Source organism: Macrotis lagotis, chromosome 3 (assembly GCF_037893015.1).
Source record: "Macrotis lagotis isolate mMagLag1 chromosome 3, bilby.v1.9.chrom.fasta, whole genome shotgun sequence".
Lineage (NCBI taxonomy): Eukaryota > Metazoa > Chordata > Mammalia > Peramelemorphia > Peramelidae > Macrotis > Macrotis lagotis.
The window spans coordinates 113,725,558-113,797,646 of record NC_133660.1 but is presented as its reverse complement, the minus strand read 5'-3'; positions in this window follow the sequence as shown (position 1 = coordinate 113,797,646).

Sequence of the window (72,089 nt, the reverse complement as noted above, 5' to 3'; positions counted from 1 at the left end):
TACACTTAAGTTTTAATTTGCATTTTCTAATTGTTAGTGATTTAGAGTATTTTTCCATAGAAACATAAATAACTTTGATTTCTTTATCTGAAAACTGCCTGTTCATATCTTTTGATATTCATCATTTGGAGAATGGCTTGTATTTTTATAAATTTGTCTCAATTCTTTATATATTTGAGAACTTAGGTCTTTATCAGAGATTCTTGCTGTACTTTTTTCAGATTTTCTACTTTCCTTCTAATTTTCATTGCACTGGGTTTGTTTGTGCAAAACCTTTTACATTTTATATAATAAAAGCATTCATTTTACATTTTGTAATATCTTTATAGTTTATTTAGTTATAAATTCTTCCCTTCTCCATAGAGATAGGTAAACTATTCCATGCTCCTCTAATTTTCTTATGATATACCCCTTTACATGTTAATCACGTACCCATTTTGACTTTATTTTGGTATATGGTGTATTATGTCGGTCTATACTTTGCTTCTCTTATATTGTTTTAGGAAAAAGGTATGATTTCAGCTGAAACTCGAAGGAAGACAAGGAAGCCAAGAGGAAGAGAGAGGGAAAGTCAATGAAAAGTCATGGAGGAGAGAAACAATGTAATGTTCAAGGGACAACTAGGTCAGTGTCATGGAATCATAGAATAGTTGAAGGGAGAGTAAAGTAAGAAATCTAGAAAGGAGCCAAGATTGAAAATACCAAAGGACTTTACGTTTGATCATGGAAGTAATAGCCACTGACATTTATTGAGTAGTGGTAGTAATATGATCTGACCTGAGTTGTAGGAAGATCACCATGGCAGAGTTTGGTGGAAAATGGATTGGAATGGGTGGACATCTGAGGTATAGACCAATCATAAGATTATTGTAATAGTCCAGGAATGAATTGATAAGAACCTGACCCAGACTGGTAGAAAAGTGTAGTATAAGAGGTCAAATACAAAGGAAAATATGAAGGCAGAAACTGAAAGACTTGGCACCAGACTGAATAAATGGGATGAGAGAAAGTAAAGTATCAAGGATGAACTTGATGCTGAATGACTGGAAGGATTGTGGTTGGCCCACGAAAAAAGAAAATGAGTTCTGTTTCGGATATGTACCCTTTGAAATATCTGAGGGTTCTAGAGCAGAACAGCACATTGTACACAGTATCAGTAACATTGTGTGACTATCGGTTATGAATGACTTAGTTATTCTCAGCAATACAGTAACCCAAGACAATTCCAAAGGACTCATGATGAAAAATGGTATTCATTTCCAGAGGAAGAACTGATGGAATCTGAATGCAGATCAAAACATACTATTTTCACTGTGTTTTTTCTTTTGGTATGTTTCTTCTTTCAAACAAAACTAACATATTTTACACAATTGCATATATATGATCTATAAAAATTGCTTAACTTCTTAAGGAGGAAGAATGAGAGGGAAGGAAACAATTGGAACTAAATTTAAAAAGTGAATGTTAAAAATTGGCAAAATATAGTAATATATAAAAATATCTTAGAATTTGAGATGTTCAGTAGAATGAGGTCTGGAGGAATTTGGGCAGTTAAAAATATCTAAGAATCTTTTTAGATTCTCATATATAAGTGAGAGAAAAGTTGTTATGAGATAACCAAGTGAGACAATTCTAGGAGAAAAGGAGAGGACCAAGGACAGAACCTTAAGGGACTTCATAATTAGTAGTTGTAACTTGGAGGAAGATCCAGCAAAGAAGAGTAAGGATAGGTTAAGTAGATAGGCAGAGAATCAGGAGAGAATAGTGCAACAAAAACTTAGAGAACTCGGTATTCAGAAGATGATTATCAATAGTGTCTGAGGAAATACAAGGTAAATTGGGCTGAAGATTGAAAAGACCCTTAGTTTTGGCAACTAAAAGTTACTGGGAATTTTGGAGAGCAATTTCTTTCTATTGAAGATGTCAGTCTTGGCTCTTGATGGTAGAACTAAATTTCAGAGGGACAGATTGCAATTATTTTCAACTTTGGGGGTAGCAGAAAAAGCATTTGGTCTCCCTAAATCTGTGCCACTGATACAACAGTCTACCTGAGGAGGGTAGTGGAAAAGGTTGAATTGGGAAGTGGTGGAGGGAGGTGACACGAATGTGTAACATGAGGGCCAACAACAACAGTTGTTCCTTGGCCAGGAGCATCATCCACATCAGATGTGGGAATAGCGTGTGTAGTTTTGAGGCACTTTCCAGCCCTTTGATTTGAAGTCCCAGACAACCACAAATGTATCAATGTGAATTGAAAATGGAACTGCTAACAGGGACATCTATAATTACATCTTACTTTATTAGTTACAAGGGCTAATTGCAAGCAGAAACTCTTGATGTGAATGGGTGGAATTGAGATAATGTATATGTGGTTCAGAGATGACAATGTGGCAGCAAAGATTTCATATTATGGGAGATTCTCTAGCACTCATCATTAATTAGAGTCCATCTGGGCTCTCAGAAAACAGGACCTAGGGAGCTGCCAAAAGCCACGATGGCTGAGTACTCTTGGGGGTTCTCAAATCTTGTAATCTCTCAACTCTTGCCCCTGAAGTGTCTCAAGCAGAGTAAAATGACTTTTGTATACTCCAGGCAGGCAGTCTTATTATTTTGGCTTGGTTCTCACACAGCTGGTTTGGGTCTAGCTGAGGCTCATGCCAGGTCCCTGCAAGTATTGTTGGCCAAACTGACAATAACAAAATGTCACAGCCCTCCTTAGAGAGGGACTTAGGAAGATTGTGTAAATGCTATGCCCTTCTATAGCGAAACTGAATGGTCTACTCTTGTTCTTAAAGTATCTAAATGATTTTATAATCAAAATACACACATATATTTCTATACCAACTACAGAGATGTGAGGTTTTTTCCAAATTAAAATAGTGGAAACTGTGAATATATGTTTATTTATATCTGAAAAAGGTGGCTAAATGGTATAGTGGATAGATCACTGAACCTAGAATCAGAAAGACATCTTTCTCAGTTCAGATCTGGTTTCAAACACTTAATAGCTGTGTGACCCTGGGCAAGTCATTTGACCCTGTTTGCCTCATTTTCCTCATCAGTAAAATGAGCTGAAAAAGAAAATGGCAAACTACTCTAGTATCTCTGCCAAAGGAATCTCAATTGGAATCAAGCAGAGTCAAACACAGCTGAAAAATGATTGAACTGTGATGGAGTACAAAGCATGGCGTTTGACACTGCAGATACCATTTTCAAAGATTTTGCATGCTACTGTGTGTCCTGGAGAAATATGAACATGTTATGAATATAAAGTAAATATATAAAGACAAAGTTGAATTATACTTAATGAAATCACCTAACCTCACTTAAATTAAGTGACATAATTCTCAAGAAATCAATCATAGGACTGAGACTAAGTATTAAAAGCCTTTGAAAACCATTTGATAAAGTGAAATGATGTCACACTCTATTCCAATTGGCTGAGGAATTTTGTCACAGTCTCTACCCTTATATAAAAGCATCAAGTTAGCTAGAATCACTGAACCAGCAAAATTTAGGACTGAGCTGTGACAAGCTAGAAGGGATCTTCTCACTCCCTTGGCTCATAAGCCCTGTCAGAAATTCTGGGAAACAGTCATTCATCACCCTGCTGTTGGCCAAACATCATCCCTTAGTACGACAACTGACCCTAATTTAAGACTCACTCATAAGCACTCAGCTGATGATATAATAGATGAATGTTTTATGAATAAAAGTAAAAACCATGAATGACTATTTGTCCCAATGAAGAAAGCATATACACATACATATAGATACCTTTATATATCTCTATCAATCAGTCTGTCTCTCCTCTCTCTCCCTCTATGTGTATATATATACAATAAATTTATATATATATGTATATATATATATATATATATATATATCCCAGAGTAATTTACAGTCCTATATATGGTCTAGAGAAAATCCTTTGATGGAGGCCCCTATATCCCCAAGCCTTTTCTTGGTTCATCCTTTACTTCTGGATATTTGAAATGAGAGTTATATGGTATTTAAAAAAAAATTCCCTCTAGATCTGATTTCCAGTTGTTTCTCATGGTGTGCTTAGCTCCATAACACCCTAACATAGTCTGCTTGCTTGTCTAGTGAAGTATGTCCAGGAGTGTACTAGAGCCCAGATTATACTAGCTTACCATCGTCCCAAGAAAAGTAGTCACCATTTATGGTCTTTAACTCTTTGAGAACCCTAGTGGGGAGGGGGGAGGTGTTTGTAACAGGAATGGAGCTGATAGCTTTCAGGATTAACTTCTCTTATACTAATGCAATTCCTTCCTGGATCAAAGTAACCTTGTGGCCTTTTACATTCCTTAGTCATGTACATGTATTTGGTTCTAGTAGGCTGCAGGTTGTGGATGGAGACTTTACTGGAACTGATTCTTTGACTTTCCTTTATTGTTATGCTTTTTCCCACTTGTATTACCACTGAGTAGAAAAAGTGGCAAACAGCATCTCTGCAGGCTTGTAGTTTCACTCTGATGTTATTTTCTAGTATGCTAGACACCCCAGGCTTTTCAATTAGTTGACATGATGTCACTCTTTACCAGGCATAGGATGATAGATATAGAACTGCATGAGATTTTAGAAGCCATTGAATTCAATTTCTTTTATTTTACAGATGGAAAAAGCTAAGAAAGATTATGTCATATAGATATTAAATGTCTAATTGATGCTATTATTTAGTCATTTTTAGTCATATTTGACTCTTCATGGTCCCATTTTGGGATTTTCTTGGCAATGATATTATAGTGATTTGCCAGTTTTCCAGCTCATTTAACAGATGAGGAAACTGAGTTGCCCAGGGTCACATATTAAGTCTGAGACCAGATTGGAACTCCTGAAAAGAAATCTTCCTGACTTCAGGTCTGCTACTCTACTAACTCTGTTACCTAGTGGTCTATTAAGTGCTTAGGGAAGATTAAAACCCAGTTTTGTTTTTTTTACTCCAAACCCTGTGCTCTATCTTCTACACTATCTTGGTTCTCTTCAGTGACTCACAAGATAATCTTGTGGTACTCTTATTTTCCTCAAGTAGAGTTTTTGACGACAAATTTGAACATTATAAAACAATTTTGCTTCTCAGTGTTTTCCCATGTTTTCTCAATGGCTAGGCAAGTGAATGAAATACTGAGTCTAGAACTTATTATCTGACACGCTAAAGAACAGAATGACAGTCAAAGTTTGCGTCCAAACAACTATAGTTCTAGAATAAGTCCTGTGATATCATTCCTGGGGCTATCATAAGCATGAATCTAAATGTCACCTCCTCTCTGCTAATAGGTCCTTTACTTTGACAGAAGTATTCTCAGTACATGCAAGAAGGTGTCAGTGTCAGAGGCTGAATTCAAACTCCAGTCCTCCTGATTCCAAGCCCAGCACTCTCTCACTTAACTTCCCCTTTGTCAAGAAAACTCCAAATGATAAGGTGTAGTACTGGATTTCTTAAGTAATTTTCTTTTTACTTGATCTCAAAATCTTGACCCTTATCAAAGGAGATCCTGATGGGAAAGTCAGAATCTGAGATCTACCTCCTCATGAACATATTGAGCACTGTGGAAATTTTCCAATGCTATTGTATAGACCTAATTATGATATTAAAATGGCCAGTCTCTCCTTAGATATTGTTCATCTTTACTTTTGATGCTCCTCCTGCAAAGATAAGTTTTGACATTATAAGTTTCAGAAGTATATAATTATTATTCTTTCTAGGTAAGCAGCCTAAGATGGAAGAACTTTTCTTTGAAAATACCTGAAACATGTTTTATACTTTTTTCTATATCAACTGTCAAATATGACTCGATGAAATCTGTCTTGTACCAGATTTGGAGTTTTCTCTTGACCTCGGACTCTATAGTCATCATGTAGGGTTTTTATACTATTGACAAATAAGGAGGTTTTGAATTACACAAGCTGCATTTATATACTTCATATTTGTTATGATAATCCAGCAACAAATTCTAATTCATGCTATCCCCTGAAAAATAATTTGACTTTTTATGAGCCAAAACCAATTCTCTGGCCTAATAGGACCATAAGATTACAGATTTAGAGGGGACAGAAACCTAAAGAGTATAATAACTGAGTCTTCCTTCCCTTTTTAAAGATGAAGAAACAAGACCCAGATAGTTGAAATTATTTCCCCAAGGTCAAGTAGGAGGCAGCAAGGTGGTACAGTGAATAAAACCTTGGGTCTGGAGTTAAGAAGATCTGAGCTCAAATAAAATCTCAGATACTTACTAGTTGTGCAACCCAGGGTGTCTCTTAACGTTGTTTGCCTCAGTTTCTTCATCTGTGAAATGAGAGAAAGAAATGAAAAACTACTTCAAGTGGTGTCTAGGTGGCACAGTGGATAGAGCACCAGCCCTGGAATCAGGAGTACCTGAGTTCAAATCTGGCCTCAGACACTTAATAATTACCTAGCTGTGTGGCCTTGGGCAGGCCACTTAACCCCATTTGCCTTGCGAAAACCTAAACAAAAAAGAAAAAAAGAAAGAAAGAAAGAAACTACTCTAGTATGTCTGCCAAGAAAAACTCAGATGAGATTATGAAGAGATGGTCATGATTGAACAAAAATAACAAAGGTCAAATAGACAGTAGGTGACAGAGTTGAAATTCAAATCTTGATGCTCCAACTCCACTGCTCTAGGACAGCTCCCTTTTAGTCCAAAATACAACTAGTGTTTTATTCTAATGCAGCCCAGTCTGGTGACAGTCACACTGTTCAATCTGGAAATGGGGGCTGAAAACTCAGGGCTACATTTTTTGTTCCTAATGAGAACAACACTTTCTGGAGGAAGTCCCAAATGCTCTGTCACACTTTGTCAGAGGCCCTGTTTCCATTAATTCACAGATTGCTTTCACTTCCTTTGTAGGAATCTCCATGTTCTCTCACACATGAGAAACTCAGGCAGAAGTACACTAGGAAATGTTAAGCAACCAACTCTCTGGGAAAAAAAGATGTATGCACAATACACTTTTAAGTTTAATCTACATTGTTAACATTTTCTCAATTATTTTCTTAAACCTGGACAAACAAAAAAATCCAATAAATCAAGCCCTGATTTGTTTTACTTCCCAATTTCTAAAGCGTAAATTGAAAAATTTAACAATTGGATCCCAGGAATAGATTTGAGGATTTGATTCAAACAGTCTCCAAGTATACTCCTTCCTGCCTTAGGGCAAATTGGTAGGCACATTGCTTCTGCCTAGCTTATATATGTACACTGAACTCAGAGCTATCTATGGAAGTTGTCCATAGTTGGCTAATAGTATTCAACTTGTTACTGTCTTGGGGACAACTAAATGGCATAGAGGATAGGGGATCAGACCTGTAATCAGGAAGATTCATCTTCCTGAGTTTAAATCTTTAGCTAGGACCCTGGGCAAATCACTTAACATTTTTTGTCTTCATTTCCTTATCTGACAAAGGTGCTGGAGAAGGAAATGGAAAACCTCTCCAATAATGTTTGTCTTTCATTTTTGAGGAAGACCATGAAATCAAGTGATGCCATGACAAGAACATGAATTTGATTTGAATGAGGGGATTCTGAGTTAAGTCACCAGCCTCATTTTCTCCTCCAGAGTCATCTGAGTCCAGTGACCAGATATGAATAAAGACAACTGGAGATAGCTCTGGATGCTGGGCAATCAGGGTTAAATAACTTGCCCAAGGTCACATAGCTAATAAATGTCAGAGGTTAGATTTGAACTCCAGTCCTCCTGATTCCAAGGCCGGTGCTCTATCCACTGTACCATCTAGGTACCCATTTGTCAACAAAACTCTAAATGAGTCATAAAGATCAATGTCAATGGTTTGATTCCTTCCAAATCTGAAATTACGCAGAGTCTCAAAACTTTATAGTGACCACCCATATTGGGGCTCCAAATGCTGACTCAAAATAATAGGATAATGAGTCTTATTGTAAGCAAGTCCATGGTTGGTAAACAGGCTTCTGGTTAATTCATTTTGTCATTACAAAACTGGTTCCAGGTCATCCAGACTAATATTCATGTGTAAAAACATGATGGACCTATGTGGAATGGAAAAAGTCAAGACTAACATATATGAGGCAGTTAATTAAGTTCTTGAAGGTTTGGTCATAATTCTCTTTCAAGTGATTTCTAAAAAGAACAAATTAATGATGTTCTTTTTATCCAGGGCACTGCTTCTGAATTTCACTTGATACTCTTTTTCTTAAAGTTCCAGGGGTGTGTTTTTTCATAGATCATCACCAAAACCACCAAGCCTCAGAAATGCTTTCAGTAGAGCCGGAACTAGAGATTGGTAATTGGGGCTTTCCTTCAGAGCAGAAAGTGTAAAGGTAGCTCATATTGTAGCATTTCTCTCTTCTTTCAATAGTTTAGAAATCTAAATTACTAAGACTCCCAGGGAATCTTTCCTCTTTCCACAACTTAACATTTTCATAAGGCTCACCCTATTTGATCCTATTCCCTCTTTGACCCAGTTACCAAAAAAGTTAGCTATTGTTCTACCATTCAGTTTTGAATAATTCTTTGTACGTATCTATTTAGTAAGAGTTTCTATTTTCTCAAGATCTGACCCCAATGAAGTTATTGTATGACTAGTTTTATTTTTTTGATAATTGCTTGGCAAAATGGCAGTTATTAATGGGCTAAAACCTCTTGATAAGAATGAAAGAGGAGTGTGTAAAATTTGACTTGAAGCTTAACACTTAGAAAATAAAAGAAACTAAGATCTTGGCAACTTGGTCCCATCACTTTCTGGTAAATAGAAGGAGAAGAAAAGGAAGCAAAGTCAGACTTTGTAATCTAGAACTCAAAGATCCCTGCGGTCAATGACTGGAGCCTTGAAATGAAAAGTTGCTTTTCCTTGGAAGGAAAGCTATGGAAAATATGGACAGCACACAAAAAGGAAGATATCATGCTAACAAAGGTATGTATAGTCAAAGATATGGTTTTTCCAGTTGTGTGTATGTGAGATTTGGATTATAAGGAGAGCTGAGCACCAGAGAATAAGCCCTTTTGAATCGGGGTGCTAGAGAAGATTTATGAGAGTACCTAAGATGTCAAGGAGATCACACCTAGCTGTGTGGCCTTGGGCAAGCCACTTAATACCATTTGCCTTGCAAAAACCTAAAAAAAGACCCTGATGTTGGGAAAGAAAGAAGGCAAAAAGAAAAGGGGACAGTAGAGGATGAGATGGATAAATAGTATCATGCAAACAATGAGCATGAACTTAGTGAAGGATAGAAGGCTTTGAGAGCTTTAGTCTACTGAGTCATGAAGAGACAAACATCACTAGATAGTTAAGCAACAACAGACTCAATAGTCAGTCTCCAGCTTTTTCCAAGCTTTAAGTAGTCTTTCCTAATATTTTTCAATCATCTTCCTAAATAAAATGAACTTATCCAGATAGATTGTAATATCCTTGAGGACAGGGACTAGATTTTGCCTCTTTCTATATCTAGTACATTGTGGGCCCTTAATAAATGTTGATTGATTGATATATCAGTAGTACTAAATTGTTCTTAATGTCTACCACTTCCCCCCCTCCCAAACTACTGAAAATTGACTGGTGCCTTGGACATTCTATATACCATGTATTTGAATTAGGACTTCACTGAACAAATGAAAGCCATTACCTCCTATCTTCCTTAACCTTGGAGGACTTTGGAAAAATAGTGATGAGCTTCAAAGACTGCTTTTTATTCATAGCTTTCATGGTTGGAGGTGTTCATTGAAGCAGGAGCTGAGAAGATATAGAGTGGATACCTTCTTTCTTGTTTTTATCCTTGCTCTGAGAAATGGGTCTGGGATCTCTGTTCTGTGCTGTTTGTCCTTTTCAGTTTTGGATGTCAAGGAGATCTCCATCAGGCCCAGAATTTGAGCCAGGGTAGCTTTGGAGCCAGAATTCCATGAGGAAAGGGAAGTTCTAAGAACAGAATGCCTGGGATTTCAGCTTGACCTGGGTTTTGGCCTTGGAAATGGGACTATGTTCTAAAAGAACTGAGCTAAGGTATAAACCTAATTTCCTTCCACTGAATAAGCTTTTCATAGGGCCTCTAAATATTTGTTATACTTTTGAAATAAATATTCCTTTGTAAAAGCTAATTCAACTGTTGGGAACTAAATGAAACAGGGCTTCAGAGGATCCTTCTACAATTCAGGGAATAGCATCTGTGGGAGTTGAAATCAATGAGATAGAGGCTATACACCCTCAAATCTCCATAAGGTACTGGAAAACCTTGGAGAAGGTCTTTTGGGAAGTGAGGACCAGTGCAATTGCTGGTACATTTGTGTTTCATATCTCTTTATTAAACTTATACTTTGAGACATAAGGATCAGTGTCTTCTCTAAACTGTAATTTTATCCTGGGCATATCACAATCATAGCACAGCGAAGCACAACATAATTATGATAGCTAACATTGATAAAATACTTTAAACCTGGCAAAGTACTTTATATACATAATCTCATCTGATTCTAATAACAAGCCTTCAAGGGAGAGAAATTGATTGTAGATATCAGATCATATCAACCCTCTATTAGGGCTACAAAGCAAATAGCCTAGTCTTTCTTTCAGGGTCCTGAATCTCTAAGCAGTTTTCCCTTAGGTAAGAACAGAATAGAAATGAAGGTGGAATGATGGCTTAGGTAAGAACTATAGGACATAGTCCCACATATCTTCCTCCTCTCCTTCCTTCCTTCCTTCCTTCCTTCCTTCCTTCCTTCCTTCCTTCCTTCCTTCCTTCCTTCCTTCCTATTTTCTTTTTTCTTTCTTCTTCTCTTTTCCTCTCTCCCCATCACAAATCCAAGAAATCTTTCAATTCAGCTTCTATTAGCTACTTCCCTCTTTGAAATCTAATTAACTGTTGGGAAATTTTTTTGGGGGAAAATTTCTTAAGGAGGCATGTTTGATTCCTGTTATCATGTGGTTAAATGTCTCATTACCTTTCCTTTTTATAGGGAGAGGACATTCTTCATTAATCTCTACTCAACTAAGAACAAACTTTATTTGCCACATTTAATAAAATTAAGGCAATAACAATTCTTTTTGATAGTATGACATTTTCTTCATGAATGTCATAGTTGGTAACTACTAAATGCCAAGTTTCTCATAAGAAACAGATTTTCTGACAAATCCCAAAGGAATGCATTGCATAGTTCTTGTACAGATAATAAAGGGATAACATAAACTATTATCTGGGGAAATACGTGTATCCTGTAATAAATGCAATTCCTTAACATCTTAAACCAAATGTCCAAGTTGCTTGATTTCACTAAGAATGCATTTTATAAGACAGTATTCAAGTCATTGCAAATGTTCATTTTAATTATCTTCAAAGAGATTTTTCCCCTTATTTATTCATTAATAATATTAACATTGAAAGATTTATTTTCCTAAGTCCTTTTGTATGTATGTATGTATAATAGTACATGATTCACTTATTCTTTGTGTAGACAAAACCTCCAAATCTATACCACTCTTTCATAATTCTTTTGCTGAATCCTTCCTCAACATTTTATTTTACTCTATTAAATTTATGATATATTTACCTCAAAGCTATTATTACCAATTAGGGTAAAGCTTTTTTTAAAATCTACATATGGTTGTTTTTAAAAATATCTATTTTTGAGAAGTACTTTCAAATACTTTTGTGTTCCCTTGCAAAGCCCAAGGGTCACATTCAAAAGGAAGATGTAAGAGCCACAGATATACTTGTAGATGGATTTCTTTTATTATGTACTCAACTTACATACAAATAGGTCAATTCTTAGACTATTTCCAAAGTTAAGGTTTTTATTGTAGAGGCCAGAAAGCTTTTCAATTTTTTATTTTTTCCCTCTCCTTTTCTCTATTCTTTATTGAATCTTATTCCTTGGGAATAAGTAGTAAAGGAGGTGAGAAGCATAAAGTCAAAGGAAGACTGAGCAGGATGATAGCAGTCACTTGATATCTTTATGGAAGACTGGACTAAATGATTTTTTCATCTTGTAATTGAAAATATCTGGGAGAACAAACAGGTCTTCAGCTGATAAGCAGCAAAATATTCTAAACAATCTTTCTTGACTTATGTTAATGGATCTCTCAGTCTGTCTCTAAATAATGGGGATAGGGACAACAAATGGTTTTAGTGTTCAGAATACAAGAAAAAAAGTTGTTAGCCTCACTCTGCTCCTTCAATGGTGCCTACTGAAGTTCCATAGAAACTTGTGTAGTCCTGGTCTTCACTACTAGGAGCAAGGTGAGAGTTAAATTGAATTTATTGACCCCAGTCTAAATACCAGTCGAACCTGGGGGAGTTCAAAGTTGTCTAAAGGGAAGGTTTGCTATGAGGGACTCTCTGATGAGTTTTCTCTATATGGCTACGTACTTGATTAGTAGAAGAAGCGAATTAAACCCAAGGTATGATCAGTACCACAAATTAGTGATAAACATCTTCTTTGGGGAAGAAGCTCCAGTACTGAAAATAGTTCAGTAGATGGCAGCAGCTCAGCAGTAGATGATAAACAGCAGCTCTTCAGAGAAGCATCCAGAGGGAGTTTTCATGGTAGAATGGAATACTGGTGAGGGACAGTATGTTAATGAAAAATGAAGCTAAAGATTCCATGAGAAATCTCCCAGGTGGGACACCTAGGATTATGATTTTTCTGGGAGAGTTCTCTCTTTAGCTGGCATCTTAAGAGTCTGTGGGAAATGGTTCCCTTTTGTGTTTGACCTGCAATTTTATTTTAATAAAATGTCTTTGAAGACAGCATGGTGAAATGGAAAGAGTGTAATTTTGGAGACAGAGGACCTGGATTTGAATCTTGACTATGTCATTTAAACTTGGGCAAATCTTTTAAACTTGTTGGCCTTCATTTTCCTGGAATAGATCTACTATGAATTTCCTTCCAACTCTAAATCTAGACTTATGTGTATATACTGGGTTATTATATCATCTAGAGCAAAACTGGCACACTGAGACACAATGGGGGAAGTTGATTTCGAATGGATCACTCAATAGTATCCCAAACCCAGTTGTAGTTGAGGGATTAGGGCATGGAGGGGAGATACAAGATCTGAGGGATTGAATCATCCTATTTTCTTTAAGCACTTACACCTAATGCATTGACTTCTCTGGACTCTAGCTTGTGGAATTTAATGCAATTCAGGAATGAGTTTGTTTTGTCACAGTTTTCATTCCAAAAAGCAGTATGTAGAGAATCCGGGACTTGGAGATAGGAAGTCTTGATTTCAAATTCTGCTTCTGATGCATATCAAATCTTTGATCTTGGCAAGTCATGAAGCCTTTCTGAGATTCTGTTTCTTCATTTATAAGATGATGTTAAAATATAAGGAACCTTATTGGGTTATGATGAAACTCAAATGAGTTAATGTATACACAGGACTTTGTAATCAATGTCAGTTATCATTATTACTGAGCATTTTTTTCTGACAAGAAGTGTGTCTTAAATGGCTCATTCAGTATATGCCTGCTTTTTTAGTGCTTTTCCATTTAGATGAAGCAGGACATTAGAGTTATGGATCCTGTTACTCTGAGGGGTTGGTGGGTATTGGCATTTTAAGATCTCTAGGACTCTTCTACTATCAACCAATTTTCTCTGCAACTCTCAGGGGATCCTCTCTGGGCTTAAGTAGCTTCCAGGTAAGAGGAATTTTGTGGGGGTAGAGGATGCTCCTAGGACTAAAATAGAGCTAGAGTTTTGGGGATCTGGTCTTTCCATCTTTACCTCATCTCCCAACATATATTCTCTTTTTCCCATTCCCCTTTCAATTTCCACACTTATCTTTATCTTTAACCTTGATGGAGATCACCTTCCTCTTGGAATGGATGTCCTCTCCCTCTCTTTTCTCTCTTAAAAAAAATCTGAGCCATCCTTCAAAATTAACCTTAAATCTCATTCTTTCCTCAGAAGATTCTGTCCTTGGAATCTGAAAAGCTGAGAGTGTGTGGAGGTGGAACCTAGGAATCACTTAGTTCCACCTCCCCAAGAAACCAACTCTAACTATTCCAGGGGAATTTTCCATAGCCCTTGCTTGTATACCAGGATTTAGGTTGGAGATGATTTGTTTTGACCTCAGCATCTTACAGACAAGTACAATGAGAACCAGAGAAGAAATGTGATTTACCAAAGGTCATAGAAATTCATTGATCTCTCTCTACCACACTATGACATTGGAGTATATTATCTTTCTAATATTTTCTAATTGGGTAATGAGTATGAACTTCCTCCCCATCACCTATAGAGGGTTCTCAAAGGCTATTCTGATGTACTTAGATAATATCATAGTCCTTGGAATGATAAGATGTTGGAATATTGATGTATCCAGCTACCCTGAGGTTTAGCAATGAAAGCAACATTGAATTCAGAGGCAGTTTTGTTTCTGTCTTCAAATTCTTTGCACCTAGAAACTACTGTGTGCATAGTATCTACTTAATAAATTTTTGTTTAATTGAATCAAATACTAACTCTGACATTCCCTGAGTGACCTTGGGTGAGGAACTTTACCTCTCTAGGCCTTGCTTTTCTGACCTATAAAATGATCAAGTAAGATGATGGGCTCTAAAGTCCCTTCAAATCCAAGATTCTATGATCTTCAAGGATAGCACTAATATTGTATCCGTGGGCAAATAAGTTTCAAGTTCCATCCAGGGATGGCATTAACATATCTTACCAGTCCTAATGCTGGGAGACAGAATTTCTAGTAGGGAGATGGGAAGAAAGACTTCTTCCTGTTTATAGAATATTAACTTGGCACAAGAATAGTTTTCCCTAAAAACAAAGTCTTTCTTTCTTACCTTCTTTCTTGCTTTCTTCTTCTTCCTTCTTTTTTCTTCTTCATAATGCTTTTTTGGTTATAAGTTAGAGATGAAGCTTCTTTTATGTGGATGTACTTTTATGCTGTGATAGATTTGAGACCTCTACCATGAGGCTACTCTCTTTATCAAGGCAGAACCATGAACATCTGATTCTATGCACATCTAGCTTATGCCATCCCATATAGCTTCCACATATGGATCATTCAGTGTACTAGAGGTCTTCCTTTACATCAGAGTTCTACACCTTATTTTCATTAACTTCTAATTGAAATTTAGCTTTAATTTCAATTAAGGATGTAGGCAACAAACAGTCAATGAAAAATTATGGACTTCATCAGATTATTCAAAGGATTCATGACATCAAAAATGTTAAGGACACCTGTTATCAATCTTTTGACTTTATGTAGATACCAATGGAGTACTGATGCTGTCCACTAGCTATTTGTTATCCCTTGTCACATGACCAATTGACCTTCTTTTCCTATCTTAAACCCTCTGAAAGCATCCCTTATGATATATATATATATATATATATATATATATATATATATATATATATATATATATATCCTTCCCCACTTAATTGTCCCTTGACCTTTGGGTGACTTTTAATTTTACTTCTTTGGTTTTTAGTTTTCTATTCTTGGTGACTAGGTGGCATTACTGAAAAAATTGATTTGGTCCACGTATGCAACTTTATTGGGTTGGGAACTCTTGATAATTTGTTTGTACTAGCAATGCAGATGGGAAGCTGTTTTACAACTTATAGTTCCCCAGAACACTGAGAGGTTACCTACTTACCTAGGGTCTCACAGTTGAGTCTTTATGACTCTGAGATTGGCTTTCTGTTCTCCTATTCCATGCTGCCCCTAGACTAGAAGAATATTCTTGTTAAAAAAAAAAGATGTACTTTTGTTTCAGAAAGTCATTAAAACATTATTTAATTTCTCAGGGGCCATCTAGCTTAGTCTTCTACTCTTGCTCAATTTGGGATCTAGTTCACTGACTGCCTGCAGTATTTATCCTGGCTATTATATTTCTCTCTCTCTCTCTCTCTCTCTCTCTCTCTCTCTCTCTCTCTCTCTCTCTCTCTCTCTCTCTCTCTCTCTCCTCCTCCTCCTCCTCCTCCTCCACCCCTCCTCCCCAAATCTCCGTCTGTCCTGTTTCTGTCTCTCAACTTGGTCTCTCTATTTATACTTATATGTTTACTGATGGACTAGCTCCATATACTTCTTAGTGTTTACTAGATTTAGTATAGCTCTTTTTTCCATCTTTGGTTTACTTTTTTATTTTTAATGTCATTTCTACTTTCTCATCTAATACGTCGTGGATTGTGATGTTAGAGTCTAAATATGGTGGCTCCAAAATAATTGATGGAAAAAATATCTGTCATATACATTCTAAAAGATATTTCCCTTTTTAATCTATTCATTATTCTCATTCCAGGTTCATTCATAACTGCCCTTGTGATGATCTGACTTAATAGGATAACTTAACAAATTTTCTATAATTTTTTCCCTCCTCCATTGCTTCATCCTGTTTTATGAGGTGATAGTGCTCATCATCTTCTGCCATACTCCTCCTTATGATCTTACAAATGTTTATATTCTAAACCAGGGTTAGCCTTAGTTGTCATATTTTTTGTGTGACTAGGAGGCCAAATGTTTGTTGGCTGAGATGGTTTCTGGGCTACTTTGGTTTCCTCCTCCTGACAATTGATTTATATTGGCTAAACTTCCTTTGGAAATTGTGGTAGTCTGTTTATATATTTTTAAAATCCATTTCTCATGTTATGGAATCAACATCTTGTTTAAATAGGTAATGTTGGACTTGTCTTAATTATATATTGTCTTCTTGCTTTTATTCTTTCTTCTAATTTGTTATTTGTTTTGGATCTTTGTTCTAATGAGTTGATGATCTTAATAGACACACAGACAGATTATCTGAAAATTTCTCCCAGATTGGTAATGAGTCATTTTCTGTCATAATGTAATTAACTTAGTTTTTGGTAAAGTTAATTCAATGCTCATCATGTGCTGTATGCCCTAAATCTCTCCTTAAAAATATTCACAATATGAAGATTTAAGGCTACTTTATATTCTACAAGCCTTTCACACCTCTCATTTCTTATCCTGGAACCATGTTTTCCAGTTTTGTTTTGTTTTGTTTTGTTTTTGCAGTCTTCCTCTCTGTTCATTTTGTATCAAAGTCAGAAAGAACTGAAGTTTGTGTTGCTTTAACTTATAGGAATTTACTGGGGTTTTTTTTTTTATAGACTTTCTCAAACTTTGTAAGACAAATTGGAGTGAAGGTACTAATGATCAGCATAGTAGTCTTTTTAGAAAATGATTAAATATAAGCACTGTGACATGGAGAGATTAAATATCCCTGAAATGATGTTTCAGGTGGCCTTGGATATCAGTTTCCATACCTGAAATACTCTTTCCTCTTTCTTTTATAAGTATCCTTTCTTTCCTTAAGTGGCAGCTTGGGGACCATCTTCTGCAGAATAATTTCCAATTTCTCTGTTCTCCATAAAGAAATTGCTAGTATCCTTCCTTGCAGATCTCTCTGTATTTCACTACATGGTACTTATATGTATATATTAACTTCATGCTGATTGTCTTTATATATGTATTTATTGTCTCTCTAATTAAACTGTAAGCTTATTGCAAGTTGGAACTATTTTATTCTTTATCCTCTATCTCCAGTGGAGTGATTGACGCATAATAGGCTCTTTATAAATACATCATTGATTGGTTGACTGCTTGATCCTAGGTTAGTGGGGAATCTTAAGATGATTGTGCCTAGGCTTGGAAATGACTTGTGCATCTGAGACTGCTAGGGTTCCTGGATCCTTAGTAGGTGAAGACCATACTTAGGGAGAAGTCTCTAATATATTCTAGGTATTGTGCTAAGTGTTAAGGATACAAAGAAAGGCAAAAGCAATCCCTGCTCTTAAGCAACTTACAATTCAATGGGATAGATAAAATGAAAATAGCTATATTTAAGTAAGATATACATACTCATCTTTAGTTATGTATAAAATAAATGGGAAATAATCAGTGAATGGGGAAGAGGGAGGCATTATGGATCAGGAAAGACTTCTCATAGAAGATGAGATTTTAGTTGGGTATTGAAGTGAGGGAAACCAGGAAGTAGAGATAAGAAGGGAGACCATTCCAAGATAGGGTAACATTCAAAATAACTAACATCTGGAGATAAAGTGTCTTGGGTATGGACAAAACTCTAGATTAAGATTATAGGTTGAGGAGGTAGATGAGGAGAATAAATATAAGAAGAAGACTGGAAAAACAGTAAAGGACCAGTTTGTAAAGAACTTTGAATGTCAAACAGAATATTTTATATTTGGTCGTGAAAGTGATAGGGAGTCAATGGAGTTTATTAAATAAGGTGGTGACATGTTAGATTTGAGCTTTAAGATGATTAATTTGACAGCTGAATTGAAAAGGGACTGAAGTGGAGTAAGACTTGAGGCAGACAGCCTCAGTATTAGGCTATTACAATAGTTCAGACATGAGGTGATGAGGGTCTGCACCAGGGTGGAGTCAGTGTCAGGAAAGGAAAGGGAGGGTATACAAGAGAACTGACAAAGATAAAATACACAGGAAATGGAGAAGATGACTGGTGGATCCCTAAGTACTATTCTGACTTCCCAAAGACATAGCTCTGGCAGAAATTTGGGCAGTATAGAGTTGAAACAATGCTGCTTCTCAACCTAAATCTCAACCTCTAGTATATAAAAGGAGTTATTACTGCTGCTTTTTAGCAATAATTAAGTTTATGCTGTTGACTGAATTAATGAAACATGCTCTCCTCTCCTCTCAATGTTCTGCTTATCTTCTTGTGGGTCTAGGTTATCATTGGTCTTCCTAGACATGGTACATTTAACTGAACACAATACAACAGATGTCATAGGATTATAGATGTAGAACCAGAAGAGAAGTTGTCATTTACTTCAATCCCCTAACATTACTAAGGTTTAGTGAGCTTATGTTGCTTATTCAAGGCAACTAAGGCAATATCAGAGAGCAAGATCCATTTTTAAAAACTTTAAAAGACAATACTCTCTGCATTGCACTACTGCTTTAATATCTTGTACTTTGAGCTTCCAAAGAACAGGGATGATTTTTAAAATTTTCTTTATGTCCTTCACAGCATAGAGGGGAAATGACGTGCCCAAGTAATTTGAATCCAAATGACCAAATTGAATTCAATTGACCAGGGGTTAGTCCACTGACTTTATAATCTGGAGCAAATCATTTCCCCTCTCTGTCTCAGTTGCCTGTTCTGCAAAATAACAGGGTTGGACTGAATGATCTTGTAGGGGTTCCTCTTGATTTGACACTCTAATTATCTCTGAATGGAGAATAATTTGTGGAGACAAATTTCTTAGTTCTTCCTGGCTTGGTTGATTGTGTAGCTGGTTGGTTAGTGAAGAAGGTGCTCCTCCTGTTGGTCATTTATATAGACTGAGGTATGCTAATGCCACCCCGTTGTCTCACTTAAGCAGTTGCATGTAGTTGATTGGTTTACCATAGGAAAAAAGTATCTGAAACAGAAATGCATTTTGACTTCTTTACTCTTTTTTTGTGTCAGTGCTTAACCATGTTATGGGTAAAGTATGTAATTTGATAAAAAAAAAAAAGAGAAATCAGATTTTTAGCGTGATATGGTTGGGAAAGCTCTTTCTTCCATTTATGGTGTGTTTAGGACTCCAGTTGAATCTGGATATTGATTGTTGAATTGCAGTGGATCTGGAGCTGAAACTGGCTACATACTGAAGTTCTTAGTTTTTCTTTCCAGAAAAAAGTGGCATAAGTTGCTATTCTGCTCTATTGAGTTCCATGTTCATGATAATCTTCTGTCCAATTTGGAGTCAGTTTCACAAATAGTTGTCCTGGAGTATTTTTCCCCCACAAATGAAAGGGGCAAGGGTTCTCAAATGTGGTCTGTGCATTGTGTGTGTGGTTCTTTGTACCTGATGGGTCCCCAGGGCCCTGGACCATCAAGTGTTTCCCATATAATGCAGTGTTTAAGCCACCTAAAACTCTACTCATCTGATCTTGTGATGGTCTTTTGTCTTCCAGTGTTTCCTGTCTCCAGTTGTCTGTTAAGTCACATTCTTTAATTAATTAATTAAATCCATCATCCATTCATAGTTTGTTAGACATCTTCTATTGTCTTCATTATTAGGTCTTGCTCCATGCTGGTAGTCATATTATTCTCTGTGGATTGTTGCTATTTAAATCTGAACTCAGCATTGTTCTTTCTAGTCCTGCCTGTGTGCATGTATCTCCTGCTCCTATCTTAAATGTATATTCTGGGAAATAGCAACCAGTATTGAAGTAGCTTTTGTCTCATTGCTTCTGAATATTTTTGCACATCAGATTTTTTCCACTTTTCTTGGGTTTGTTGTATTAGTGTTGCTTTTTGCTGTTATCAAAGCTTGGATTTATTTGTGGTGCTCTTCCTAACTTTCTTCAGCCTTAGTATGGCATTGTCATACTAGTTGGCTAAGTTTTGATTGTATATCTTCCCTTTCGAAAGTGATCTCCTGTTTTTAGTATTGCAATTGTAATTGCATTTTCTATCATTAGAAAAAAAAGGATTTTTGTTAAATATTGTAAGATTGATGTTGATGTATTAACTAAAGGCGAGTTTTTTGAAGTTGTTGGCATAATTTGTGTTGTGTAGAATCCCCATGGATAAAGTATGTTTGTTTCCCATAGTAGGCAGTCCGGAGTTAAGTTTCCTCCATCTCACTACCATGGCAAGGTGTTATTGTTGTTGGTGTCTCCAACTACTCACAATGCTGCTATAAGGTCATAGTTCAAGACTTTGACTTTTGCTCCTTCTGGCTCTTGTTCACTAGCAGTTTTTTTTTGCAAGGCAATGGAGTTAAGTGGCTTGCCCAAGGTCATATGGCTAGGTAATTATTAAGTGTCTGAGACTGGATTTGAACTCAGGACCTTATGTCTCCAGGGTTGGTGCTCTATCCATTGTGCCAACTAGCTGCCCTCACTAGTAGTTTTGATGGCAATGTTGAAGTTCTAGTGATTCAAGGTAACCATGTGCTGGAAGTCTGATGGTGACATCCAGACTTCAAAAGTATTTGGGTCAGTTAAACTTCATGTAATAAGTATATGTGAGCTTCATCTTGTCCTGCCCTTGTTAAGCTGTCTTCTATAAACTGGGTCTCTACTTTCTGCAGTGTGTATCTTTCATGTTGGGGCATTGATAGGTGCCACATTGATAGATGAAAGGCATCCATGACATATCCATCATGGTAGTCCCATATGATTACCTTGATGAAGTCTCCAGTGGATAAGCCAACTGCTCCTCTTCCTTTTCCTCCTGAACAACCAATTATGTTCTGGTCACTGACTTGGGCTGTTATTTGCAATGTCTCTTGTTCAAATGTCTTTTTTTTTGCTGATGGTGCCACTTTTGGAGGAACAAATCACTTCAAAAATGTTATTTCCTAAACTGCTAGCTAGTCCTTTGCTGAATTAGTTTCTTTTATGAAGTCTCTGTCTGCCTGGTTAAATGATAGATGTAGATTAATTACTTTACTTTGTAGTTATGAATATTCCTGTTGTGTATTTTTGCTTCTTTGTCTGATGGATTGATTGGTTCTTGACCATGGAGTTCAAGGTAGTCGTAGCCAGGAAGTGTATAACCTACAAGGGCAAGATAATTTGTTAATATGCTGTATAGAATAGAGGAAGATTAAGTGACGTCTTTGGTGTATGCCTTACGTGTTTGGGCTCATTTAGCTGGAGGCAACACATGTTTTCTGTGAAGTTATCCTCATCAAATGTTCTGAGGCTGACATCAGGGTTCAGGACAGGAGTATTAGGGGAAACCTCAGTGTCTGAGTCTGGCATAGGCACTCCTCCTCAGTTGGTCTCTTCAGATTCTGAATCTTCTGCCCCATATACCTCAGAGGTTGATCTGGCTTCCCAGGCACACTGCACAATTTTATATGCTGTGTGGCTCTTTCCATTTCTCCACCCATAGTGGAATCTCCTTCAACCATTTGACATGGTTGCTCATTGTTGGCATTATGCCTAGATTTTCCTTGTATCTGAATTTATTAGATATTTCTTTGTTATCAATCAAACTAAATATGCCATTCAATAACAAACCTATGCTTTGTGGGTTCATTATATTTAGATCTTAAACCAATGGGGATAGAGGTATGTGTCTTTGCTGTTTTGTGTTCCATTCATTAAAGAAGAGAAACACAACAGCCTTTCATTCATTCATGACTCAGTGAGGGAGGAGTGGTTTTCTGGCTTGTCTGGGTTTGTATACATGATCAGATTCCTTTGATCTGGTCACTCTGTCATTTTGGAAAACTTTTCCTTTTTCCAAAACAGAGAAAAAAAATTCAATTTTCTTTTCTTTTCTTTTCTTTTTTTGAGTAAAGATAGTGGTAAGGCAGATCATTTATGAGTGATTGCACAATACCATATGGAACGGCAGTCTGGGAAGTGAATAGTAATGGGGACAGCTTGTTGACAACTCTCTGGATGAATCAGAAAGATCCAATCCAGTGAGAATCACAGTTGCCAATGAACAAATTGAAATTCCCCCCCAAATGGGGGAGGGGTGGAGACAACTGTCATTTTGTTTTTTGAGAGCTTGCAACCATAAGTTTTCTGGAAGTTCACAGAGCAGGATAGTATTTTATTTAAGCAATAACTTGCTGCCAAAGAGGAGGTGTTAATGTATCTTAGCCAAAGAAGAAAAACTTTTAAGATCCTCATTATATACTCATTTTGTGTGTTCTTCATTAATATGGAGGCAGGTTATAATGGAAATGGTAATGGACTTAGAGTAAGGAAGAGCTGGGTTCAAATTACACCCATATGACCCTGGCCAAAGAATTTGAAGACTCTCAGTCTTATTTTCCTCATCTATAAAATGAGTGCAATAATAAAAATAATAATAATAGTAGACTGTGCAACTAAGAGTTATTGTGAAGATCAAGTAAGGCACTGTACATACTGATAATGGACTTCTCAATGGAGGTTAGTGGATCTGCTTTAATTCTATTACATATTATTTTTGATTAAGGGAAATACAACATCCATTCCTTTGTGACTGTGAGAGAAGAGTGGTTTCTGGCATTACTGGACTTGTATACAAGATAAAAGCACCTTGCAGACCTTAAATCATTATATATACATATATTTATATATGTCAATGGCTGTTATTTATTTTAGAAAAAGAGAGTTTTGCAGAACTTCCCTCCCACTCAGATTACCTTATATTCTTGTATGTGTCATTTTTTTTGCATATAGTCTCCCATTAGAATGAAAGTCTCCTGTTTTTGCCTTTCATTCATTGTCTTTCTTTGATTCCCCAAAGCTGAAGCACAGTGCAAATAAGGACTGACCTTCAAGAGTGTCTCTAAATTAAATAAAAATGAGCAAATCTATCTATGGTTATTGGTCTTGGTGTTTCTCAACCTCCCCTACCCCATCCCTGCCCTTAGCATGGTTAAAATATGATTTCTCACTTAGTCTATAAAGTCTGCCCCCTGACTGACCCGCTCAGAGGAATTTATTGCTGAGCCTGACTACATTTCAAGAGACATGGAAAGTGAGATTCAATGACTCATAGCATGTCTGTGGGACACCTTTATCAAAGGATCTTGATGAGTATTACCAAGTTAACTCAATTCTCCCAGCAATTCTTTGAGTCACAGTACCCCTGTTCTTATGTTTTGAGACAGAGACATGGAGACCGAGAGGGGTTGAGAAATATTGCATTGCCAGGTGGTCTGTCAGCAGGAGTGTCAGAACTCCTGATCCCTGGACCACTCTTCTTTTGCCACTAATCACATGCCCACCGAGATCACTTCCATTCCCCTATACAAATACATTAGCCAACATTACAGAGAATTTGACATTGAAAATTTTCCAAAAAATCAGAACTAGTACTTTTTGGCACATCTTACTCTTAAAAAAACTTTTCCAACTTAGCATCTGGACATAAAAATAAACAGCCTAATTAGGACAAGGTTTCTTAAAAGTAGAAAAAGTATTTCTTGTTTACTTTTGAGTTCTGTAATTTCAAACTTGAGAGTTTTATATGAAATGTTTAAAAAAGAAACAGGCATTATCAGAAATGTGCTAAAAGGTGAGTGGCATTGTAACTAAATAGTCCTTCAGTTTGGGGAGAGGAAGAGGAATAAATTGAAGTCTATGTGTGTGTGTGTGTGAGAGAGGTAGAGAAGAAGAGAAGAAAGTAGAGGGAAAAAGATGTCTTTCATTGTGAAACCAACTTGATATGAAAGTTTAAGAAACTGAGTCAAACTGGATTCATGATCTACCACAAACAATGTAGGGGAAAAAAGAGAGCAGGATTTGTAGTGAAAGTATAGGAATTCCAGATCAGTCACTTACCTTTGGCACCACAGGCAAGTCATTTAAATGCTTTGGACATCATTTTCTTCATGGGACTGAGTTGGACCAAGTGCCTTGGCACATTCCTTCCTCCTCTAAAGCTATGAAACTAAGGATAGTCAATCTCTAATGTGTAAGTGGAAAGGCACAGGCAAATTCAATTGTTGACTGTCTTCACCTGCAATTTAAATTCTAGTCAAGGGGGTGTCCCCTATTTCTGTTCAGGTATTCCAAAGAGTATCCTACTTAGAGCATCTAGTTTGAGGACAGGGGATATCTGGCTTGTGGTCTGTATGAGGTCCAGGAAATCATTTGATCTGATGCTGCCAAGACAAAAAGAGGGGGGGACTAGAAACTTAATAAATCTAGTAGCTTTTTAGGGGTGTATGGCTCGCTTAGACATAAAGAATATGATACCATGATTCAAGTCAATTGCATTAGAAAACATTCTTGTATGTATGCCTGTATGCATGTATGTCTATCTGTATGTATATCTGCATACACAAACCAAATTTGTAGATCTTTGGACTGAAGTTCTACTATGATTCTTGGTTTGTTTTTTTTCTTTTAGTTTTTTTGCAAGGCAATGGGATTAAGTGGCTTGCCCAAGGCCACACTGCTAGGTAATTATTAGGTGTCTGAGGCTGGATTTGAACTCAGGTACTCCTGACTCCAAGGCCAGTGCTCTATCCACAGTGCCATCTAGCCACCCCAACCTACTATGATTCTTAACTGTCATGTGAAGATTATATTGGATTCTCAGGGGTTATCCCAGAAAATCATTGGCTCTTGGAGTTTCTACCACCTGCAAAAGTTTTGAAGATGTATCTGATGATAGATTGATGGTCTGTTGCTAGAGAATGATCCTAGCTAAACATAGAAGGGCTTATTATTACCAAGATTCAGATTTAAGGGTGTTGAAGTTGTTGGCTATAATTCTCAAACTCCTTCAGTAGGGTACTGTGGAAAATCTGTGAGAATGGGACTCAGAGGTTTCTAATCATGTTTCTCTCTCTTACTGTGTGATTTTGGGAAAGTCACTTAATCCTTCCAAGGCTTAGTTTCCTTAACTATAAAATAAATTGGTGGGACTAGATAATTTCTAGTGTTTCTTATAGTTCTAATTCTGCTTTCCATATAGAGGCTTTGCAATATGCATTAATGAAGATGGTAAGCATAGACAAAATGACAAATTCTTGAAATATAATGTACCAGAGGTGGAACTAAGATGACATAACAAAGACAGGGACTCACTTGAGTTCTCCCAAATTCCCTTCCAACTAACTTAAAATAATACTTCAAATTGAATTCCAGAGTGGCAGAACCAATAAAAGGTCAGGATGTAACAGTTTCCATCACGGGACAACTTAGGAGGTTTGCAAGAAAGGTCTATCTCAGTAGGGATGGGTAGATCTGGAGCCTAGCATAGACCACACAGTGTGGGCCAAGCCAGTATTTCAGTAGCAGGCCCTGAAGACAGTTCATTAGTGACAGCAGCAACTTTGGGAGTTCTCAAGTAACAGATAGTAAGGGGGTTGGGCAGCTTATCAGAAGGATATTATATGGGACCCTTTGCTGCCATTAAGTACAGTATCTTGTCACATTGTTCCTGATCCCAGGCTCAGATCCAGAAAGTACATAGGCTGTAGGGGTATGGGGGAGGGCTGGTTATAGTTCCTTGACAGAGAAGATTCTTGTGCTTACATACCAGAGCATGGACTAGGAGAATGGTGACCACATCTCTCTTTAGATCACACCACCTTGGAAGAACCAAAAAGTTGTTTTCAACAACAACCAAAAAATACAGCCCTTTCCCCATCCCCCAGAGCTAACTCTAGAAATAGCATCAAGAAAGCCCCAAAGCTTGGGACAGTGTCCCTGCCACTCTGGGAGCAGAGCCTAACTTTAGCATAAAGTTAAAAGTCAAGAAATAAGCTGGAAAAATGAGCTAACAAAAAAAAGAACCTCAGCAAAGAAAGTTACTATTTTGACTGGACACATCAAGATACACATTCAGAAGACAATGAACCAAAACAGTTACAAGCAAAACCTCAAAGACAATTGTTAATGGGTCATAGGCTCAAAAAGAATTCCTGGAAGAGTTCAAAAAGAATTTAAAAACCCAAATAAAAGAGATAAAGAAAAAACTGGGAAAAGAAATGAAAGTGTTACAAGAAAATTCTGAAAAGGGAGTCAACAGCTCGGTAAAGGAGCATGAAAAATAGCGAAGAAAATAATGACTTAAAAACAGAATTGATAAAATGATAAGGCACAAAAATTCATTAAGAGAAGACTCTTAAAAAGCAGAATTTGCCAAATGAAGCAAAAAATTCACTGAAGAAAGAATTTTTAAAAAAGTAAAATTGGTCAAATGGAAAAGAAGATGTAAAATTAGGTAAGTAGATTCTAATACCTCTATGAAACATTGAGTAACAATAATAGAAAGTTAAATGCTTGAAAAATAGAAACAAATATGAAATATCTCATTGGAAAATAACTGACCTGGAAAATAAATTGATGAAAGATAATTTAATATTATAAGACTATCTGAAAGTGTAATCATAATTTTGGATATTGAAGGTAAAATAGAAATGGAAAAATACAATAATCTCCTTCTTAAAGCAATTGTAAAATGAAAACTCCCAGGAATATTATAGCCACATTCTAGAGGTCCCAAGTCAAAGAAAATATTGAAAGTAAACAGAAAGAAACAATTAAAATATCATGGAGTTACTGTCAGGTTAGCACAAGATTTAGGAACTGAAACATTAAAGGATCAAAGATCTTGGAGTATTATGTTCTAGAAGGCAAAGGACTTAGGATTGCAACCAAGAATCAGATATCTAGAAAATCTTAGTATAATCCTGATTAAATGGAAAAATTAATATTTAATGAATAGAGGACTTTTAGGATTCCTGATGAAAAGAGCAGAGCTTAATAGAAAATTTGACTTTGAAATACAAGACTCAAGAAACACATAAAAAGGTAAACATGAAAGATAAATCATAAGATTCAATAAAGTTAAACTGTTTATATTCCTATATTTTATAGAGATTGAAAAAACAATAAGTTCATCTGGAAGTGCAAAAGGTCAAGAAATCAAGGGAATCATTGGAAAAAAAATATGAAGGAAGATGGCCCAGCAGGATCAGATCGCAGACTGTATTATAAAGCAGTAACCATCAAAACAATCTGGTGCTGACTAAGAAATGGAGTGTTGCAGTAGATTGCATATAGAATACACAGTAGTAAATGATGATATTAACTCAGTGTTTGATTAACTTAAGGATGCTAATTTTTGGGACAAGGACTCATTACTTGACAAAAACTACTGGGAAAACTGATTTTGGCAAATGGTAGGTATAGACCAACATCTCATACTGTATAAAATTTACATGTGTACATGATTTGGACATAAAAGGTGTAAGCATAAATTTATTAGGGGAGCTTGGAATATCTTATTTGTCAGATCTATGAATAAGGAAAGAACTTATGACAAAACAAGAAAAAGAGCATTACAGGATAATTATGGATATATTTTTTTCACAAACTAAACCAATGCAGCCAAGATTAGAAGGAACGTAGAAATCTGGGTAAAATTTTACAGAAAGTTTCTGTGATAAAAGACTCATACATAGAGAACTGAATCAAATTTATAAGAATAAGTCATTTCCTAATTAAATAAATGGTCAAGGGATATCAACAGATAGTTTTCAGAAGAAGAAATCAAAGTCATATTAAAAAAATGCTCGAGGGGGCAGCTAGGTGGTGTAGTGAATAAAGCACCAGCCCTGGAGTCAGGAGTACCTGGGTTCAAATCCGGTCTCAGACACTTAATAATTACCTAGCTGTGTGGCCTTGGGCAAGCCACTTAACCCCATTTGCCTTGTAAAAACCTAAAATAAAATGCTCTCAAATTAAAAAAAAATTAAACTACGTAACAACTTCTCACCTATCAGTTTTGCTAATATGACAGAAAAGGAAAATTATAAATGTTAAAGGGGAACGTTGAAAATTGGAACACTAATGCACTTGGTAGACTGTGAACTGATACAAACATTCTGGGAAATATTTTGGAACTGTGCTCAAAGAACTATAAAACTTTGAATCTCTTTGACCCAGAAATACCACTTTTAGCTCTGCATCCCAAAGATCAAAGCAAAAGATAAAAAAAGGACTCATGAGTATACAACATCTGTATAGCAACTCTTTTTATGATGGCAAAGAATTGGAAATTTAGGGGATGCCCATAAATTGGGGAATCATTGAACAAGTTGTGGTGTATATTAGGGAATACTATTGTACTATAAGAAATGAAACCTGAAAAGACTTCCATGAATTGAAGCAAAATGAAGTGAGTAGAACCAGGAGAACATTGTACACAATAATAGCTATATTGCATGATGAAAAACTGTGAATAATTTAGTTACTCTCAGCAATACAATGATCCAAGACAATTTTGAAGAACTTATGATTAAAAATGCCAACCATTTCTGGAGTGAGAGTGATGGACTCTGAATGTAGATTGAGGCATACTGTTTTTTTTTTGGAAAGGTTAAGTGACTTGCCCAAGGTCACACAGCTAGACAAATTATGAAGTGTCTGAGACTGGATTTGAACTCAGGTCCTCCTGACTCCAGGGCTGGTATTCTATCCACTGCACCACCTAGCTTCCCTTTGAGGCATACTTTATTTTTATTCATTCATTTATTTATTTATTTATTTTAGTTTTTTGCAAGGCAAATGGGGTTAAGTGGCTTGCCCAAGGCCACACAGCTAGGTAATTATTAAGTGTCTGAGACCGGATTTGAACCCAGGTACTCCTGACTCCAGGGCCGGTGCTTTATCCACTACGCCACCTAGCCGCCCCCAGAGGCATACTTTAAAAATTTTTTTTTTCTTGTTCTTTTTTTGGGGGTGGGGATTTATGTTTTCTTCTGCATCATGGCTAACATGGAAGTATGTTTTATTTGAATGCACATGTCTAATCTATATCAAATTTCTTGAGACGGAGAAAGAAGGGAAGGGAGGAAGAAAACCAATTTGGAACTCAAAAATTAATGTTAATTTGCTTTTGTGGGACAATAGGGTTAAGTGACTTGCCCATGATCACACAGCTAGTAAGTATCAAGTGTCTAAAGTTGGATTTGAGCTCAAGTCCTCTGGACTCCAGGGCCAGTGCTCTATTCACTATGCCATCTAGCCGCCTCCTAAGTGTTTTTTAATTGTAATAGAAAAAATATAACAAAATTTAAAAAAAGAAATATAATTTAACCAGTCTCATGTAAAATGCTGAGATGTACTTCCTGTTTCATAGACAAAGATCTAATAATTTCTTTAGTACTTTGTTCAAATGTTTCTGAACTATTAGTCCATGAATAATAGAAAATTTCTGTTGTCCACATTCCCCATTACTACAATATTTTCTAAACTTCAATTCGTTCAAAATTTTATTAAAAGGCCACTGTGTAGCAGGCACTGTGAAAGGCAGGAGGAATGTAAAGAAAAAAATAGAATTATCCTTGTCCTTAAGAAGTTTACACTTGGGGCAGCTAGGTGGCGCAGTGGATAAAGCACCGGCCCTGGAGTCAGGAGTACCTGGGTTCAAATCCGGTCTCAGACACTTAATAATTACCTAGCTGTGTGGCCTTGGGCAAGCCACTTAACCCCATCTGCCTTGCAAAAACCTAAAAAAAAAGAAAAGAAAAGAAGTTTACACTCACCTTGGAAATACATGTGTGTAAGTGCTTCTCAAAGAGAATGCTTTGCTACACTAGTGCACTTAAAGTTTAATAGGGGTTCTGTGAAATTCTAGATATTATTTGAATTACAGAGAAAAAAATAAATGTTTTGGTTTAAAATCAATTTTATTTAGTATTTTCAATTAATAGTATTTTCAAAATAAGCAAAACTTGCTTGTCATATGTAGGCACCAACTACCTAAAACATCTGACCTTGAAATCAGAAAGATCAGCAGCAGAACAGCTGCTCTTATTGATGGGACAACACACACACACACAGACACAGACACACACACACACACATACACACAAACACATATCTCTTGACTTTCCCACAATATTGCCAATTGGAGTGTTCAGGTGGCCTGATGTACCCATGGGAAGTATGCTATGACAAAGATAGGAAGATGTGAGACCCATTGCTTTTCCTAAATATACTAAATACAAAGTAATTTGAAGAGGAAGAAAGCTTTAACGATTGGGAAGGTGAAAAGAAAGGTGAAGTCTGATTTCAATTAGAGGGATTCAAAGCTTAGATAAGTCCTACTCCCTGATCATCATGGAATTTGTAGTCTCTTAGAAGGATGAGAACCATTGACTGAAAACTTGGACAAATCATTTAACTTCATTGGAGTTCAGTTTCCTTATCTGTAAAGTGGAGAGGGGAGGGGGTTGGACTAGATGATGAGGTGCCATCTAGCCCTAGATCTATATTTCTCTACTCTTGTGAATTCTGATTTCAGCTCTGTCTGTGTGGTCTTGGACAAGTCAAATAATCTGTTTAGATCAAAGTTGCTCTACCTTGGTAAAATGAAGGGCTTGAGACTAGGTAGTTTCTACATTTCCCTTCCAGTTTTAAATCCCATGATTTTCTTTTAGTTTTTTGCAAGGCAGATGCGGTTAAGTGGCTTGCCCAAGGCCACACAGCTAGGTAATTATTAAATGTCTGAGACCGGATTTGAACCCAGGTACTCCTGACTACAAGGCCGGTGCTTTATCCACTATGCCACCTAGCTGCCCCCCACTACGCCACCTAGCTGCCCCAATCCCATGATTCTTTAACAATCCTTTCCTGTGTATCAAGTTCTTCTGTCTTACCATATTTTCTTCAGAATACTACCATTGAAATATTATACTTTAAAAATAAATTAGAGGTAAATGAATGGTGAGATAGAATATAATATGAGTTTTAATCAAGAATGCCTAAGTTCCAATATCAACTCTGAAACTTCACATTGGTGTGGGCAAGTCACTTAATCTACTGCTACCTTGGTTTCCTCATCTGTGAAATGGGGATAATAATGTGTGAAACATTTATTTCACAGGGTTGTTGTGAATCTCAAAAGAGATACTGAGTGCTTTTTTAATGAAACAACAAATTTGAAAAATATTCTATTATTAAAATTATTTTAAAAGAAATAATTATAGTTGATGGTGTACAGTGGGGATTATAACAAATATAGTTAAAAGGCACCATTATACAGTGGAAAGAATGCTAAGTTTTTAGTCAGAAGACTGGGTTTTGAATCTTGATTCTGCCACTTAATATGCATGTGTCCTTGGATAAGTCACTGAATTTCTGAGGACTTTTGATTCCACAACCATAGAATGAAAGAATTGGATTAGAGTTTTTAGATAGATTTTAGATAGAGATTAGATAGATTTTATTATATTGCTGCTAAAGCGAGCACTAGAGTCCATTCTCAATCTAAACCTATGAATATACAATTCCATATGCCAGATTTCAGTCAGGATGCTTTTTTTGATATTTTAATTTTTGCCATATATTATTTTCCTGCTAACTCAATTCAATCTAATCCAACCCTAATCCACCTAACATTTGTTAAAAACTCAACATAATAAATAACAAATACATAATCACATAACAAATCACTTTGCTTGGGATTGGGCCTATGAAGACAAACCAATTCCATGAGCAATTTCTGCTCCCAAGGAGGTGACATTCTATTTCATAGAGTTTATATTTTTGCTGCTAATAGGAAAAGGAGAATTGGTGTTCTAGTTATTTAGTTTTTCCAAGAGGAAATGGACCTTTAATAAAAAAAAAAAAAGAGCTGGAGCACAACTGAATTAAAGAAAATACATGTCTTTTAGATGAGGACGTTAAATATTCTGTGGAACTATTAGAGGGAACTTTATTCCAGGATAGCATGGAGAACTAAATTACTGTTCCCTCACTCAGTTCGAACAAACCTCTTTTATAAAAGTTTTCCTTATATACCCTCAACACTTTCAAAGCATCATACAGGTCAGTATCTCATGAGGGGTGACTTGAATTTTCTGTTCAGTATCATTTCTTTTCCCCAGACAGTAAGAAGGCAAATGGAGAATTTTTTTCAGGTTTTAAGCTTTCCTCTCCTTGAGACTGTAGGAATAATCTATGCTCTCTGAAAGTTTGTTGCTAAGAGAATGACAGCTTGCCTGCTTGTCCATCGTTTATCATCATTATATGGTGTCTGTCAACAGAAAAACATTTCCCAGAATTCCATGAGAAGGTTTCTCTATAGAGAAATATGGAGTTTTGTGACAAGAAAAAGGAATTACAGTGAAGAATAAGAGGAAAGGAGAAGGGTGGGAGGTGGGGTGTGATAAACAGAAGCTTTTAAAGCTAATTTGTGGCTGGCGTCATCTCCATTAGTATTGGGACTGTTTGACGTTGAGTTCAGAGAACATGACCAGGGCTGGTTTCCATCTGTCATTGTGATTAATGGGAGAATTGTTAGGTAATAATAGTTTAATAACATAACTGGAGCCAAAAAGTCACACCAAAAGTGTATATGTAATCCCAAAACCAAGGAGGCCGGTAAAGCCAGGAAACTTGGGTCCTGTTCTTAGTCCTGTAACTTGGAAAACTGCAGCCAGGGAAGAATCTCTCTCAGCGTTAAGATGGACTGGGGCAGCCCACCAACCAGAGGCAAAGAGCCATCTTGGCTCTAAGGACAAATGCTTTCTTGGTAAAGTTTTCTATTTCTCCCCTTCTTAATGTACCTGAATCCAAAGAAGTGGTATAAATAAAAACTAAACAAAAAACAAATCCAAATGCTAAAATCTAGAGTCTAGACCATTCCGCTTCCAGAGAAGTCCATAATAATTTCAAAATTATTGGGTGGAGTAGGAGTAGCCAGTCCCTAAATATCAAGTCTTTAGGTTTCTTCAGTCAGATCTAATGCTGCCATGCCTTCTTTGTCAGTCAGCCATCTTCCCCAGAATTATACTTGATGTAGAACCTAAATTGTTAAATTGTTAAATGCATGGAGAAAGTAAAGCTGATTCTTTTCAATAACACCTTTCAATGGTGCTATCCTTTCTCTCAAAAGGCATTAGCTGTTGGTGGGCCCAAGACCCAACATGCCCCCTCGAATGAGAAAGTAGACCATATGGGTTTTTACTTTGTAATATTGGAAAGATCTAAGGGAGCAACATCTTTTTGTACAGAAAAACTGGCAACCTGAGATGGATTTACACACCAGTTTTCCTTCCTGCTAAGTAAAGGACCACCTAACCCAATAAAAACCCTCCAGCTTTGCATTGGAAAATTTCCACCAATATTCATGTGTGAATGGAAAAAATATGCAAGGAGCAAGAGGCTATGCAAATATGAAGCCTCAGAAACAGCTGAAGGCCATTAAGGGTGACCTAAATCTTCTCCCTTCTGCATCTGCCAGTTTCTAGTAAGGAAAAGGTCATTTAATTCAATGTAGATAGACTCATTGAGTCAGGGATGGAATGAGACCTTCAATGGGGCAGGAGGAAGGGAGGGCATCAAGAGATGCTTGTGTGAAATAGGTAGCTCAACACTGTCAAGGAATAAGACATTTGTTACAAAGCACTTTACATTAATCTCATTAGATCTTCATAACAAACTCTCGGGAGAGAAGTAGTGCCAGTATCATTAACTCTATTGTACAAAAGAGGACTCAGGATAGTGAAGGAGTTTTGTCAAAGTTATGTATCTCAATAGCATAACCCAAGACTTAAATCTAGGCAGTCTGGTGAATAGGAAAGAGCACTGGATTTGGAGAAAAATAGTAAAATCTAACATTTTATAGTGCTTTGTGGTTTACAAAGAGTTTTATATATACAATTTCATTTGTATCTAATATATATATATATATATATAATATATATATATATATATATTATATCTTAACTATTTCTCCTGTCTAGACAGTAAGCATAGGAACAATTTTTGAATGAATGGGTGAAAAAAGCATTTATTTTAAGTGCTTAATATCTGTCAGACATTGTACTAAGTACTTAAAGCATACCTACAAAAAAGAAGACAGTCCATGACCTGAAGGAGCTTACTTTCTAGAGGAGACAACAATATATAGAAGGGAGTGATGCCAGGGAAAGATATCTTGGTTTGGGTAGTTGCTGGTGATTAGAATCTTAGGGTTCTTCTAGTCAATTGGCATAACCTTTCCAGGAGTAATAACAGAGTTATTAGATTATGGTTCCAGACCTGTAAAGAAGGGGATAAATGCAACTTTTCTAGAGTCCTTAGCTAGATATTGTGGAAGACTGAAGGATTCCTAATCAAGACATCATCTCTCAGAGTAAGAATTCTGGGCATGAAAGGGTTAGATCTTCAAGGGCTTGGTTCCTAGCCAAATCTTTGTTTGTGCCTTTCTTTGTATCTCTAGGGCCGATATATTGTCTAACCCATTCCTGGCACTCAATAATATTTGTCCCATGCTTACTTGATTGATCTTCACAACAACCTTGTAAGATAGATGCTAGTATCATATATATCTATATATCTATCTATATATATATAATAAATGAAAAAACTGGACACTAGAAAGGATAAGTGACTATAGAATAGACAAGTTTGGTGGGAACAAAATTGTATGAAGAGGAGAAATTCATGTAATAGAGGATGGATGCATACATAGAGTATTTCTGTGTACTCAGATGGCTTAGCTTCCCTTGTGGAAGAAGGAAGGTTACTTCTAGCAGAATCTGTATGTAATGGAAATGCCTGGAGAATCTTTGTAGTATGCTGGACATTGTTCTGTAAATGATTCCAGTCTACTAATCATATGGTGAACAGCAACCTTTTTGATTTGCCGTAGTAGAGAATTTAGAAGAGAGGGAATGCCTCAAAAGGCCTTAAGCAGTTTAATCTTTCTCTCTTGGTTGAACCGCTACTCTTGGTTTGACTATTTCCATGATGAAGTCCAGTACAATAACAACAAAAACAATAATAGTAACATTTAAATAATTCTTTAAGGTTTGAAAACTTTACAAATATATATTATATAATTTCCTCTTCTGATTATCCTCATTTTACAGTTGACATTCTCAGAATCACACAGATATTAAGTGTCTGAGGCCAGATTTAAATTAAGTTCTACCTGATTCCAGATCAAGGTACTGAACTGACTCTAGATTTCATAGGAGAAGCCTTGACCCTCCTTCCTCTGAAGCAAACATGTGATCACATGAAGTTCTTTATTCATCTTACTATTTCTTCTTTTTCAATTTAAAAAAAAGATGGTGGTGGTTATGACCTTTTCAGGTTAAAAAGGTCTGGTATGCATTCTTTCTGGAATGCCATACAAGGAGAATCAAGGAGTGACAATAGGTAATTGAGAAGAGGAGGAGGAATGGACAATTTGGGCATGTACTTGGTAGAATAAAATCTTAGTAAAAATTGTCCTTGAAGTGAGGCCCTAACATTTAAGACTGAAGTGGTATAGAAGACAATGCCTCTGCAAGGTATTGGAGAACAATGTTTACACTTTTGTGCTTATTATATTTTTGAAGGAAATATCATTTGTAAAAGCTTATTGATGATAATTGGTTAAATGGACCTGAAACTAAAGTCACTGGTGGCTAAAGTGATGGGAGGGGATATAATTGATGCGGGCTCCATATGAGTGCCCCTAGATTCTCTGAGGGGGAAGGTATAGAAGCTTGAATCTGGGATAGGGAGCTAAAAGTACATGTGAATATTCTTCAGTGAATATGTTCTCCATATATGTATGTCTGCAAAAAATCATCTGGAGGTCGAATTTGAATCTAAGTCTTTCCAAACCTAAGTTCAGAACTTTATATAATGTGTAATACTGTCTCTGGGGAGTCAATGGACCTCAATTTGAATGTTGGGTTACATTGCTGAACTTCTATGGACTTTAGTTTCCTCATCTATAGAATGAAAGGATTGGACTAGATCAAGTGTAAAGTCTTTTCTTATTCTATGTCTATGATCTCCTGGGATCTTCCTCCCATATTAGAGCTGCCTCCCAGTAAAGTACAATCTTTTTCTTTTGTCTTTCCCTAAATTGAAATATATTGAGATCCAGGAAACTTGAACCAGGATCCAACATCTAACAGTTACAAATTTTGAAGTGTCATTATGGATATAAGCTCTCACTCATATTCACTGGATAAATGTGAATATAAGCAAATGATGAGAGAAAGAGAGATTTTACCTTGTATTAAGAAACATTATACAAGGAGCCTGCCATCAGATTGCCTTTTACTTTTTGTTGCCAGATGGGTTGCTTGTTACAGCACACAGAGCAAAGGACGATTGACAAATATTCTTTTGGAGACTTAAAGCATTCTTTGTTCATTCATTTACTCAGCAAATATTTATGAAAGATCAATGTGACCACTGCATGATATTGGAGTCATCTTCTAATCTCCTTTAGTACTTGTATCCAGTTTCCTAGTCATGTCCATTCTATGTCTATGTCTCTAATTTGTCCCCTTCCCTTCACTCATAGAGCCACCACCCTATTCAGATTTTAGTCACCTATTTTCTAGGCTACTTTAATACTTTGGCAATTGTTCTCCTTGCTTCAAGAAAGTCCATCCTCTTCAAAGGTACCAAAGTTATTTGCTTAAAGATAAGTGTGACCATGTCAATTATCTTGCTCAAAATTCTTCAATGCTTACCTCTTGCCTCTAAGATAAAATGTAACAGTCCTGGGCAACCTAACAGTCTAGGGCCTTCTCAAAATAATATTTTTAAAAATGCATGAAACAAAGAACACAGAATTACAAAAAAAATCTATATTATATTATAGTAATAAAAATAATAGTTCTTGGGCCCAAGGTCAAGAATTCTGTTCTGTCATTAAAATATCCAAAAAATGTCCTTTAAATTTTCAATTTTAAATGAATTCACGAATTATGTGTCAGTTCACTGAAGCAAAGGTATTGGAACATTAATTAATAAAACATTAAATGATCTTGGTAATTGTCTCAATTTTGATTTATTTTGCATATAAATATTTGTTGGATATATTTACATAGATCAACAATATATATTATATCTACATATTTCTACAAACATATATGACCTCACCTAACATATTTAAAACAATTTCTTATTTTTCATAAGCATATACTCAAGAGAGCTAGGATTTTATGATATAGGAAACTAAAGATGGATGATACGTATTATAGCCCACTACAACTTAAAAATAAGTCCTTGAGAATTTCTTGCGGGCCAGAAGTGTTGGGGAGTGATCCAACTATTAAGATTTAGAAGTAGGATATGAACTTTTGCCTTATAAACTCCAAGGTGAGCAGCTATTGATTATGTCATGTTGGATCCATCATTCTCAGAACTATAGGATATTGATTTGCACTGGTTTTGATATCGCCTCATCTTTATAGCCAACCAGTATCTCTACTTAGATTCCCTCTGACTTACTAGTTTCTCTGCACTGATAAAATATTCATAGTTTTGATCCTTGTATAGCTCTGCCCTTGAGATCTGTGTCCCATTTGTTCCAAGGTCATTTTGTGCTCTAGTCACAGAGGAAACTGGAGGAATAAGATGGATAAATACAAATCTGTCAAGACTATAGGAAACAAAAGCAGGGAGCTATTATCCTATTCTTCATGACTAAATAATGTTATTATGATATTCTAGGAAAAGACAACACATTTTTTTTCTGGGTCTCAGTTTCCTTATCTATTCTATACAAAGACAGAGTGGGTCCAGATGGCCTTTAGGGCATTTCTAGCATTAGCATTCTATTTCTGACTGATTCTCTGGTTTTAATATGTTGACAAAAACAGCTTACATACTTTCCCAATAATATATTCTGATGGAAAAAGTAGTTAGGAGAGGCAGAATAATGTCACTTTCTTTTCATTCCTTTGCCTGATTTCTTTTAGAGATATCTTAATATTTTAGGTCAAAAGTCCTTTATCCATGAATGGTTTACCTAACTGATGGATACAAATATCCTCTATAGAATTATGTAGCAAATATACTATAGTAGAAAAGAGCACTAAATTGGGAATCCAAAGATCTGCATTCACATCCTCACTCTACTACTCACTACTCGTGTGACCAAATTACGTTTCTGGGTCAGACCTAGCACAGGTAAATTCAGGGACTCAAGAGTATTTAAGGGTAACTTATGTTTTTACATACATTGCTCTTTTTCTGATCTAATTTATATATGGAAATTTTCTGTTAATTGTCAGTCACATCGTTTCCAGGAACAATGATTGTGTTAATATGATTAATAACTCCAGAATAAGATATGAAAAATGATATTCAAAGGGATGGTTGGACAGAAAATAAGATTAAACATGCGCACTAAGTTGGGTAGATCCCAGTTTCCTAGAGGAAAGTTTGGGACCAATTAGAGATAATGAATATGGTGGATTCATGGCAGCTCCATGAACAGAGTGCCAAAACCAAGAGGGTTAATTCAACCAGGACAGATAAATAAACAAGCATTAGGGGAAAGGATTTAGAGTTGTAAAGAACCTAAGAAATCAACTACTCCAACCTCCTCATTTTACAGGTGAGGAAGTTGATGTCCAAAGGTGAAAAGTAAATTGATCAGTCACATAGGTGGTAAATGGCAGAGGTGGGATTCTCTCAGGTCCACTCTGATTTCAGTACTCTTTCCATTGTATTCCAATATCTTTCAACTGAAGTGCCAGCAGCTAAACCTGGAATATTGCCATTCCCATTAATAGAATAATGAAGAAAAGAATAGCTGAATGACACAATAGAACAAATCATCTCCCCCAATTTAAGTTCATAATTGATTCTAGTTTTCCTGCTAAAGAAAGCACCATATTATTTCTGTGTATTTCTATATGATGAACAATTCTGAAGTTTTGAGCTAGATTCCCATTAGTTATCATGACTGGTCATTTTTGGATGAAACTGATGAGAGGAGTCCAGGAAATATGCCACGTGAGTGGGATGGATAAGGGGGCTCTTGTGTTTCATTTGCACAGTGGAGGAAAGCAATCCTAGCCATAGAGAAGAAAAATAAGTATTTTTATAGCTGTGAAAGTTTAAATTCATATGATCAGGCATGCCTAGAATAACATTTATTGAGTTTTAGTTTTTTCATGACCACTATTAAATTCACCCTAGGTTAGATTGCCCTCTATTAAAGCCATCTCTTTTGATATAGGCACCCAAAGTAATCAAGATGTGTCTTGGACCAAGTACATTTTTACTTGTTGTTTTAGACTCCACCTTCCCCCCCAGAGATGGAACACAACATCCCATTCAGAAATTCTATTAACTCATCTTGGAAGCTTAGATCTTAAATGTTAAAGGTTCTTTATTCTTCTAAATGGCATTAAAAGCTGATATTGGGAACAAATGAGTTCCATATTAATCTGTCTACTCAGTGGCTCATCAGAATGACTTTCTAAGATTCACTAACCAACAGTTTTTGCTATGTACTGACCTTTGCATGCTCTAAAAGAGACACTCTTAATCTGAGCTCCATATATCCCAAAAGGGTTATTGATAGGTTTCAGGGGTAGGGGGATCTGTGAACTTGACTGGGAAAAATACATCTTTATTTTCATTAATTTCTAATTTCTTTCACAATCCTTTTTTTTCTAAAAAATTTAAAAACATCATTCTGAGAAGGGTCCTTAGAATTTGCTAGACTGTGAAAAGAGTCCAACCACTCTTTCCCAAGCTTGATATGCTCATATACTGGGTTGGGTCTATTCCCTGGGTAATGTAGTATATACCTACATGCATACATATATACTTAAGTCCATATACACGTACTTATATACATATGTATATATATATATATATATATATGCCATTAAGAACTCATTAATGTCTTCCCCCCCATTTTGAGTTTAAGCTGTAAATACCCCCATTTTAATTAGGATGGTTATAGAATTATATAAGAATGGAGATAAATTTAAACTAGAAAAAGCAAGGAATAAGGACATGGCTATACCTTACAATTTGCACATCTTAATTCATTTTGAATATACTATTCAAATTCTTAATAATCTAGTATTATTAAGTTTTTGTTAAGCTGAATAAATGTATCACAAAAGATGGACTTATTGCATATTTTGGAAAACTATAGACACAATAAAAAAAAAAAAACAAATAGAGGGCAGAGCCAAGATGGCGACAAGAATGGATCCTGTCTTAGGCGCTCTCTCATAAAACTCATAAGCTAAGGGACCCTAACTAAATTTTTGAGAGACAGAACCCACAGAGGGACCCAGTGAAGCAGTTCTCCTACTCAAGGTAACCTGGAAAAGAGCAGAAAGGCTCTGCTCCCCGGGGCCGGAGGGGCGGCCTGCCAGAGGGGTGGCCTGCCAGAGCTAAAGAACTTCAGCCTCCTGGAGGCAGCCCCAGGGCGCTGGGAGCCCCAGCTCACAGCAGCAGGGGAGTCTCCTGAGCTGCACCCCGAGGAGCACTGGGCACAAAGTGGGGGAACAGCGGGGGACCTCTGCCAGAGCGAGCATGTGAAGCCCAGCCCGCAGGGCACACAGATGGCAGCTCAGCTGAGTTCCAGGAAACAGAAGCAGGTGGAGCCCGTAAGCAGGAGCCCCCAGGGCATGAGCCCATTGAACCTAGGGAGGGGAGTGAAGAGAGACTGCAGAGCTCTGTCCCTGGAACAGGACACTGGGGCTTGGAACACATTCAGATACAGATTGCAGTCTAGGGCCCCCCATAAAACATCAGTGGCCCTCTCCACATCAGGCCTGTGGCAGACGGGAGCGCATATGGTTATTCACAGATCAGGAGGGAGGACAGAACCTCGCACACTGAGATCCTTGTGGGGGTGTCCAAAAAGCTCAGGAAGCACCCCAAAACCAGGCTCAGGTTGGGAAAATGAGCAAGCAGAGAAACAAGAGGAACACCATTGAGAAATAGTTTGCATATGAGAAATAGTTTGCATATGAGCCCAAGAAGGATCAAAATACTCAGTCTGAAGATGAGGAGGAACAAGCTCCTGCATCTAAAGACTCCAAGAAAAACAGAAATTGGGCTCAGACTATGACAGAGCTCAAAAAAGACTTTGAGAAATCAAGTGAAGGAGTTAGAAGAAAAACTGGGAAAAGAAATGAGAGAGATGCAGGAAAAACATGAAAATGAAATCAGCAGCCTAGTCAAGGAAATCCAAAAAAAATTCTGAAGAAAATAGCATGCTAAAAACCAGCTTAGGTCAAATGGATAAAACAGTTCAAAAAATTATGGAGGAGAAGAATGCTTTAAAAAGCAAAATTGTCCAGATGGAAAAAGAGATAAGAAAACTCTCTGAGGAGAACAAATACTTCAGACAAAGAATAGGGCTCAGGGAGATTGATGAATTTACGAGAAACCAGGAATCAATACTGCAAAACCAAAAGAATGAAAAATTAGAAGAAAATGTGAAACATCTCATTGAAAAAACAACTGATATGGAAAACAGACTTAGGAAAGATAATTTAAAAATTATTGGAATACCTGAAAGTCATGATCAGGAAAAGAGCCTTGACATCATTTTCAAAGAATTACTACAGGAAAAATTGCCCTGATATTCTAGAAGCAGAGGGCAAAATAGAAATGGAGAGAATCCACCAATCCCCCCAAGAAAGAGATCCCAAAAAACCAACCCCTAGGAATATTATAGTCAAGTTGCAGAACTCCCAAGTCAAAGAGAAAATATTACAAGCAGCCAAATATCATGGAGCTGCTGTGAGGATCACACAGGACTTAGCAGCAACTACATTGGAAGCTCGTAGGGTTTGGAAAATAATATACCGGAAGGCAAAAGAGCTTAGAATGCAGCCAAGAATCAACTACCCAGCAAAAATGAATGTCTTCTTCCAGGGAAAAAAGATGGACTTTCAATGAACCAGGGGAATTTCAAATGTTCCTGTTGGAATGGCCAGAGCTGAACAGAAGGTTTGATCTTCAGATACAGGACTCAGGTGAAGCATGGAGATTAGAGAGGGGGGGGAGAAATATGAGGGACTTAATGATGATGGACTGCATGTATTCCTGCATAGAAAAATGAAATGACACTGATAATACTCATATGAACCTTCTCAGTTAATAGAGCAGGTAGAAGGAGCTTTTATAGTTGAAGCACAGGAGAAAGCTGAATTCAAAGATAAAATATGGTGTAAAAGTGGAGTCAATAGAAAAAAAAGGAAATGTGATGGGAGAAAGAAAAAGGACAGGGGGGAATAGGCCAAGATATTTCATATAATTAGATTTTTCTTTATTACAATGAGATATTGCAATGATATGGAAGGGGGAAGGCAAGGGGGGATGAGGGAATCTTTGCTCTCATCAGAGGTGGCTAGGAGAGGAAACAGCAAATATACTCAGTGGGGTATAGACATCTGGAGTAAGAAGGAGGGGGGACAGGGGGAAGGGGGGGATGTGAGTGATGGAGGAGAGGATGTACCATGGGGGGAGAGTGGTCAGATATAACACATTTTTTACTTCTTGCAAGGGGCTGGGATTGGAAGGCCTGTCCAGGACCATAGGGCCAGGTGGATGCTGGGCCTAAGGGGTGGTAGGGGGGCTCGGGGTCTCTTGGCCCAGACCCGGGGATGTGTCTGCTGCACCACTCAGCTACCCTACAGCAGAGTCAGAGTGAAAGGAGAGAGTAAATATAGTACATGGTAGTGGAGAAATACGAAAGGAGGGAGTTGCGATCAGCAATGGCAACGGTGGAAAAATATGGAAGTAACTTTTGCGATGACTTATAAAGAATGTGAACCACCCATGACAGAGTTGTTGGTGTTGGAACAAAGACTGAAGCAAATTCATTATTATTATTTTTGGGGGGTGCAGGGCAAATGGGGCTGGGTGGTCTGACTTGGGCCAGATAGCAGGGTGATCATTGGGTGTCTGAGGCTGGATTTGGACCCCGGTGCTCCTGGCTCAAGGGCCAATGCTCTGTTCACCACCCAGCCACCCCTACTATTATTACTATTTTATTTTATTTTGGGTATTTTTTCTTCTTTTTTTTGGTTTTTTGCAGGGCAGTGGGGTTGGGGTGGCTTGCATGTCACACTGCTGGGTGAGTGTTGTGTGTACGGGGCTGGATGTGGGCTCGGGTGCTCATGGCTCCAGGGCTGGTGCTCCATCCACTGCACCACCTGGCCATACCTACAATTATTACTATTTTTTTTAATTTTAATTTTTTTCTCTCCCCTTTACTTTATCACTCAAGCGAGTCTATATTTATGGGGGAGGGGGTATTTTGTTTACTCTTAAACAAGAATATTTTATTAATTGTACAAAATGAGAATAAATATTAAATTAAAAAAAGACAAATAACTTTACCTAATTTTATGGCCAAGGAGTAAATTATTGCATCATGTGCTCCAGGATTCAGTTAAAATAACACAACTAATTAGATGATGAGAAATATAATCTTAAGAATAAAAGGTCAATTGAGGAAATAATGTTTAAAGGCTGGACTTTAAGTTTATATTGAGGGTTGACTTAAGTGTGATATGAAAGGAAATTGTAAATTAAATCTCTTCCTGAGAACACCCAAGGTCAACTGGATTCAAATAGCACTGTGTTGAATTCAAAGTATTTGGATTTTCCAGTGCCATATTGTTTGTGAGAAGTTGTTACACATGAGCACCAATCTGGAAGATTTTGTCTCTCTAGTCAGAACTATATTGAAGGACTTTGGTATTTAAAGCAGATGCCATCCATAGAACAGAGGAAGCTGAATGAAGGGTACATTGAGTTGAGGACCAGGAGGCAGAGGTTCTAGTGCATGAGGAGACTTGCTGGAATGGGGGGGGGGGGTAAGGTGGGGAGAGCCCACCACAGACCCATTATTATTTTACTATTCTACTCACCATTTCTTGCTAATAAGTTAATCAACAATCATATATTAACTACATACTACAGATAAGTATATATATGCTGGGGGCTAGGAATACAAAAAGTAAAAATGAAAGTGATTGGATTATAGATTTGGAATAAAAAGGGCCCTCAACTTCATTGAATTTAACCATTTTGTTTTGCAGACAAAGAAAATGAGGCAGAGAGAAGTTAGGTGATGTATCCAGAATGATACAATTAAGAAGTGTCTGAGACAGGTTACCCAAATTTTCCAAACTCCAAATCTCATGTCCTATTTGCTGTACTGTATCCTGCCTTTGAGAAGCTGACAATTTAGTTGTTGAAAACCACATGTACCTATACAGAGGATATATTTGTATACTTACATTTACATATAAGTAAAGCTATTCATATATAAGTTTATAATAAGTTTATCTATATGGATAAAAAAATCCATATATAATACTAACATATATACACCCATGTCTGCATTTACTATAGTAGATGCCTGTGTTATACATGAAATACAGACCTGTGTATATATACTATAATGATATTTATATTATACATATGTACACACAAACATACATGCAAATCATTCACATACATGCACGTGTATTTACTGGTTATTTACACATGTATGCATATATTATACATGGGTGTGTTTTATATTTAGTATTATATATGAATATCTACATATAATACATAATTCTGAAAAGGTTCTAGTAATTGGGGAAAATCAAGAAAGGCTTTATGAAAAAGGTGTTGCTTAACCTGAGACTTGAAAAATTGTTTTGAAAAAGTGTTTTTCCCTCAGCAAAATGTGGATAATATTACTTGTCTTATATACAGAATCTCAAAAAATTATTGTTAGACAAGCTTTGCTCAAATCTTAAAACACTATGAAGAGTTGTAACTAGGGTAAGGTCATGGGGTTTCTTCCTAGGGCACTAGTATCTGCAAGCCAATTTTCTTCCTGGGGGTGGAAACTTCTGCCATGGGAAGCCTCCCTTCTCTCTGGGATCTATTTCCTTTCTATGAATCCCTGAAAAGGTGAAGGCCAGTATCTCTGTGGGGAGGAGTCTTTGTCCCTGTATTCCAACATATCTTTACCTCTTCTTTATACCTGGCAAGTATTTCATGGTAACTAAGAGTTAAAAGGAAAGGGATGGGAAATAGTTCAACAAAACCAGTCAAAACATTGATTAGATCTGAAGGTATATACACTGTTTATTCCACAATTTCAAAGAGTCAATGAATATTTACAGGATTATAGAATTATGGCTGGAATGGACCTTAGAGGCCATTGAGTCTAATTCCCACATATTGAATTAGGATACTGATAGATAGAAAAAGTACTTATTAAGCCTTTATGCTGTGATTCTGATATATATTTTCTCAATTCTCCTCCAGATTGATTGAGCATTTAATAACAAAACATTTGATTTCTTTTTTCTTATTTTTCCCTTTATATTATTGAGATCATTGTGTATTTTGTTTCCTGCTATCTCTTTTCTCTTTCTTTCTTGTAGTCTATCTTGACTTCCAGGTTCCGATTCCTAAAATTGCTGGAAGCATTCTCATTTTGCACTACTTACCAATTTCCCACCCAACCACTTTGATCACTAGTGACTTATTTTTCCAAATTTGGTCTGTTCAGTTTGATCCCAATTCTGACATAATAGACTTGTTTTAGCTCTCCTTGTTCCATCTCTTTCCCTACTTGCATTGCACAAGATAGTCCACCATTCCTGGAAAGGATTTGAAATCCATGCCCTAGTTGGTGATGAGAAAGTTCCATCAACATTTATTTATTTATTTATTTATTTATTTATTTGTTTGTTTGTTTGTTTGTTTATTTATTTATACCAGGGGTTCCTCACCTTCTATTGTTCTCAGGGCAGTATTATTCTTTACCATGAAAAACTGTGACACACAATGTAAGAAAAAGTAGACTCTATACAAGCATACACCTACACAACCACACCTACTAAAACTCATAGGAGTGGCACATCCTTTGAGAACCTCTGGTGTACACTCTTCCCAGAACTATTATTACATTTATAGAATCTGGATTCATATCAGGATTGATGAAATTATATATTTGGATCAGAGAAGAATAAATAATTATTCAGCACAAACTATATTATAGATGCAGAGGAGTTGTGAGACAAATCTGTCACTCCCCTATAATGAGTTGCCTTTGAGTTAGTGCTTCCAAATGAAAAGAAAAGTTGGTTTGGTTTGGAGTCATGCAATTGGATGATATTAGGATGTTGGTTTTGACCTGGTTTACTGATTTTAGGACTTAATAAGTGTGGCTCTGATTTGATGGAATTTACCAGGTGACTTAGGAAAATTTTGTTTTTGTTAATGTTTCAATCAAAACATAATATTTGTCCTCAGGATGAGCTTTTTCATCAAGTTATTATCATTCTGACCTTGGGTTCATGGTTTTCTTTGAGTTTCTGCTCTAGAATAGAGAAAAAGATGGGTGGATGTCCACAATAAATGAGTAGCATAAGTAAGGTATATTGGGCTGATGGACAAGGAAGGTGCAGCACATGCTACAGAGGAATCTTCCAAAGTTTGACTTCAGTGTTGGAGAACTGACATGTCTTTTGGACCAAAAAACACTACATCTGAAGCAGATCCTTCTTCACCCTGAGAAGAGGAAAAGAGACTGAAGAATGTGAAATGCCACAAATAGTTATTCCCTTTTGGGACAAAGAAAACAGTTGACCTTCGTGAGTCTACAGCAGGGGTGGGATGAATTGAGGGGAGTTGTATTCGAGTCATCTGTGGAGCATCTGCACCATTTCACTATGTTCAGGACTGATTCTTAGAGAGGAAGTGAACAAATCCAGTGTGTGACAAAGAAAATATTCATTTTTATGGGTCATAGGTCACTGAATCTAGAACTGGAAGGAATCTTAGACAAAGATTATCTAGTCTAATTCTTTCATTTTATAGATGAAGACATTGAGACTTAGGAGAGGGAAGTACCTCACCCAAGGTCTCATGGATAATATGTAGCAGAGTTCGCATCTGCCCAATTTCTTGAAATGATGGATTGGTTCCTTCTGGCCTCCATTTGCAGTGGCTTTGTTTATAACTGAATTGAAAAAAATAGCACTACCTTGACAAAAATCAAGTTTTTTTTCTCTTCCTTTCTTGAAAATGACTGTGTTGAGAACATCCTGTATTGCTGTGGGAGTGTGCTGCTGTCTCAGATGTTTTACAACATGAACTGTTCAAGGTGCAATCTGTAACTTAAGGGGAAAAGAAAAAGTCTTGAATTGGTTTCCTTGCTTTACTCTTGGGAAGTCATGGATGTCTTCACTCAATGAGTGCGTCATTCTGTCTCTGTTTCATCTTTTGTTCAGCAAGCATCTGTCAAACATACATAGATGAAAAGAAAACAAAGAAAGAAATGAAGGGAGGATGGAATGAAAGAAGAATGAAAGGAAAAAGAAGGGAGGAAGGGGAAAAAAGGAAAGAAGAAATGAATAAATAAATAAAATTAAGAGAGAATGAGAGAGGGGCAACTCAGTGGCACAGTGGATAGAGCACCAGCCCTGGAATCAGGAAGACTTGAGTTCAAATCTAGTCTCACTTAATAATTACCTAGTTGTGTGATCTTTAGTCATTTAACTTCCTTGCCTTAAATTTTAAAAAAAATTTAAAAAAAGAAAATGAGAGAAAAAGAAATAGAGAGGAAAAGAAAGCAAAAAGAGAGACAGAAGGAAAGAAAGAAGTGGAAAAAAGTAGGGAAAAAAGAAAAGAAGAAGGTATAAAAAAGGTAGCAAATAAAAAAGAACTTTGAAGGGGCATGGGTGAAAAGTATATAAAATATTCAAGTACATAAAACATCCATATTCATATTGAATATTCACAGATTTACTATTCTTTGCATCACATGTCATGAGACTCTATTTAACATAGCTATATTTCTCTTTCCAAGTCAATTAGGTAAGTAGGAGGTCTTGAAAAATGTCACAATTATAATGTCAACCTTGAGCAAAGCAAATTAGTTGGTCAAACTTCTCTCTGCCCCTTCATATCAATTTATTTCCTCTAATTTGTCACTTAGTACTTAATGTTATCCAAAGACTGGGGATTTTGTTTTCTTCAATCAGTTCTGAGCAAGGCTCTATTTTTTGTTCAATCATTCAAAAGCTTTATTGATCCCTCACCTCTTAAACTATAGAGGGAAGTAAAAGGCAACATAGGCAAATCCCTGAGAGATTTTTTTCTCCCATACTACAAATAGCACTCACTAGAGGGAAATATTGCCTTTTTTCTAGCTAGTTCTTAGCAAAGCAAAATCTCTCTTCTACTAAGAATAGCTTCCAGCAACACATGAACAGAGTCTACTATCATTTCAGTTCCTATCAGCTTCATTCTCCTTAAATAGCTTCTTCTTAACTTTCTAGGTCTTTCTCACTTCTCCTGTATTGATTATCTTTTGGGTCAAATTATATAAATTATATAGTTCTAGATATAAATTGCATTCAAATGAAAGTTAAAGGAAATATAGTTTGGTACTATATATATATATATATATCAAGAATATATATATCAAGAATATATATTTATATCAAAAATTTAGAAACTATTTGTATTTTAAATGGCTCTACAAATGTTTAGAGATACAGTCAAATGAAATCAACCACACATATTAACTTAGTTTCTCAATATTATCTCTGAGGGTTCTGTAGCTCCCAAATATATGAGGATGGGTTATTCCAATGCCTGAAGTTACCATATTGTAGAGAAAGAATTACAGCAATCGGGGAGAGAGATTAGAAGTAGGAAGAAGAGAGAAACAAAAAAGTAAAAAATAGAGAAAGATTTATCTGATATTGTAAGTATATACAAATCATTACCTAATTGTCAAGAATGCCTTATGGAGAAGCTGAGAGACAGAGAGAAGATGAGACAAAGACACACATATACATAGATAGTGAAACATAGTCCTTATAATGAAGGACCTTTGTCAGGAGAGCTTGGTGACATTGATAGATATAGATATAGATATAGATATAGATATAGATATAGATATAGATATAGATATAGATATAGATATAGATATAGATATAGATATAGATTGATTTGATTATATATATTTAAATTATATTTCAAAATTTCATATATATTTCAATATATGCATTTTAAAATTAATTGTTGCTCATCCCATGGTTTCTATTTATTTCTTATCTTTTAAATACAAGTTTCTTTGCAATATTGTTAACCAGGATATTGTTAACAAGGATACAGAGCCAGAGAGAGTTAGAGAAAGATAAAAGGGGGGGGGAGAAAGAGAAAGGAAAAAAAGCAAGAAAGAGAGGGAAGGAAGAAGGGAAAGAAGAAAGGAAGGTAGAAAGAAAAAAGGAAGGTAGAAAGGGAAAAAGAAGGGAGGGAGGAAGGAGAGAATGAAGGAAGAAGGGCCAAAAAGAAAAACCTGCTCTCTAGTATGGGTGTCTTCTCCCCATGAAGGGGCTTTTTTGTGGCAAAGGACTCTTGGGATTCCTACTCTATTCTCTTTCTCTTATCCAATTGTCAAAATCTTATCCAATTGTCAAGAACACCCTTAAGTCTTTACCTCTTCATGAGACCTTCTTTGACCCCTCTAGCACATGGAGATCCCATTCTCCACACCTTTGAAGTCTAATAATCCATTATCTGATTGATCATTTGCTACCCAAGGTGTTGTCTTGGGATCTGATTTTTAAATTCTATGATTCTCTGTCTGTCAGGCTCATCACCCTGACAAATCATCAGGACCACCAAGTTATGACTTCATGGTAAAATACCAGAGAGGGGAGGGAGGAAGAGGAGGGAACCTCAGTTGTAAGATTTGTAAAATGAGGTTGGCCTAGATGAACTATTAAAAAATCCCTTCCAGCCTTCTTGCTTTTGGAATTTGCCAACTATATTACCAAATACAAATCATAGGCAACGTCACTTAAACCTTCTATTCCTCATTTCCCTTGTATGTAAAATGGGATTAATAATCATTAACTATATCTACCTTAGAAGAGTTAAAGTAAGATATTGTATATATAACATATAAAAGATACCACACACTTTAGTGCCCTATATCAATTTCTATTTGTATAGTGGTCAGGGGAGGTGGCTCCCTCCCATCTCATTTGATGTAATCACAGAAAGTAGTCAAGGTAAAGAAGTATTAATATATGGAGAGGGATATATAATGAGAATAGGTTTATTAATAATAATTAACTCTTATTATTTATTTCAAGTCATCCTTGGCAAGTGGATAGAGAGTTGACTTTGGTGCCAGGAAGGATTAGATTCAAGTTTCACCTCTGACACATTAATTTTGTGACTGGGAAAGTCACTTCAGTATTTTAGAGTATAAGCTTCTTGAGGATAGTGACTGTCTTTCTTCTTATTATTTGTATTCCTAGTACCTTGCCCAGTGCCTGGCATTTAAGAAATGTATATTGGACTTAATTTTGTTGGACTTAATCTTTCAGTGGTTGGGGTAACTCTTTAAGGCTTGTAAAGTACAAAGAATTATACTGATCTTCATTGACAAAGGGGCTTTCTTCATCTAAGAATTCCCTAGATAGAGGAAATCATGGATCCAGTCCCTAACTTAATGAAAAAATTATTATTTAAGTAATTTTAAATATAATTATGTATAATTATAAAGTGAATTATAACTAAAATTCTATGATTTGCTTAGCCTTTTATGAGAGAAAAGTGAAATTAAATGCATTTTGGATTTGAGATTGGTGTCCCTTTTTCTTTCTATTGACAAAAGACAGATATGCATATATCCAAAATTTTAACAAAAATTTCCTAGATATTTGAACAGTCACATAAAATTAGTGTTCAACTAAAAAATAAAGGGATAATATTTCATTTAAAATGCAAAAAATCAACTGAGATTATATAATCTCAGAAGAATTGAGTTTTACTCAATTATTTGAGTGGGGATTTTTTTTCCATGCATCATTGTAATTTCTTTTTAAAATTGTGGAAGACAAATTAAACTTGCACATTTTCTTAAGACATGTATTGGGACCAACATTCTGAAGAGGTGTCTGTGTGACACATGTATGCCAGTTACTGGCTGAATGCCCACTGAATATTCAATTACCCCTTATGTGTTTCCATGTTTTCAAGAAGTCTTGCTCAGTAGCAATGGAACTTTAATAAGACAGAGTTGGTGGTCTTGGAAACAAATGTGTTGTTTCTTACCATCCCATTCAGTGAGGGAGTCAGGGATAGGCTGGGGCTGAATCCTCAAGAGTTGAAAAGAAGCAAATTTATATTGATATAAGGAGAAATTTCCTAACGTTTAGAATGATCTCAAAGTAGTCTAACGGGTTGCCTTGGGAGGTAGTAGTTTTTTTTTTTTATCATCAAAGATAAAAGGCTAAATGATAATTTGTTAGGAATATTGTGGAATAATTTCTTATTAAGGATGAGTTTGAGGTCCCCTTTGACATAGAAACTATCTATTGAAACAATTTACTGGGGTGTGGATACTACATCTGCTATAGCCTCTTGGAATAACAAGTGAGCATTGGAAGACAAGTGGATACCGAAGGTGGATAAGAAGCCTGAAAAGGACTAGATAAACTCTCACATCAGAGGGGCTAATCCTCCCCGTACACTTATGCACCTCAGTTGTAGGTCTTTAGATTTAGAGATACAATGAACCTTAGAAGAAACTACCTTATTTTACAGATAAGGAAATAAGGTCCAGTTCTGAACTTGGTTCTCATGTCTCCAATTCAGCTCTGTTCTCACTATACCATGTTACTTCTGCTCCAGCCACCTGAGCTATAATTAGCTGTCATTGTTGTTTTTCCCTTCATTCTGGAAGACCATAACGTCAGGGAAGTGATGCCATGACTTAGAGTGAAATGAGGGAGGATTGTGCAAAGTCACCAACCTACTTTCTTCTCTGGAGTCATTTGAGTTCAGGAACCATTTGTGGACCAGGAGGTGGGCCTGGATGCAGTGGGAGACCTTGGCCTTTTTTAATCTAAGGTCTTCAATGGTTTCAATTCGGTTGAAGTAATGCATTTTCAGTGATAAAGGCTAGGTAAGAAAGAGATGAGGCAAAGAATCACTACTTTTACCTAGTCAATGGGAGCAGTGAAGGCTTTTGACTTGAGGTACTAAAATTCAGAATGCAGATAATACTTTCTGCCCTTCAGCAACATAGAAAGAAATGCAATCCTAGGTAGTCCAAATAATAGTTAAAATAAGAAGATACTAGATGATACTCTTATGATTACTTCCCACCCCTGCCCTGGCAATCTTTCTAGTTGTATTTGAAAATTTATTTCTTGCCTGTTGCACCATGCACAAAAAAATGACTAGCTGGCACAGTGGATAGAGCACTGGCCTTGGAGTCAGGAGGACTTGAGTTCAATTCCAGCCTCAGACACTTAATAATTACCTAGCTGTGTGGTCTTGGACAAGCCACTTAACCCCATTGCCTTGCAAAAAAACAAACAAACAAAAAAAAAACAACCCTAAAAGGAGCGGCTAGGTGGCGCAGTGGATAAAGCACCGGCCCTGGAGTCAGGAGGACCTGGGTTCAAATCCGGTCTCAAACAGGGCTGTGTGGCCTTAGGCAAGCCACTTAACCCCATTTGCCTTGCAAAAACCTAAAGAAAAACCACAACAAAAACAACAAAAAAACCCCTAAAAAAATGACTAGTTACAGCTTAGTACTTCCACAAACTGTGGGATATCATAAGGCTGATATGGTACTGAACAGTATTTAAAGAACCCCTTAAAGACTGTAATCATAGATCTTTCTGAAATGGTGGGGCCTCACTTTCTTGGTAGTTGAGACATTTTGGGGAGTTTTGATTCACAGCAATGGTGCAGCACTGATACACATTTTTTCAATTAAAAATATTTATTTTCTTTCCTTCCATCTTTCTCTTTTTACTCTCCACTAGGAGAAAAAAAACACCTTATAACACACACACACACACACACACACACACACACACATATATATATATATATATATATGTATATATATATATATATATATATAATAAACCAAGACCAACTCTTAAACTGGCTATGTCCAAAAATGTGTGTCATTCTGTATAGTTAACCCATCCCCTATGTATCAGAAGTGGGTAACATGCTTCATTATCAGACCTCTGTAATCAGAGAATAATGTGTTTGTTAGAATTCTTAGAGTTTTCAAAACTCTTTCACAATGTTATTAGCATAGAATAAACTGTTTTCCTAGTTGCCCCACATCAGTTCATACATATATTCCCAAGATTATCTGAAACCAAACCATTTGTCTTTTTTTTTTAAACTGAACACTATACTATTCTATTACATTCAATTTAGTCATTCCCTAGTTGATGGAGTTCTCTTCTTCCTTATGTTTGAGATATTTGCCACTATACACAAAAACAGTTGCTATAAATGTATTTTACATATTGGTCCTTTTTCTCTTTATTTAAACTCTTTGGAATGTAGGTCTGGTAGTACAGCTTGGCTAAAATACATCTATAGCTTAGTATATTTTGGGGCATAGATACAAATTGCTTTTAGTATAATTGTATCAATGTTCCCATTTTCTTGGAGCCCTTCAAATATTCATTATTTTTCTTTGTTTTTCAACTTTGCCAATCTGAGGAAGAACCTGAATTGTTTTTAATTTTTATATTAATATTAATTAGTTAATAAAAATAGTGTTAATTAAGAATAATAATTCCTTGATCATTATTATTTTTTAGTTGTTTTTTTTTTGCAAGGCAATGGGGTTAAATGGCTTGCCCAAGGCCACACAGCTAGGTAATTTTTAAGTGTCTGAGGCCAGATTTGAACTCAGGCACTTCTGACTCCAGGGCTGGTGCTCTATCCACTGCACCACCTAGTCGCTCCTCTCTGATTATTATTAAACATTTTTTCTTGTTTGTTGATGGTTTGGAGCTTTCTTAGAGGATTTTTTTTCTTTTGATATGTACTATTATTATCCTTTGACTATTAGTTAAGGATTGACTCTAAGTTAATAAAAAAAATGAAAAATGATAAAGTCATGCTTACAGGGATTTATACTGTACAAATTTTCATATATAAAATATGATATAAAGACATGTTTGATCATAAAAAGAAGCAACCTAAATCATGTAGTGAAAGTAAGGGAGAACAGATAGAACTAACACTGAACAGATAGGCATAGGATCTTAAAATCCCTGGGAGAAGGCCTCTAGCAAATTGGGAGAGGCACTGTGTAAAGGAGAAAGAGTCTTGGAAAAGGTTAGGAAATCATTATCTCACACTTGCTAGCTGAATGATCATATGACAACCTTTAACCCCTCTAAGCCTCAGTTTTCTTAATTCCATTTGCTACCTAGAGTATACTCTGGTGGCAAGAACATTGGTTTTTGGAGCAGATGACCAGGATTCAAGTTCCTGCTTTATTATTGACTATCAGAGTTACTTTCTGGGAACTCCATTTTCTTATCTATAAAATGGAAGGGTTGGACTAGAATGTTCTCTAAAGTAGCTCTCAACTGATGATCCTATGACTTCATAGAATTGTTGTGAGGATCAAAGGAGGTATTTTTTGTTGTTGAATTGTTTTTCAGTTGTGTTCAACTCTTTGTGACCCCAATTGGAGTTTTCTTAGAAAAGATACTAGAGTAGTTTGCTACATTTTCACAGGAGGAAACTGAAGCAGACAGGGTTGAGTGACTTGCCTGGGGTCACATAGCTTGTAAGCATCTGTGGACAGATTTCAATTCAGGTCTTTCTGATTCCAGGCCTGCCATTCTATCCACAGCATCACCTAGTTGCCCTCAAATGAAACAATATGTATAAAACACTTTTCAGATTTTACATAGATATCAGCTATTATTTTTGCCCTTGTATCATAAGATTGGACCTGGTGGTATTGATACCAACATGATGGTCTCCCCTCAAGTGAAGTTACATATTTTAGAAACTATGTGTAGAAAATATTGATAATATTTTTAAAGGTTGATAAAACTGTGCCTCTCAAATAATATTTTATTTATCACCAACTTATTTTTCTTTGTCATATGCAAATTCCTAAAATAATATTTTGTCTATCACCAGAAAATAGGCCAGCATGGAGAGAGCAACCAAAATCAAAGTATAAGACCCCCACTTTTAGAAGGATACTTTGGAGCCCACCTTCCCCTGTAGGAGAGGTATACTTTCCTGCTAAAGGGACCTATGTCTCTGTTCTCCCCAGCATATTTGCACCCTTGCATGAATTATGAATTATAATCTATATTTGTTTGTTTGTATATTTGATTTTTAAACTAGTTCCCTTTCCCCTTCTTCTCTATTGCTTATAACAAAACTTTGCATTAAACTTATTCATATTGTTTTTCATGTTATTCTCAGTGTCCAAACTCATTAAGGGGTTGTTTTCCCTGACACCTCTGGTTAGCTTCTAAATCTCTCCTTAGATATAAAATAGTACCCTGACATAGACTTAAGCTATTGATAGCTGAACCTAAAATAGGGGAGTATGGTACTGGGAGTCAGATTTTATAAAGCAAGATTCAATAGGGGAATCCTATATCCTCCCAGGAGAAATTTCATTATTCCAGAGGACTGTCACAAAGCTCCTAGCTACACGGTTTATGGGAGGATTGTGACTTCATAGTTTTAGAATTGGCAGGACGTTAGAGGTCATCTAATTCAGCTCTGTCATTTCTTTTTAACATTTTATACTTTGGAGTTAATTAAAATATAAATACTATTATAGGTCAATAATATTTCAATATGCTTGGTAGGACAATATGAATGAGTACATATCTGTGAAATGAGCTCAATAATCAATACTGGACATTTTAGTTGACGAAGCAAAGTCTTTGAATTCTAGTGTTTTTACTTTCTTCCAATACTCTTGGCCCAAGATTTTATTGCAAATATGTTCTCTCTGCATCTGGTAGCAACATCTGTGGCTACTTTATTTGCTTGCCTGTGTACCTGGCCATTATTGACTTTTTCAATACTTTATTGAAGGCTTTCTTCCTTTGGACTTTTCTCAGAAAACTGGAATGACAATTTCTCTAATTTCTATTTCCTTTTATGAAATATTTGTTTTGTTTGGAAAAGTCCAGAAATGGACATTCCAGTTTTTTCTTAGAGTCCAATATACCATTATCAATTCAATTTTGATTAATTTCCTTCCCCAACAAAGCAGTAATTCCTTTCTCTTTGGGAGTCACCTTCTTTCTACTGAAATATCTATTTTATCATAAAAAAATCTCCACCATATGAGTTCTCTTTTTATTGTCATATTTTTAAAAACAGAGATCCAGCTCAGTAGTTGTGGTCCTTGGACAACCAGAGGTAGATAGAGGCCCCAACCTCCTCATTTTTTAAATAAAGGAGAAGAGAACCAAAGTGTTAAATGATTTGACTCAGGTCACATAGGTAAGGAAAGATAAAGCTGAGATTCAAACTTAGGTTCACCGCCTCCAAACAGAACACTCTTTCTATTACACCACATTGCTTCCCAGGGAGAAGAATTATAAAAGATTACTAATCTATAAACTATATAGATTTATGTCTATATCAGTAAGGTTATAGATTTGCTGAAGAACTAAAACATGCAACATAATGCATGCATTTATTTATGGTTATGTGTTAATATGCATTGAATATATGTATCACATGCAAATATATATCTACATGTATATGTACAAGGACATTGGTGGCATGTGTATGCATAGACACATACAACCACATATATGCATGTGTGTATGCATATTGCCCATGTATACTTCATACATGCATGTGTGTATAAAATATGTGTGTGTGTATATATATATATATATATATATATATATATATATATATACAACCTAGCTCCAACTACTTTGGAAAAAAATCATATGATTAAATTTGTATGGTGAGCATTTATGTCTTGGAAATGAGCAAACACTTAAAATAAGACTTTGATTAATATTTGATTGTCAATACTTAAGAAAGTGATGGAGCAAATGTTAACAATGCAGATGAAACTAAAAACTATATATTCCTCTCATTCCCCCTTCCCCCAGATTCAATTGTTATTTACCAGCATACCCTTTCATATATTGATTTTGAGCAGCATTGATAAGGAGTATGGTTTACATCAATGGATTATAGATACACTGAAGAATTTATATTCATATATGTATAAATATAAGTGGGTATATGTGTCTGCATATTTGTGTAGCATATATCTATATGCATAGATATACGTATATATGTACACACATACATATATGTATCTAAGATCTATGTTTCTATCTAACAAAAACTCCAAAATTGGAAATTTCATGACTTTAATTCTTTCTAACATTCTATTTCAGAGAGCTAAAAGCTCTACTTCACTTATTATCATGTTTTCAGACTATTAGAAGAAATATGGAATCCTCAGAGATCTTTCTAAGAAACTGAGCTGAGAGAAGCAAAGATAGCAACAGAGATAAACACAGTGATTGCCAGAAGCACACACACACACACACACACACACACACACACACACACACACACAGAAATACAGACAAGGAAAGAGAGACAGTTATAGAGAGACACAGAGAGTGAAACAGAGAAACAAAAGGAGGGAAAGGGGGGAATTAGGGGAAAAGGGAAAGGGGGGGGGAGAGAGAGAGAGAGAGAGAAAAAAGAGAGAGACAAGGACAGAGAGACAGAGATAGACACACACACACACTCAGTCTTACAGAGAGAGAGAGAGGAAGGGGGGAATTCCTTTCATCCAGAAATTTATTATATCTTAAAGAACACAGTTTACAGAATGAGACTATTGGTCTAGATATTGTCAAAAGTCTCTCTTCATTCTATAAGTGTAACCTCACAATTATCTATGACAGCAAAAAGTCCCATTTGTATGTCTTGAGGGATGCTATGCAAAGAAAGAGTGTAGGATCAAGAAGGAAGAAGACAAGGTTCTGATCTGATTCTTCTGTATAATTCTTGTGTAACTTCAGGTTAATCACTTCCTCTTTGTGGGCCTCAGTTTTTTCTTCTGTGCCATAATGGGTGCATTCTCCAAGATCTGCTGCAGTTCTTTTGACCCTGTAAAAGCATGGCATAGGAGCAGATAAAGACCAAAAAGAAGCATTAAATGAGGTTTAGTATCCAAAAACTTTGTTGGAAGTGGTGAACATCTGGACCCAGTCCTGTGTCTTGGTTGCCAGTTTTCAGGTTACTCTTTGGTCTCCACGTGTTTAATTCGTCCCACCTCAGTGTCGCATGCAAACCTGACAAACCTTGAACTCTCCAGGGACGCTGAAGGGATTTTTGCCAGTGTAGGAGGCTTAACAATACATGGTCTCCCTCTAGGCTTTGGTGTTGTTGGGTTTTTTTTTTTTATGGGACAGGACCCATATTTGAGTCAGATTGAATTAATTTGGCAAATAAATGCTATGAGTCACAGCATCAAACTCCCTTCCTCGGGTCCAGAGTTAGAATGTCTTCTAAGAGTACCATCACTGATTTCATGCCCCTTTTCACTTATTGCACTTCCAAAAAGTCCTCCCTCTCCCTTCTTCCTCGAGTGGCTGGGCTTACTCTCATGAAAGATGTCATTGTTGTTTTAACCTTGTTTGGAAAATTAGTTACTATATTTCCCAAGCATGAGGAAGCTCCAACTGTTGTAGCTGGACTTGCCAAAACCACGTGTCTTTGTAATTATCTTTTCCTCACAAGTCTGAACCAATGAAATTTGTATATTTCTTGAGTGAATCTATAAGCATGAAGGAAGCCAAGAGTAATTTAGTTTTGGAGAGAGCTAACTTGGATAGGAATTTCATCACAATAAAAGTCATGACATCTGTCTCTGGAGGCCAAAGCATAGATGGGTGATGTCCCTTATATCAATGGCAGGCTAAAGGAAAACTTGGGAGCCTCACTGGGAAACTAAAGTTGGTTGATCTTAGGGACTCAGTGGCAATTATTATTGTCTTCAAGTCCATCAAAGGAAAGAAGGACCAGACTTCTTCTGCACAGTCAAAGGTAGAATAATACGATAGAAAGAGAATTTGGGTTCAAATTCTGGTTTTTGTCACTGCATGCATTGCTGTTGGAAAGTCCCTAAGCCTTTTGAAGACTTACTTCTTTCCTTGGTAAAATGAAAAATTCAAATGAAATGACTTTTAAGATCATTTTCAGTTCTTTCTGGACTACTAAAATTCAATTATATTTCATAAGTATCTATTATGCACCTACCAATGCACAATACATTTTCCTAGGCATGATCAACTGATCAATAAATATTTATTAAGTGCCTTCTATGTTCTAGATACAGTGCTAAATACTAGAGATACAAAAAAGAGGGAAAAGACAATCCCCACTTTCAAGGAACTTACATTGTAATGAATGCTAGGAATGAATGCTAGAAATTCACAAATGAAAACATTTCTGCCTTCAAAGAGCTTACATTTTATTTGGGAGTGGGAAGAATTATTATATAGATAAATAAATATGTAAAACAAAATGTTCTTTTGACAATTAATATTCAGGAAATAGTCAGGAAAGGCAACAGGGTTAAGTGACTTGTCCAAGCTACTAGGGATCAAGTGATTGAGGCTGAATTTGAACTCAGGTCCCCTGACTTGAAGGTCCTTCTGTCCATTCACTTGTGATTTCATTTTAAAGATCAGTTATGTCCTAATAAAGATATTCCAAAATGCGGTGTGTCTCCAAAGACTTTAAGCAAGCTGTGTTTAGAAGTCTTCAAGGTAATATTATATGACTAGTGGTTGCTGATGTAAAGGCAGATAGGCAGGGCAGTAGATAGAGTGCTGGTTCTGAAGTCAGGAAGACCTGAGTTTGAATGTGATCTCAGATACGTATTAGTTATGTGACCCTAGAGAAGTCTTGATCATTATTTGTTTCAGTTTCCTCATCTGTAAAAGTAAGGATAATAATAGCAATGGCTGGCACTTAATGAATGATTATTTTCTTTCCTTCCCCTTCATAGACCCTTGAGGAGTCTGATGAATCCATGGAGCTCATGTCGGAATAATGTTTTTAAATATGTAAAATAAGTGTACAAAATGGCTAGAAAAGAAACAAATCATAGTGGAAGGGCAACTAGGTGATGCAGTGGGTAGAGCACCAGCCCTGGAGTCTGGAGGGTGTGAGTTCAAATTCAACCTCAGACACTTAATAATTACCTAGTTGTGTACCCCTGGGCAAGTCACTTACCCCATTGTCTTGCAAAAACAAAAATGGAAAAAAATCATAGTGGACTACAGTTACCAAAATGTTAAATCATAAACAATAAGAAGTTCACAGGTGCTATATTAAGAATCCTTACTGTAGTGAATTGTCTAGGTACATAGAGTAGGTAAATGACACTCATGATCACCCGCAAAAAAGTATATGCTGGATGGGAAATTCAAACATTCAAACATTCAAACATGACCCAAGGGAGGTCCTTTATCCAGCATACTAAGATGCTCTTTTCTTTTTTTCCATAATCTTGTTTTACAGGGTTATTGACTCCTTTCATGTGTCATTCCTAGTCTCAGAGTTTCATTGAATTCTATTCAGAAAATGGAACAATTTTCACATCTCTTTCTGAGATCTTAATTTTGCAAATGTTACATCTTATTAGAAACTAGTTAATGTTTTGCTCTTATATATAGATTTTATCCTTTAGGAGTCAAAGAGTTTTGTTATAAGGGATTTAGGGGAAGGGAAGGCATTCTCCTTTTAATACAGTAGTTTTTGCAAAGGATGTGCTTTTCTTAAATCATTTTTGATTTGTTGCATAAATTCCTTTGAATGTTCCTTAGGTGAGGTTGCTTACCTTTTTAGTTAAAGTGAGGTACCTACAAAGCCAAGGTCAATTTATTTCAGGGCCTAGCACTCTGCATTTCATTTGGTAGGTGGTTAATATTTATTGAATTTAATTGAATTGACTCGATTGACTTCCCTTCCTCTCACTTCCTGATAGTGTAAACTTCTTGAAGGCTGGAACTGTTTTATTTTTATATTTGTATTTCCATTGGCTAGCATGGTATCTGGCACATGGAAGGAACTTAATAATTATTTGTTGAGTAAATCAGTATCTTTCCTGATATATTAAATGAACTCCATGAAGTTGCCTTTTTATTTGTGAATAGTCACTCTCTGATTTCCTTAGTAGTCAGTCACTTAATAAAGATTCAAAATGAAAAGAAATTGAATAAAATTCACAGGTATTTCCAAATTCTAGACTCATTAAGCCAGCCAATTGGTTTGAGAAAAATGTTTTCTGGTGTAAAGTCTAAGTTTTTCTTATCCATTAAATTTTTTTTCAAGTGATGTCAGTCTAGTAATATCACAAAAATAAATCTTCAAATCTTAAAGATAATTAATCTTTTGGAGAAATAGATGTTCTTGTAATGGGGACCATTCTTGACTTAAACCAAGAGGCAGAGAAAAGGATGAAATGAGATGGAAGTTAGCTGTAAAATATGGTATCAAGTTGGAGAGTTGTCATCAGTGGGCCTAGTAGATCCTTTTTTTTCTTGTTTTGTAGGGTTTAACGTTGAATTCATATCAAACCCTCTGAAAAGTCAGGTTCATCTGGCACTAGATTGAGACCCTATTAGTCTCCTGAAAGACCTTATGTAGGCATATCAGTGATATGATCAGGTTACCTACTCTTCTTTCATGAAATACTCAAATTTCAAATTTGAAAATATTTCTTGGTATTAGGTAGTAACTAACAGATTTCTGACAAAAAAGCTAGAAATTTTTATATTGTCAATTTTTTTCAATTTGTTGTTTCTGGATTATTTGTTCATAAAACAACAATTCAATTGTTTTCTATTAAAATTTCCACTAAATATTTAACAAACATGTCTTATCTGCTTTCTAGTGGGAACTGATTGATTCATTCCTGGGCTGTAGGGTTTGACAGCTGACTGTGAAGATGTTTTGGAATAAAGCAAATATACCCAAATTCTTCAGGATTGCTGAATTTTGGATTTGGGTATATTTTTCTTGAACTAGGTTCCCAAGTGAACTGTTTCTATTCAAAGAATTATAAATATTTTTAACAAAAGAAAGATGAATATTTCCTTGTATGAACTGGAAAATAGATATGAAATGCCAACTTTTTCTCTTTCTCCATCCATCCATCCATCCATGTATCTATCCATCCATAAGATAAGACATACATAGGAAAAGCAAGCTAATATTTACAAATTGGTATGTCTAATGGTTTAGGTTTCTCAATTATTTACATTTTAATGAAAACTCTAAAATATGGGTTAGATTTTGTGTAGTACTTTCAGTTGAATTACATTTTTAAAAGTTAGGAACACTGAGTATTTAAAATGTTGAAGTTCAACCATAATTATATTAATAATTTTCATCTTCAAAAGTTTTCTTATGTTTATTGGTTAATCAAAACATCTTAGTGTCAATTCACTACCCATTTCTAGGTCTTAGTTTCTGTATCATTTGTGCTAATCTTGTCCATGTCCACTAGTATTGGGTATTGGCTATACTCATTTGAGTTATAACAGTTATACCAGCACTATTCCTCTTTCATGAATTACCCAAATTTCCAATTTGAAAACATCTTAGATCTGAGTAGACTAGAGGGGCTGAAGTCTTCTAGGGAGAAAATATTTTATGATGGAAAAATCACTGGCTCTGAAGTCAGAGGGTCTAGGTACTAATTCTATCTTATCTATATGCCCTTAGTAACATAACCTCCTTGGGCAGTGGAGTGAAGGAAATGAATTAAAAGGCATTTGAGATGCCTTCCAGTGCTAGTTCCATGATTGTTCCTATTTTCTCCAATGTTTCATGGGTACATTTTTTTGCTTTCCCATTCATACTTAAACTTATGTGATCAGCTTCATGTTTTTATTTATGAATTCTGATCAGTGCAATGACATTACTTTTCCAGAGTAATGGTGTCAAACTCAAGTGGGAATAGGATCCCTGCCAGTTGCACAATGACTTAGAAAATCACAAATGAACATCATGAATGCTGCATTTTTTAAAATTAATTTTTCTAGACATTTCTTAATTACATTTTACTGTGGCTGCTTTTCTTTTTGTTTTTTTAGGTTTTTTTTTGCAAGGCAAACGGGGTTAAGTGGCTTGGCCCAAAGGCCACACAGCTAGGTCATTATTAAGTGTCTGAGACCGGATTTGAACCCAGGTACTCCTGACTCCAAGGCTGGTGCTTTATCCACTATGCCACCTAGCTGCCCCAGGCTGCTTTTTTTACAGCGGACTTATTGGAAGAAACCTTCTACATACTAGAGGAGATATATTTAAGGTATAGAATGACATATATGTTTTCAGACATGATCAATGTATTGTTTGGTTGGACCAGGCATAATTATCATAAGGGTTTTGTTTTTCTTTTTCTTTTACAGTGGGGGAGGGGTGATAAGAGCTTAAGAAAATAGATTTTTGTTAATTGAAAAAAATTAATTAAAAAATAAAAGAAGGGAAGGGAGTTGGATTAGATCACCTCTAAAAAATCTTGAAGGTTTAATAATCTTCTCAGTCTTTTATGGAATTTAGAAGCTCTCATAGAAGCACTTGGCCAATGATGTTCAAAGTCCTGTTATTTTATTAGGGGTACCCACACAATTAAAAGGCTTAAGACAACCTGAGATTCCCAGAATGATCCTGGCATTCAGGGCAAAGGACACATTTAGATTTAAGTCACAGGTGAGACTAGGATACAACTATATCTTAGCTACTTAGTTGTGGAACCTTAGGTGTGGTGATCTTTAGATCATAGCAGAAGGAAGAAGTGGGCTAGACAGAAATGTTAAACAAACCTTCCTAGCTGCAACACTCCTCAAAGTGACCTAAGCCAGATTTAAGCAAGTATAATTAGGAAAACATAAGAAAATAAATATAAATACAATAAAATATAGATACTATTTCATTTAAAAGTTTTAAAATATCTGGCTTACATAATGTCTATGTATGTATCTGACTTATGTATGGCTTAATGGAGCAGATTTTTATTTAAATTTGACATTGCTGAGCTAAAGAACTTATGAAGGGGCTACCCCCTGAGACTGGCATATTCTGCTCCATTCATTCCTCCTAAATGAGTTTGCGCCAGGGTTGATCAATAGGGATGAAAACTATGGTTTACATAGGAAGAAGGAATGGAGTCTTTCTCAGGCATATCGAATGGGTTTCCTATCTCTGATGTCAAAGGAAATGAGATGCTTAGGAATTAGTGTGATTTAGTTGAACAAAATGTATGACATAAAAGAAAGAAAATTACAGGAAGGGACAAGATGGAAGAGGGGGTGGGGCTAAGTGAACAGATTCAATGTCATAAGAAAGTGTAGGTCTAGAAAAGAAAAGGAAGAGCTTCTCTGTGTACCACCCATTCCAGGCTAATCCTATATGTTTAGAGGATAGAAAAGAAAAGGACATGAGAAGACTATGAAACATGTCAGTATTTTTAACAGGTTATTCCATAAGCTAAATATGTATAAAGAAATAATATATGCATGATTATGATTGAATATATAATATTGTTAACATGAGTATATCTTAAATATATGAATCAAGGTACTATGACCTGAATCAAATTTTACCTCAGACACTTATTAGTTGTGTGATCCCAGGCAAATCATTTTACCCTGTTTGCCTCAGTTTCCTTATCTGTAAAATGAGCTAGAGAAGAGAATGATAAATTATTTCAATATCTCTGTCAAGAAAACCTGAAATAGGGACACTGAGAATTTAATACAACTGAAATGACAACAACAGTAACAAAAACTATGCCTGTTTGGTAGCTAGGTGGTACAGATGATAGAGTATCTAGGCCTGGAGTCAGGAAGATTCGTCTTCTTGAGTCTAAATCTGTTCTCAGATTCTTACTATGTGACCTTGGGTAAGTCACTTCACCCTCTCTGTTTCTATTTCCTTATCTGTAAAATGAGTTGGAGAAGAAAATGGTAAACCTACCCCAAGAAAAACCCAAGTGTAATCCATGAAGAGCCAGATGACTGAAATGACAGAAAAAACTATGCTATGTGACAGTGGAGTTGAGCTTTATAGTTTTCTCTTGCTTGAGGGAGATCTCGATGAGCAGTGGGGAATTAGATGAAAGAATTTTAAAAATTAGTTTTTTTACCTACTCACCTTCCCCTATCAGAAAAAAAGAAAACAATACCTCTTTAAGAAATATGTATAATCAAGGAAAATAAATTTCTGTATTGACTATGCTCAGAAATGTATGTCTCATTCTGCACCTAAAGTCTGCCATCTCTCTCTGTATTAGGATATGGGTAACATATTTCTGAAATCATGATTGACCATTTTGTTGATCACAGTTCTTAAATCTAAGTTGTTCATTTTTACAGTGCTATTATTATAGCATCTTAAAAAATGTTTACTTTGCTTTGTCTCAGTTCCTACAAATCTCCCCAGGTTTCTCTGTAACCATCTTGTCATTGTTCCTTTTCTTTTTTATTTCATCATGTCTTAAAGAATAATAGTGGTCTATTACATTAATTTGTTTAGTAATTCTCCTGCTCATGCGTCCCACCCCCAGTTTCTAATTCTTTGTAATATGTTCCCCCTGCTAAAAAACTGCTACAAATATTTTTGTATCTTAAGTAGTATCCTTTTCCTCTTTCTCTGATCTCTCTGGGATATAGGTCAGGTGTTGGGTCACAGGGTATGAACAATTTAGTAATTGGGAGAATAGAGTTAAATTAATTTTGATGATATCTAATAAAGTTTCAGAAGTTTAAAAATGTAATGCTGAAGAGGAGTAGAAAGGGGTTGTTAACATTTTAGGGTTAATCAGGCAGTCAGCAAAGCAACAATTAAACACCTGTTGTGTACTCAGCTCTGGCGATACAATTTTTTTAAAAAAAATAAGATAATCCTTACCTTCAAGAAACTTACATTCTACAGGACAACAGTGTGTGCACATGCACATATACATACAAATAGTTTTAAAAATAAATATATACGGAATAAAACCAAAATTAATAAAAGGTAGATAGGAAGGGAGCATGTGAACAGTTGGTCAATCAGGCTTTTTGGAGAAGATGGTGCATGTGTTATATCTTGAAAGAAGTGAGGGATTCCGCAAGGTAGTGTTGAAGAGGGAATGCACTTTGTCGTTAAAATATGTTCATATTGTGTCCTAAAAACAATAGGGAGTCATTGGATTTTCTTGAGTAGGAAAATGACAGTCATATCTATGCTTGAGGAAATACATTCTAGCAGTTGTTTGGGGAATGAATATGGAGACTTGGGACAGAGAGACCAATTAAGAGCTTTTTGCAGTGGTGTAGGTGAGAGTGATTAAGTTATGAACTGACAGAGAGGTGAGAGAGAAGGTGTGGGGAGGAGAAAGACATTGTGTAAGTAGAAATTGGATTCAGCAATTGATTGGACCATGGGATGAGGTAGAGTGAGAAGTCCAGGATAAAAAAAAAAAAAAACTGAGATATTTACCAGCTCTATTAACCTATTAGATTAACCAGATCTATTAACCTAGAAGAATGGTGGTATTTTATGCAGAAATAGGGAAATTGGTAGAGAGGTGGGTTTTGGAGAAAGGATAATTGGGTATATTGTATTTGAGATATCCCTGGGACATCCAGCTTAAAAGTTTCTATAGGGGGTTGGTGATGTAGGACTGAGTGTAGGTCAGAAACTGGGACTAAATATATAGATCTGTGGGTCATCTGAATAGAGATAATAGTTAAATTTACAGGAGCTGATGAAGTTATCAAAATAGACTTTACAGAGAAGAAAAGGGAACTGAGGATAGAATCTTAGAGAATATCCTCAGTTAGGCAGTATGGTAATGGTCTGGAAAAAAAAAGTAGAAGATAGGTCCGGTAAAAAGCAGCATCACAAATATTCAGAGAATATTCAGGAGGAAAGGGATGATTAACAGAATCAAATATTGTGGAGAAGCCAATCAAAGAAGAATTGTATACTATTTGAAAGATTTAAAAAAATATTCAGTCGTGGTGGGAGTGATTTCCCAAAGGGCTATTTTTGAAGTTTCATTAGTCAGAAGAGTAAAAACAAGCCTGGACTAAAGAGTAGAGTACATTTTAAGAGGAAGAATCCTAGTTTTTCCATCTCTGATTTCTGTGATTGTGCAAATCTAAATTGAAAACATTGGGAACATTTGAAATGTTCTCCATGTATTGAAACCACAATAACAGCACACTATAGTACATTATGTACAGAGAAAAGAAAGAGAATAACTTAACACTAGCTTTAGGAAATTAGCTGACTCCAATTCGAGAACCAGCCACCAGGCCTGGTTTCAAGTTTTTGTCTTAGACATTAATCTGATTTTTAGAAAATGATTCCAGAGGAGGTTGAAGAAATAAATGATTCTTCAAACACTTTTTCTTCCTTCACACAATTTAATTCTAAGGCAATTTGTGCTCACCTTCATGAAAATAAGGTATTTCTCTAGCAGGAAAATATTTTTATTATCTGATTTCTTTCTTCTTGTCTATATGTAGTATTGCTATATATATTCACGTGTTATGTTTTTGCTTCCAGTAGAATGTAAGCTCTTTGAGGCCAAGTATGGTTTTAGTTTTTGTTTCTGTATTTCCATAGCCTTACTTAGCACATTATCTGACATTTGGTAGGCTTTTTAAAATCACTTGTGAATTGAATGCCAAATGATATCAACTCCATTCCCAAATCAATTATAGGAGCTGATGTTACCCCCATCACGATTTTTCAGGTCCACATTTTTTATTATTTAAAATTGAAGGGATAGTAGGTTGAACATAGATTTTTTTAAAAATCCAAAATAAAAAGTCCCTTTTCTCAAGGAACTTCTTTTCTATGGAGAGAAGTATCTTTAAGAGGCTAAAGCCTGAATAATCAATCTCCATCATTTTAGGCAAATAGCTTGGGTCTCTAATTGAAGCCTTTAGGAGTCCATTTCAAGTGCCTGCTCATTCAGGAAAACTTCCTTATCTCTCAAGGAGGAAGAGATTTCCACCAGATCTGATCTCAAACCACTTTCTAGTCCTCTATATTCTTATCATATTCAATTTGAATTACTTTTATACATGACCATGCCATATTGCTTGAATGTTCTATAAACTCTATAAGGTCAATTTTATTATTATTATTATTGTTATCATTATTTAGTATCTAACCTTACACTTTAGCAAAATAAATTGTATAAGTCTGATGAAACTCCCATGGTAAAAACACTACCCACCCACAAAGGTTGTAATTAATCTATGACTAATTAAATAAATCCTAAGAGTTGTCTAAGGCACATTAAGGTTAAGTGACTTTCCAGGTTATATTGTGACCATCAGGGTTGGGACTTGAACCCAAGTCTTCTTAATGTAAAACCCACCATATCATGCTGCCTCAATGAAATGCCCATAGGAGATGTTTAATAAATGCTTGTGGAATAAACAAATTAATGAACTACCTTCAGGGCCAGTTGGGGAGCCACAATGGAAAATCACTCATGGTACTTTATGACCACACCTCATTTTTGATTGAAAACCATAATATCCAACTTGATCCATCAAATAAGACTCTGAATGACAACCAGCTGTGTCTGGAAATCCAATTTACCACAAAAGGTATAAGACTTGCTACCAGCAAAATAGAATATAGGCTCTCGAGGAGCTCCAAGATTTTTTGAATATGTTTATAACCCCCAGGATGTGAATATTCTGAATGAAACAACACTTTGTCCATTTGGCAAAAAGTCTGGTATATTTTTTTCAACATTTCAACATTTCAAACAATAATTTTAAGCTGGAAGGACCCATAGAGGCCATTAAATCTATACTTCTCTCCCTCATCCTCCCCAGCACCCCTAGTTTTTATAGATAAGGAAAATGAAGTTTGAACAAATATAATGATTCATCCACCCAAGTTTACACAGCTAATAAACAGCAGAGCTGAGATTTGAACTCAGGTCTTGTCACTCTAAACACAGCTCTTTCCCCTTGCACCTTGCTGTCTTAGAAATATGAATAATAATTCATGATTTTTATAGATCCTTGGGTAGAGTAAATTCTGTGCCCCATAAGCATAATATGGATTAGAAAGGACAAACAATGGATGAATAAAAATGAGAAATCAGAAATACATTTATCCTAAAGTCTCCCCTTAGTGATGTGATGCATTCACTTCAGCTATAGTTTTATGTAAAAATGAAGTCTTTGCAAAATCTGTCTTGGAATTGGGATTGAGTCAATATTTTTTAAATACATAAAAAATCTAAACCTGTCTGCTTTTGGCAGATTTTGCTTCAGTGAATCAAATCCAAAGGCTTGGCTTGTTCATTGGTGTAATATTATTGCAGGAAATTAGGAACATGGGGAGGGAATTGAGAGTGCCAGAGATGGAATAGAACAATTATTCTGTATATGCTCTTGACTGCACAGGAGTTCCATTCCTCATGATGTGACAGATTCAGCTATAGCTTACTGAACCTAGCTTAAATAACTCTCAAGTTTAACCTGGTCATATTTCATTCAATCAGTTAGAAACCCACAGGAAGAAAAGAAAATCCTGCTAAGAGTATCATATATGATTTCAATCATATATGATCCTATTATTGCTGGTCATTGTCAGAAGTGAGCCATCATTGAATGAGGTTTCTCCAATGACAAATTCAGTTCAATTAAGGAGGTATTTTTAAAGCATTTATTGTGTTCAAAGAACCTGGCTAGATGCTAAATGAAAAAAAAGATAAAAATGAAACAAAAATCGACCTCATAATCTTACATTCTACTTCCATCCTTATATTTTACATGCCTATAATATTTTATACAATATATTTATATTATACAATTTGAGATAATACATATCATATGCATATAGATAATACTGAGTAAATTTTTTGGTGGAAGTGGCAAGAACACTAGTAGACTGGGAATCAAGAAAGGCCCCGAGTAGCATCTAAACTAATCCCTGAGGGGAATTAGGGATTCTTAGGGGGAAAGGAGAAAGAGAACTTTCTAGTTGTAAAAATGGCCTTTGAGATATAGGATATTGTGAACAAGAAAGAGCAACTGAAGTATGGAGCATGAGGGTGAGAAATGTGAGATAACAGAGTATATTTAGTTCATAGTTCTATGAGGGACAGGCAGCTGGTAGATGTAGTGGATAGAGAAAAAGTCATGACAACTCATCTTCCTGAGTTCAGATCCAGCCTCAGACATTTGTTAGCTATGTAAACCTGGGTAAGTCACTTACCTCAGTTTCCTCATCTGTAAAATGAACTGGAGAAGGAAATGCAAATCACTCCAGAACCTCTGCCCAGAAACCCCCAAATGGGATCACAAATACTTAGACGTGACTGAAAAATGACTGAACAACAAAACCCATCCTATGAATAAATTAGGGTAATATTATGTATGAGTTTGGATTTGGGAGAGTAGGATAAGGGTGGCTTGCTGCTAGACACATTAAAAATCAACATTTATGCATCACCTAAAGAAAGGTCTATTTTATATAAAAAAAACAAAAAAACCAAGGAGGGCCAAACAGACTAGACAACTCAAGGAATTATTTTAAAAGACCACATGATCAATAGAATTAATTTTAGTAGAAATAATCAGACTGTCAGTAAAGACAGCATTCTTAGCAACTCTAGTCACAGGGTTATAAGACTGCTACTAGAACTGGAAGATGCTTTTAAGAGAGGTTGTTAACGTGGAATCTGTTTTTGATAACTCTATTTTAATATGATTGGTTTCCTTTGTAATCTATGAATTTTATTTTATGTATTTAAAAACATGATTCTAAGAAGTTCATAAACTCAACCAGAGCATCAAAGAAGTCTACAATAGAAAAAAGGTTCAGAACCCCCAATCTGGTTCAATCCCTTATTTTACAGAAGAGGAAACTGAGGTCACAAAGTGGAATATAAAACATAAATATATTTTCCCATAGAAGAATATGAAATTTTTGAGGTCAAGAATTATTTCATTTTTGCATTACCCCCCATTCCCCCCCCCCGGAACCTAACACAGTGCTAGAAAAAAAGAAATGATATGCCTCATCCAAAAGTCCACTCACATAATTAATGACAGAACTGAAACTCAAAATGGAGTTGGCCAACCTCTACAAGGATCTTACTCTTCTCATTTCTGACCCGAAGATGATCCCTGCTGATATCTGGGAGAAATTCCTCATCCTAAAAAATTCACACATCCCTGAATGAGAAGGCGACCTCCTAGGATTCTTATCTGCCATTTATGCTTGCCAGAGTCAAAGGTTTGAATCAGCTGTGTTTTTGATATGGTAGCTATTACCCTGCAAAGGGTAGGTGGATGGATGGGTTTGAATTATGTTCAAAGGATGTGTTGTCTTGATATTCTCTCTTTTATTTTATATCAGAGAGTGATAGGGAGCAAAGCTGACAGCCTAGTGGGGAGCAATATTAAGATATCGAAGTGATAAAGAGGAATAGAAAAAGAAACTATTTCTTGGCAGTTCTTGTCAACAAAATGGACAGTTTAAAGGTGGGGAAAACTATATAAAAATCAACTTTTCCCCTGTTTGTTCTATTTCTGGGTGGAGGAAGGAGTGGAACAAAAACCTAGCAGATGACTCCCTTCATTTCATCCACCCTTTCTTTTCTTTGCACAAGGATTCATGTGTTATTGGAGACAAGGTCTTTCACAGTCTTAATATTTCTATTGTATCCCATTGATTGAAAGCAATCTTAAGGAAACATATGTTCCAGCATCTCATGCATATAAGTTACAGATGTTACTACCACATCATCATTTAAGTAATATCAACAGAGACATTTTCATGAATGATTTTGATAGCCCCTTTTCTTTGGCTCCTGCCCCAGAGGCTTGTGTACTTTGGTCATGCTTTTTGAGCATATTTTTTTTCTGCAGAACATCCCCTATTCAGGTAATTGGCCAATCCTTGGTTAGTGTCTTGGGAGGAAGTCAGCTCTTTTTCTGGTTCTTTGTGGAAATTTTCAACGGAT